At 37.6% G+C, this 72,089-nt stretch overlaps 1 protein-coding gene across 2 annotated transcripts; it reads right to left on the reverse strand.

Moving 5' to 3' along the window:
• Positions 1-19,800: 19,800 nt before the first annotated feature.
• LOC117408751 (microtubule-associated protein 9) lies at positions 19,801-41,645 on the reverse strand. 2 transcript variants are annotated; one of them, XM_059002248.1, is made up of 14 exons: positions 41,427-41,645; positions 41,023-41,104; positions 40,548-40,650; positions 39,067-39,498; positions 38,185-38,390; positions 29,346-29,472; positions 28,916-29,160; positions 28,443-28,516; positions 28,014-28,176; positions 26,431-26,520; positions 25,251-25,412; positions 24,633-24,778; positions 23,528-23,663; positions 19,801-23,115 (listed from the first exon to the last, which is right to left on the reverse strand). In XM_059002248.1, exons 2-14 carry the CDS (start codon positions 41,098-41,100, stop codon positions 22,996-22,998), a joined length of 2,082 nt encoding a protein of 693 aa, XP_058858231.1. In that variant the 5' UTR covers positions 41,101-41,104; positions 41,427-41,645; the 3' UTR covers positions 19,801-22,995. The 2 variants fall into 2 exon arrangements, with proteins under 2 accessions (XP_058858231.1, XP_033869917.3); XM_034014026.3 differs by having other exon boundaries at positions 25,248-25,412; positions 41,427-41,540.
• Between the last annotated feature and the right edge of the window lie 30,444 nt (positions 41,646-72,089).

Raw genomic sequence — 72,089 nt, forward strand, 5'->3', positions numbered from 1 at the left:
GTGTGAGTGTGTGAGTGGTTGAGGGGTAGGGGAAACGTGGTTGGGGGTGACTGTGAATGCATGCTAGGAGCTGGAGGCGGGGTGTAGGGAGAAATGGATGCGAGTGATTGGAGGGGGACAGGGGTTGATTGAGGGTATAAATAGGGGCACATTGCTTCAACCCCTGCTCTCAGCACAAAAGGTAGAAGTGACAGGATAGAGAGCAAGAGTGCGGAAGTGAAAGATAAGAGTAAAGAGGAAAAGGAAAGAAAGAAAAAGAAATAGTGAATCATCACTTTATTTTGTGTTTGATTCCAGTACTTTTCCCTTGTTTATATTTATTTTGTGTTAAATTAATACAGGCTCAACCCTTAAAAGTACCTACCTTGTCTGACTCCATTCATACTGGAAATATATATAATATATTCATAATATATTTGGTTTATCATGTTATGGATAAGAGCACTGTGATGCGTGTATTGTTAATTTTTTTTAAATAGTTCTTGAAAATATCTCCTAAATAAACTTAAATAACAGTTTTTCAATCACAATGTAACCCCCTGTCACAAACACGGCCGGAGTGGGTGGCGTCAGACCAGAATCAGGAAGTAACACACAGAGATTTGGGGTTTTGGTAAAGCTGAGCGCGTGATTGCGCTCAGCATTTAATAATTAAACAGAACAGAACAGAAAATAAAAGGTTGGAACACAAAAACAGGACACGGCACTTGACGCCAAAATAAACAGACAGACAAAACGACTAGACACTAACACACAGGTGAAACGGAGACGAACAAACACGGTGAGAATACACTTATTATATTTATAATTACGCTGATTTTAACTCTCCTCTCTCTCTCCCGTTCTCCACTCTCTGAACACCTAACCCTGACTGAATGAAAATGTGCATCTATATATACTGTTGTGCTGGGATTCAATTACTAATTAATTATTCACTTGAATCCCAGCACGTGAATTAATTCTGTGCAACCCCGTGCTCACATATTACATTTAACCAGCACGTGAAGTGATTTGTGCCCTCCTCGTGCCTAAATACAAATCTACACTTTTTAAATACACGTGAAACACAGACCCGTTTATATCCCGTGTACCAATCTATACACCAACATTAACATACGCACGCATACATACAACACATAACACACAAATGCACACAGGGGCGGGGCACATTGCCACACCCCCTAAGATATTGTACTAGTGTTCCTGTGGACATTTCACCCCCTCTACTCCATAGTGCTCTCGCTGTAATGGAGAGGGTGAATATGACATTCCTGTCCCTCCTTGGATACATGTATTCATATAGAAGTCAAAGTGAAAGACTATGATATGGATTCACAGCAAAAAAATAGCTATACATAAGAAAAAATATATACTTTTTTATTATTAAAAAAAAAAACACAATGTTTTGCATTGATCCCTCAGGATCAGTGGGGGAAAAATAGAATTGTTCCTCTAATTTAATCAACAATCTTTGTAATTCCAATTCCCTGTGCACAGTAGTTCAGCATTTAAGGGAGACTTTTACATTTTCCATCTTCTAGAGTTTTAAAGGGCGAACAGTGTGTCATTAAAATATGTTCATTTTTTTCACAGTTTTCTCCTCAGCCAAGACTGGAACCTTGCAGTTACACCACATGAATTCGGTTAAGATACATTATTTGTAAGGAAAGCCAGGTTTGACACTTTTGGAGGGGAAAAATGTTTTGATGGAGAACTGTTTCAAAGCTAAATTCATTTTCAGGATTAGTTTGGTGAAAGCTGACCTATTTTTACATCACAAAATTTCTAAAACACTTGATACCGGTGAAAACACTGTACAATATACCTCAGATCAGGTCTGTGTGTGGCGTTGTATGGTAAAACAAAATATTAATTTGTGTTATGGCAATTTGTTAGGATAAGAGATCTCTAGTTCTCCAGCCTGGTCATGGGTAGAAATCAGGATCCAGAACTGTCTATAAAAACCTGGACCAATGGCAAGTCCTACATGCTTACTGATTCAGGCTTTAAAGGGGTTTAACAAAACAGCTGTATCTGCATAGGACAACATGACATTCCCAAAGTCAATCTGCATAAAATAACATGACATTCCCAGAGTCAATAGCTTCCAAGTGCATGTCAAGCACTCCCCTTGCTGAATGTTTACTGTATATGAACAAAGTAGATCACATGTTTAATCATGCCTGATTAGGTGATGAACTCAGGCAGCTTGTATGCCTGCAGCTGCAACCACTTTTAGGGAGGGAATGTAAACAAACTGGAAAGATAGCAAGGTATGATTCCCAATGTATAAGAGTACACAGAAAGGGTGCATTATAGAAGACTGCAGAAAACAGTGAATCAATAAATCTTTTTTTTTTCTATTAATATGATTGCAGTGTCTTGGTCTTCTTGTATCATCTTAGAAATGTTTCTTAATAATATAATCATATGGTCCTGTGGCAATGTGCCCCGCCCCTGTGTGCAATTGTGTGTTATGTGTTGCGTGTTGCGTGTGTAAATGTTGGTGTATAGTCATTGGTACACGGGATATAAACGGGTCTGTGTTTCACGTGTATTTAAAAAGTGTATATTTGTATTTAGGCACGGGATTGCACATCACGCACGTGCATTTAAAATATAATATGTGAACACGGGGTTTCACGTAATGAATTCACGTGCTGGGATTCAAGTGAGTAATTAATTAGTAATTGAATCCCAGCACAACAGTATAAATAGATGCACGTTTAGTCACTCGTGGTGGGTGTTCAGAGAGTGGAGAACGGGTGAGAGAGAAGGAGTAAAATCGTCAGCGTAATTATAAATATAATAAGTGTATTCTCACCGTGTTTGTTCGTCTCCGTTTCACCTGTGTGTTAGTGTCTAGTCGTTTTGTCTGTCTGTTTATTTTGGCGTCAAGTGCCGTGTCCTGTTTTGTGTTCCATTGTTCAAACCTTTTATTTGTTATTAAACGCTGAGTGCAGCCATTGCACTCAGCTCATCATCACCACCGTCTCGGTCTGTGTATTCCTCTCTGGTCTGACGCCACCCACTCTGGCCGTCTTTGTGACAGGTCCTTACTCAGAAAATGTCTTAAGCATTTGTACTGATACTGAATTTACTATTGAATTAAAAAATGGTTCAGTACTATTTCATGTTCCCAGTTTCGGCGTCTCTCAGGCAGATATACCACATTTAATGGCAGGGTCAGTTTGTCAAAAGATTTATTGAAACTGTAAAGCTTCCTATTAAGCTTTATAAATCAATAGGGAAAGTGTGAGTTGTTGGGTGTATAGGTCTTTAATCACCATATACCAAGATGCACCTCCTTAATTAATAGGGTCCCAATCCGCTCACGTCTAATTACTTCTTAGTCATTGTGGCAAAGTGGTAAACAGTGTGCAGGTGCTGATGGCTAACAGCAGTAAACAATAACAATGTTAATGAAGCAATACAGCGGCGTGTATTGCTTATTTATAATCTACGGGTTTGCCCCAAAATAATAACAGTCCAGTTTCAGTTCACCAACACGTAACACATACACAAACACAAACACCAGTCCACAGTGCGTGCTCTAGTGCTAGTGGTGAATACAGTTCTTTAGTGACAACAAAAGTGCAGTGTTGTTGATCCTGGTTTAGTGCTGGCCTTTGGCGACAGCTCAGGATCGTGTTAGTCATCCAAATAATTACAAATAGTATTATTAATGACAAACAAAAACAAACAAAACACTCACGTTTCACAGCACAGGTTCTCCTTCTGGTCATTTAACGTAACCATTCACAAAGGAACAGATCACATCACTTCGTCCCCTTTTTATAACATCACCCATGACCCCTTGGTCAACAAGCGCATGTGCTGGTCCAATCCACGGATGCCACAAAGTTTCCCATCCAGGTCACTGAGTTCATATACTGTAGCTTTGCCCCCTTTCTAGATGGCCGACTTCCACCTAACCCTGGGAATAAACTGTTGTGCCATTTAGTGCAGGGTATTCTGTTCCCTTTATGCAGTTGCCTCGCAGGTCAGGAGAGAGATCTAACACCAAGAATCATTCGATCTCTGTCGCAGTCATGTACAAGGGAGCTATTGATCTTTATAAATACCATGAGGAAAAATCCCTGTTATAGTTATGAATGCATACGTTCACAGCAAAGACAAACAGCCTCAAGAGAATTATATAGTATGCAATAGAGATACCAAAACATATGAGTTTGATTAGACAATCTATATCTACAAACTGAACTGTATTTAAACTCACCTGCTGTGAGAGCATCTGCACGTCCAGGAGCATCAACAGTGCTTCCACACACATACTGATCACATCATGTCAGCTCCAATAACACAACAACTACTTCCTCAGGATGCTCCTGGAATATTAAACAATATATTCCTTTACAAAAACTAGATATTCCAAAAGTTTTCCTGGAATATTGTCTGTTTAAATATTCCTCTAACCAAATATTATTTATTGTTATGAACCAATTTCCCTTTCCATTCCTCTTCCATTTCCACAAAAAAAGAATATTCTTAAATGCTTGAAAAAAAAAAGCCAGCATACTAATCAGCACGCCTTGTTCACCTGGTAGAGTTAACAGTGCCATGGGAGGATGCTGTAGATGAGGCGTATGAGAGGAAGAAACTTCGGTATGCTCAACTAGCTGCTGAAGCGGAACAGCGAGGATGGAGAGTCCAGGTTTATCCAGTGGAGGTGGGTTGTCGAGGATTTGTGGCACACTCTACAACCCGGTTTCTTAGAGATGTCGGATTCAGTGGCCAAGAGTTGCTTTACACAGTGAAGAACTTATCTGAAGCAGTGGTTGAGACAGAAAGATTCTAGTTGGGGATCTCAAGTACAACAGAAAGAAAGAAACGCTGATGTATGGGTAAGTAAGCTGGGTTGAGTTGAGTGGTGGACTGACGGGGGTGATGCCGGGACGTCAGAATCACCGTCGAACCCTCTTGAGGTGTCGTGGGCTAGTCGACGAAACACAGAGAATGGAAGGTGCCCACTTGATGACCCCAGAGATGTATCCTACTTAGCTCAATCCAGACGGTGGTCATGCTGATGTGCTGGGGAGACTGCATTGTGGTTGATCCCCGGAGCCAGCATTGCAGCCGTTGTGTGTGCTGATGCGCTGGGGAGGCAAAATAAGCTGATCCCTGGAGCCAGCATTACACTTCAGCCATCAACACCAGACAGAAGGATATCTACATCATCAGATGGAAGGAAACGCAAATGGATGGAGACGCAGATGGATCACATTAGTTTATTGTAAAGCTACATCTTAGTTGGTGCTTATCTTGGCGAGAGCCGAGTTCAAATCAACATGAAGTTTTAACTACTCTCATGTAATGGAAATCATTACAAACCGGATGTGCACTCCACAATTGGAAGCCCAGAGGCTTACAGCAACAGCCAAACAGTAGTCAACGGTTTTAAAGCTACAGGTACTGTATGAGCCTGACCCCTTAGTGATATACATTTTATCTATAGATGCTTTTAAAGTCTTGGATGTTCCTCGTACCTTTTTGTTTAACTGGACAAATTGACAACCTGCCAGTTTTGATTAAATACTGGCATAAAATATTATGATTTTCTTTACGTGTTGCTTGTTTTGTTTTTTCCTATTTCATTAACACTAGAAGCCCTGCGGCAGTCATTTTGGCGGTTTTTGGTTTTAAAATGTAATTTTCTCCAGTTGTGTAACACATATGGAGCTGTGCGTTCTTGTACCTTTCTGTCCATATGTATTAAATATTCTCACTAAGCATGAAATGCGGGAGTGCAGAAATAAAGGAGATATATTACATTATACCTAAAAGCCCCGGGAGCAGTCACATTGACGGCCACACAGAAAACAATTGTATTTTGAATATACAAAATGGTATTCTACTTTATTATTTTTATTTACCAGTCCGCAATGTGTTTAGCTGTAATTAGATTAGTGTTTACTCTCTGCCTGAGTGAATGACTGACAGTCTATTATTTTTCAATTAGCCTTTTCAAAGGCTGGCGCCTGCTTGCCAGCTGTGCTGTTTTGGTCAGTCAATTAGCATCGGGACTAGTGAAAATAAATACCAGAGACCGTGGAGTTTTACAACGCAAGAAAATATGGAGTTGATGTTTTGGATCAGATGGCATGGAAGTATTCTGTGAAAGCTGGCTCCCGATGATGGCCTTTTCAGGTGTTTTACAATGTATTGGACCTAGCAGCCATCAACTCCTGGGTACTTTACAAAGAATGCACGGAGAAGAATTTACCAAGGAGAGAATATATTTTACAGTTAGCACAGGAACCTTCGCAAGAAGCATTTGGAACAGAGGGAGACTGCCAAGCGTGTACCCACAGCTGAAGCTGGCAACCCCACTGAGAGCCGCAAGAGACACCAATGCCAGGTTGGCAAGTGCACTAAAAATAAAACTTTGGACAGCTGTGCCCTGTGCAGAAAAGCGGCATGGAGAAGCACATTATCTGTGTTGATTGTGAATAGCCTTAGACTTAAAGTAAAGGAATACCCTTTTGTCGAAAAAAAAGAAAAGAAGAAAAATAAATTAGTTTAACATTTAACAAACTTTCCGGTAACTAAAAACATGGTGTTGCTGAAACAGCAATATCACGAGCTGACTGTTGTGGTCTGGTGATGTGCTTCTGAAGAATTACCACAAAATGTATATTTGCAAAATGATCTAGTGCAGGATCTGGTCAGGATGTTTAACTAAGATGCTAGCTTGCTGAAATGAATTATTATTCTAGTTGAAATATTAAAGAAACATAAAACCAATCTTATGCATTATATTAATTTTGACCTAACATAGTATATGCATTTTTACTTAAAAGCAATATAGTTTTTAGCATGATTTCAGTAATACATCATAGGTATGTCAGCTTTCAATACATTGTTACCACATAGCATGATAATATGCAGTGACTTAAATTAGGATAAGTGGCAGCTTTCAGGTAGAAATAAATTCTGGAGTCAGACTCCCCTACATTGTTCACAACCTTCGATCTCAACTTGAGCTTGTGTGTTGTTGAACCCAGCCTTTACAGTTTGAAACTTGAATAAGAAACTCTGCCTGAAAGCTCTCTCACCTACTTGACATCACCTGACCGCTCTGAATTAATTACTCCTTAAAAGAAAAGGGTAAGCATAAGTTCTCTGACTGAAAAATAGATGTCTTATATAAGTAGAATATGCTAACACTTAGTTTTAGATGGGTGGATAAGATTGTTTTGTGTGCCTGAACAACCTGGTACTAAATGTTATAAGCTTTTTTTTATAGAATTGAGTTCTTAAAGATAGGATTATTGTTATAAACTTACCGTTTCTGGAATCAAGGGCCTGGACTCTTGATGGACATAATCTCTCTGAAGGAGGCTACCTTTCTTTTTGCAAAATGCTTAAAAATAGGATGAAACTCTTAAACGGCAGAATTATTTTGTAAACAAAAAAAAAAAGTTGTTAAATTGAGAATGTGTTCTGAACAAAAGCAGTGTGTATTCTTAATAAACAGTTTCTCCGAAGGAAGCTGTTATCCTATTATAGTGTTGTGAGCGTCCTCTTAAAAGGTTTATTGGGTTGCTTAAATTCATTTCACCTCGGGCCTAGAGCATGAATATATATATATATAGAACCACTTGGTAAAGTGTTTTGGGGTAAGTCTCTACCAGGTTTACACATCTGGATTGTGCAATATTCACCCATTCATCTTGGCAAAATTGTTCAAGCTCTGTCAAATTGGATGGGAATCGTTGGTGGACAGCAATCTTCAAGTCTTGCCACAGATTCTCAATCGGATTCAAGTCTGGGCTTTGACTGGGCCACTCTAGGACATTCACTTTCTTGTTTTTAAGCCACTCTAGTGTCGCTTTGGCTGTGTCATTGTCCTGCTGAAAGGTGCATCTCCGTCCCAGTCTTAGGTCTTTTGCAGACTGAAGCAGGTCTTCCTCAAGGATTTGCCTGTATTTAGCTCCATCCATTTTGCCCACTACCCTGACAAGCTTCCCAGTCCCTGACGATGAAAAGCAGTTTTTGTAAGGATTGAGTAAGACTTCTGTCCATCAATGTCCACTACTTTTGAATTTTAATGAGATTTGTGTTCTCAGAGACACCTGGGTTTCCAATAGTTAAATAAAAGGGTAATAGCAAATAAGAATAATTTAGCTTTTTGGAAATACTCTCAGTGACTGAAGGTCTGGCCATGTGTAGCAAAGCATATAATTGAATGTAGATCCTACTGATTTAATTTGACCTCTATGGTAAATGACATGTCCTCTTCAATGTAGTCAACATATTTTTCTTTTAAATATGCTCATTTTCAGGATACTTGTTAGGGGCATCAATATAAAGTTGTATCTACCTCATCAGAAAAGCCTATAAATCAGTTATTAAATGGTATTCTGATGTTTGTCATGGTGATCATTAATATAGTTTGTATCACTTCTGAACCCTAAACTGGACCATGAATCAAAAGCACTCTACAGAACTATATGATTCTTTAGGCTTATTAAGGGTACAGTGTATTGTCAGCACATGGATACTTTTCTGTTCAACTGTATTTTGTACAAAATGGCATCTACAGTACTGTGCCTGACTAGCTAGTGACATTACCCTAATAAAAGTTGCACTTAATGGCTGCAAAGCATGTCAGTCATTAAGGGAGGCATCTGCGTGGTTACTGAAGAAGGCTCTGAAGAGCATGGTTAAGTATTAAAAAGCCCAGAGAGGCTTTAAAAAAAAGTATTTAAAAATGGCAAACCATCATAATATAACTATCAGAAAATCATGGGAAAGATGCAAAATTACCTTGCAAATTTACTGTGGTAAACTTTTATAAGGGCAATTTCACTCTAAAATGACTATGAATGTGCAAGGCTATCTGAAAACAAGCTACTGTAGTGACAGATATCATGTTTTAGATTTTATTTTTTTTCTTTGCCAAAATATAGATTTCTTTACAGCTGCACATTTGAGACCCATAACGTTAATGAATATTTGTTAGATACAATAAACTTAACAATAAAGAATGTATAAAACACAAAACATCCCTTTTCTACAGAAGACATTTTCTGATACTGTGCTTGCTATTGTTTTATCAACTATTTAGTTTTTCAATATTGCTTTTTAATTTGACACTTCGGTGGATGTAAGAAAGCCATTGGCAATGTGTTTTTCAGTTATGTAAATATAAGTTACTCTATTATGCTCAGTTAATGAAAAGAAAAACATGTATGTTTCAGAATTGCTATATAATTAATTTATAGAAAGATTAAAAGTAATGAGGTCATTGGTGCAGCAAAGGATGGAAAAGACCATGTATTGTCAGTTAATGGTCAAAAAGCGTCAGCTCCCGGTAAGTGTTAGCCATCTAATAACAACAAACGATCAGAATTAGACACGACAAAACAAACAAACACTAAACACTCACGGTACGTTTTTGGTTCTCCTTTAGCGGTTCACTCGCAATCATAACAAAGGAATAAATCGCTTAGCCACATCCCCTTTTGTACTGTCAGACACGCCCCCTTGGTTATCGAGTGCAACCTTTTCTCCTCCAATCCACGGTTGTCACGTCGCTTCCTGTCTGGGGCGATGACTTGGTGTACCATGGCTCCGCCCCCTTTCTAGATGGCTGGCTTCCACCTTTCTCTGGAATGAATTGTCAGACCATCCAGTCTGGGGCACTCTGTTCCCTTTACACAGCTTCCTCACAGATCAGGAAGGAGATTTATAACCAAGATTCATTCTTTCTCTATCACATATGGGTATAGACTTATACAACATTATGTAGCCAGTTGGGAAGTATTAAAATAGAATTATGCCTGTAAAGACATTTTTCTGTGCAATAGCAGATACCTTGATCCAGGGCACATCTCAGGTGAAGAGGTCAGCCACTGCAGAAACAGTTAGTCATTTCATTTATTTTCTCTATAATAAATTATAGATTTTATTTTTCTAAGATAGCGGTCATCCAGTTTAAGAGTCAGCTGAATATAGAGGAGCTTAACTTTAGGGTCTGTTGCCAAAGAAACTAAGAACATTGAACAGATTATAGACTTATTATAAGTTACTAGGAAGAATGAGGTTAATATGAGACAAAGCTTTAAAAGAATGAAAATGGCAATGTGTTTCCATTAAGAGCCCACTGGTTGATAAAGGCCATAATATCACCAGTGGTCTAAAATAATCCGGGATTGGACCTGTGCCCTGAACATGGAGCTGTAGTCAAAGAGACCCTCCCCAGCAAGGCGGTTTATTGCCTTGGTAGAGTCATGAACAAAATGTCCAGGGTGGGGGAAAAATGCAGCCAGAACTGCAGCAGGAGGTTTTTCAGGAGGAGGAAGAAGGACTGCCGTCTGGTGCCCAAAAGGTAGATGTGAAACACTGACTTGGACTGACCACAGAAAGGGTAGGTGGTGTCCGAGTTGATGAAGTAACGCAGGAACTCCCACGGCTTTGTGCAGCACCCTCCATCCTACCTCCCCTGTTCCTTTTGGGACTAAGGAGGAGTATAGAGCTTCCCACTGGGGACTCTCACCCTCCAGGGTTGGAGGAGCTTTCACCACCTTTACCATGACTTTTTGTATTGGTGTGACAGGATCCACATACCACCACATAGTTTGCTTGTTTGAGCCAAACACAATGTTAGCTGGATTAAATTATTAGATATTTGACGATTAATTATAATCAGTTTATGCTCATAATGAATTACAGTATGCTTTTATTTTGATCCGTGCCTTTGATGGTAATATTAAGCACATTTAGGAGAATCTGAAATTGAGGGATATCAAGTTTTTCTTTCATTCCTATTTTTCCAAGGATAGCCCCATGAAAAGCATCATATTGTTTTTGTCTGTTGTGCAGTCTTGGTACAAATAATTGTTCCATTGGTTAAAATGTGTACTAATTTTTTTCACTAGCATGCAATAAAAGACAATAAAATATTATAGGTAGTTACGAACAATATGAATCACTACTAAAAGAACATCAGCCAATAATTTATGACAATAATTTTTTTCTCGCTGGGAAACTGCTTTTATTTGTAACACCTACTGGTACATAACATTTATAACTGCAATTTAGCTTTAAATATTGTGTGCATGCTCGTGTTGTATCTGTATTGGCTGCTCAGAAGAATCTCTTTAAAAGAGCTTCCACCATAAAGTAATCAATATGAATTCCTCTTACTGGCAGCTGTTATTTGTATTCACAGAATTTGTCGATCAGATGAGACAGGATGATGTGTTTAAAAACACATTCTTTAAAACAGTCATTTTGTGAACAGGGCCCATATTCAGCTTTTCTGCTCAAGTCTATTTTACTTTGGTTGCTGACAACAACAGGCTATGCCAGTTTTACTGTTGCACTAGTTTTCAGTTGATTCATATTTAAATTTTTTTGGTTATAAAATTTAAAACTGACATGGGACCAGATTTCATAAGTATTTAGACCTAAAAATCTAAATACTTAATTAATTTACTTTGTTGTTTGATACCCACATTGTTAACTCTTTCAAGAAATAGGTGTAAGTTATTTATATCGGGTGGAGTCACAGCACAAGGATGACTTGTTGACCGTCTACCACTCTACCTGATGTCTTTGCTCATTCTGGATGGACACTTTATTAGGGTGGTGATAGTTGCCTCAGCTTTAGTACTTGGTGAAAATCCATCCTGCGTAATTCAGGTCAATACAGCTTGCTCACTAATTGCATTTTGGCTATTCAGATGGCATCTACTGTAGATCAAGCAGTTGTCACATCGTGGTCCTGGTCTGTCTGGTCTTTAAAGTCTAAGATTTATTATAAACAATACTATAATGCATATAAACTGCTTTATACAACATTGCCTCTCAATCTGCCAATATCAAGCCATATTAATAAAAGTTATTTCATTTTGTATTTATTCATTTGCTTGCTTGCTTTCTATGGCTGGATATACAGTATAGCACAATAATAAGATTCAAACTGTTTTTGAAACAGTTGAAAAACATTTAATGTATACTAAAACTATAAACATCCTTGTGCTCCATGCAAGTGCACTACCGGTGAGTTTATCGTCTACACGCTTCAGTTTAATTTAAACACACAGATTCTGAGTCCCCGATTGGCTCATCTGGTGAGTCATACAGTCATGGAGCTCCGGTTCGCTTCCTGGCTGTGCAAAGTCTTTGCTGGGGATTCCAGAGCATCATTTTGGAAAACAGTAAGGGACTGTGCCTCCTCATCGCTTTACAGCGGACCCTCCTGGCCAGAAGCTTGGTGAGCTCAAGCAGACACCTGCAAGGCTGGCTTTTGTTGTCCAGAGGCCAGTAGCTCGCTGACATTTGCTCTTGAGTTCCTGGTGTAAAGAAGTCATTGGTTAGGTCACGGGATCGGAGGAGGCCCACTGACCTTCACTTCTCACTTTTTTATAGTTATGAGCCGAACATGATTGATCCAATTCAACCAGAGAATTATGAAACTGATGTTCAATAAATCTCATTGGTAATCTCCTTTAAGTTGATCTGTTTCATTTAAACAACAACATATAACCCATGAGTCAGCTTTGTGTAGCTTTGTGAAGCTTTTTCAAAAGCTATTTCTTTTCTGGAATAGTTCATGGTAATTAATAAAGACAGAAACTCAACAGAGAAGCACACATAATATATAATTTTTGGATAAGTAAGAAGTAAAAAAATAAAATAAAAAAGGGATACATGTTCTAATCCAAGGCTATCAATGTAGCATGGCCATGTTCTGTTGTAGGTGAGTACCCAGGGTCTGGAAAGTAAGGGGAGGATTTCAGAGAAGACTGTGGAGATTAAAATGGCTGTCAAGTACATATTTTTTTTTAAATAGTGGTGTCTGTTACAGTACAAATATCAACCTATATTGTGCATTGTTTGACTAAGACCTTTTTATATAATTTTTTAGCAGTTTTTTTTTTATAATGTCACCTCTTTTTTAGGATATCTTGAAACAAAACTTCCTCTCTACAGCAGTTACTGCAAAGTGTAATAGTTCTTAATACTTGCCATTTAAGGTTTACCTTAAGTGTTATATTACAGTTCATGACTGAGTGATACATGCAGAGGGCACAAAGCTTTCAATATTTTCAGCTTCTTTGTATATGGTGAATTGGCTATATTTTATCAGTTATTTTTTAAAGCTTATTATGTATTAAAAAATGATTGTCTACTGATATCTATACATTTTAAATGTATTTATTCATTGGCACTCATTTTGGATACATTTTTTTAACATTTACACCCGGCTGCGCATATAAGTACCTCCACTCTTTTTTGAGAATTTCACCCCTGTGTGATACAATTGCAGTGCAGTCACTTACAGTGGCATGTTTAATACTAAGCCTAACCTTGTCCTTCCATTGGCAGGATCTATCCAGATGCTTTTATAATTGTATAACAAAATAGAACAACTAACTTAAAAAGAAATCCATGTCTGATTTACTTATACTTTATATGTGATGACACTTGAATTATTTTCCCCCATGATTCTCCACAGCACCCACGAGTCAAGTGTTGGGTGAAATTGGAATTGATTACATCTTGATTTAGTCTCTCTAAAAAGTCATAATTGTCATCAGTTGGATTTTAAAGAGGAAGATCAGAATCTCTATGAATGGCTAAGAAAAGGAGAAAGGTATTTCAGCATTGTGCACATTTTCCCAGTCACAAAATGAGTCGTACAGATGTATGACAAGACAGGGGTCATGTTGGCTGGTAGTATAATGAGACAATGTTAATAATGAATCAAGCAGTTCTCATTAAACATATATGTTTTTGATCCTACATGCAACCTCATCTCCCTAGCAGGAAAATTAAACCATTCTGAATCTGTGCTGAAACCATTCTGAATGAATTTTACTAGCTTGATTTCTTCATTTGCCTGCAATCCTAAGTTGCAAAAAACACTCCCTTCCTCTTGAAGCCCTGGCTCCCGCCCCATAAAATGCTAAATAAAGTTAGTACCAAGTTTAATGACAATTGTATATGGTTCTCCAGATATATGCAAACATGTGAGTATGACAATTAGATTGAAGGATGTGCAGACTAGTAAAAAGCCCTCAAAATCTTAGGAATGTGATATTATACAATACTGCATGTACATATAGCCAACTCAATTACAACCATTAACTAAAATTGGAACAGAATATGTACTTACAGTATAAAGTCATGTTTGATATTGCTTTTTGGATGAATTATATTTATGGACTATGGAAGAAGCATTTTTTTGTATAAAAACAAAATAACAGACCCTTCGAATTGGTGATATCATGGGGCAAGTTCAGCATGGAAGAGGGGGTCTTGGTTTCAGTTCAGCTCCTCCTACATGGCACAAGGCAGCCCCAGCTCAAAGGAGGAAGCTGGTAGTCAACGAGGTGCAAAAGCAGGAGGAGAGGATGAGGTGTATAAAGGCCATTTCCCAGGCCAAGCAGGGAGAATGGATGAGATGGGAGAGTGTGGAACAATGCAAGATTGGCTGGCAAGACCTATGGTCAATGGAACAGAGCAGGATCAGTTTCCTCATCAGGTCAACATATGATGTTCTCCCATCACCACAGAACCTAAACCTCTGGGTAGGAGAGGATCCCTCATGTCCTTTGTGTTCATCACCTGCAACATTAAGGCACATTTTGACAGGATGTAAGGTGGCTCTTAGCCAAGGACGGTTTACTTGGCGCCATGACCAGGTGCTGCGATGTTTGGCCTTAGCATTGGAAGACAAGCGTAACATGACCAATAAGTTGTCACCTGTTCCATCAAAACATTACACACAAAAGACAACATTCCTCCGCCCAGGAGAGCAACCACCAAGAAAAGGTGTTAAAACCAATCCTCGCCCAGGACAACTGGAAGCTGCTAGAGACTGGAAAATGCTGGCAGATGTTGGTCAACGGCTTATTTTTCCACCTGAGATTGCCACCACTAACCTTCGACCAGATATTGTCTTGTGGTCTGGATCAGCATGCCTTGTTCACCTGGTAGAGTTAACAGTGCCATGGGAGGATGCTGTAGATGAGGCGTATGAGAGGAAGAAACTGCGGTATGCTCAACTAGCCACTGAAGCGGAACAGCGAGGATGGAGAGTTCGGATTTACCCAGTGGAAGTGGGTTGTCGAGGATTTGTGGCACACTCTACAACCCGGTTTCTCAGAGACGTTGGATTCAGTGGCCAAGAGTTGCGTTGCACAGTGAAGAACTTATCTGAAGCAGCAGAGAGGAGCAGCAACTGGCTGTGGTTGAGACGGAAAGATTCTGGCTGGGGATCTCAAGCACAATAGAAAGAAAGAAACACTGATGTACAGGTAAGTAAGCTGGGCTGAGTTGAGTGGGGGACGGAGGGGGGTGATGCTGGGACGCCAGAATCACCGTCGAGCCCTCTTGAGGTGTCGTGGGCTAGTCGACGAAACACTGAGGATGGAAGGTGCCCACTTGAAAACCCCAGAGATGTACCCTACTTAGCTCAATCCAGACGGTTGTCATGCTGATGCGCTGGGGAGGCCGCACTTTGGTTGATCCCCGGAGCCAGCATCGCAGCCGTTGTGTGTGCTGATGCGCCAGGGAGGCAAAATAAGCTGATCCCTGGAGCCAGCATTACACTTCAGCCATTAACACCAGACAGAAGGATATCTACATCATCATATGGAAGGAAACGTAAATGGATGGAGACACATATGGATCACATTAATTTACTGTAAAGCTACGTCTTAGTTGGTGCTAATCTTGCCGAGAGCCGAGTTCAAATCAGCATGAAGTTTTAACATCTACTCTCGTGTAATGGAAATCATAAATAATGTGGAGAGAGACAGAGAGAGAGAGAGAGAGAGAGAGAGAGAGAGAGAGAGAGAGAGAGAGAGAGAGAGAGAGAGAGAGAGAGAGAGAGAGAGAGAGGGTTGGCAGGGAGGGGGTTAAAATCATCCCTGCCATAAATACATGGCACCAGCCCAATGGTATACAAGGGGAGAAAATAATTTGTTTAAGGTGGGTGTTGGAGTGGAGTTGGGTGAGTTTCATGGTGGGTGCTGTATTTTTGTTTTGGTCAGTGAAGGTGAATGCCCAGCATCAGTGTTTGTAGTCTGTATTGTTTTGTTTAAACCTTTTATTTTGGCCCTTGTGTCCTGTTTGTTCATTTGATTTGTGTGCCTTCAATAAATGTGTGCAAACAGTGCTTCACTGCAGCTTTCCAAGCCTCTGAGTACACTGGCTTTCCCATAGTTCAGTCTCATCATGGAGATAATCATGTAGTCATGCATGTTTTTTCAGGAGTGATCTGTGCAGACTGTCTGGCACATGCGTGGTACTGCAGGAAGGGGGCAGCAGCCTTGTAGATCTGCCTGTCAGTCATGGCAGTGACACAGATAGGTGGGGAAGAGGGTATGTTGGCTTTCCTTCTTCCTAAGTAGCTGAGAGGCGGGCCTTGGGGGATTGCTGACCCTATAAGATAACGCTCTGTTGTTCCCTCAGCCTGCCCCTCTAAGACGGAAAAACAAGCCAGCGGAAGCGCTGCTGCTGGACCAAGCACAGCCGGAGAGGAACGAGAACAAAACACAATAAAAAGAAAGATAAGGGATTTTTTTAGTAGTGGGAAAAAACTTGGGCAGACCCAGAAAGTATCTGCATAGCAGGTTGAGGGAACGGGTGAGCGTAGGACGGAGACCCGGGCCGTGCGGATAGCGACGGTCGGGGTAACGCTGCAGAGTGCTTTGTGCAAAGTGTTTTGTTTTCTCCTTTTCCTTTGTACCTTCTGTTTTGGATTATTATTTCTGGCACTTGCATGTGCACCAAAGGTGACCAAGTAACCTGCTAATACCATTGTTGGTAGAAGCAGTACCACAGTGCCACCTTGTGGTAAAGAATAAATCGGGCACCCAAGTGAGAACTGCCAACTTTCTATCTCCCGTGTGTGTCAGTGAATTGCCAATTTTAATTGCCAATTGCCAATTTTAATTTTAATTTCTGACAAATAAATATTGACTGCTTATATTCTTTCTGTGAAGATGTCTATACTTAACAGGACTTGCATAAACTGTACTGGACATAACAGGAAAAGTGCATGTTATTATGTTATGTATTTGATGCCTACGGTTTAACAATTATCTCATCAGAAGAAGACTTGGTGGGCAGAAAGTGAAATGCATTACATACAATGTTTGGCTGTGGTTTGTTTTTTCCTTTCAGCAAATGTGCAGTTGTCACCCTGATATTCCATCAGATATTGAATGTACTCTTACTGGGCACCTAGCAGGTAGATGAAATCCAGACAAGGTTAAAGGCAAATATATGAATTTAAAAGAGTGAACAAGAAACAGCTGACTGTTGTTGTAGTAAAGTGATTTTTAATGGGTCTTGTTTATTTGACCAGTTGAACCAGCTCCTCAATCAGCACCAAGTCTCATGAATCAGCATGACCAGCAAACCACCCGCTCTGACCAGCTACTAATGGATTTTCCATCAGGAAAAGCAAAATGTTTTTTTGTTATACTCTGCCATATAAGTCAACCTGATACTAGATTTGAAAGCCGGAAATTATAATGGATTTATTATCTGGTACAAGTGCAATTACTTTTCTGAGCTTCTTTCCACCTGATGTTGAAGCAGATAATTGACAATAAGCTTGCGGTTCTGTCAATAGTCAATAGACCAAGGCTGCTGCCTTTAAGCAACTCTTAATAACTACTGTGGCTTGAAGCACATATTTCTTAGATTTGTGTGCTGGCACCAAAGGACTGCATACAAGGTGACAAATTAGGTCAATAACTGTTTATCCTGCAGTCAATAGCAACTGACTTGAGGCCAAGCTAACACAAAATTATGGGGATCTGTGTCTTTTGTTTCCCTATAAAATAAAGCCTTTATTCTCGGCAACCATTGTGTTTAAATAATATTAAATAACTTGTTGATATACTGTAGTGGAAATATTCCCATTAGTTTTCAAGATATAACTGATATACAGTAGAGTTTAAACACAACCCATTGGGCTTTATACCTGAAACAACAAAATAAGTACAAAGTAATAAGAGCTTGCCACATGTCACCAAAACCAGTATATACTGGTAAGCACAGCAGGAAGGGTCATGAAACATATTTAAAAGTTCACTGATATGTATCTTCTTTTTTTCAGAAGTTCAACATGTATTTAGCTTTCTTTATTTGTCAGTGTAGTAACTGTCCAGTAGACAAAACACACATACATTATCACAACATAACACACTTTTTTTTTTTTTTTTTGGTGGCCTCAATTAGCTGCCGTAGTTTAAAAGAGTAAGATGTTAATATCTGACTAGTGGTAAACAGCACACTTTTAGGAATAGTGACTTCTTATAAAGCAAAGAAATACAGACATGCTCAAATTTGTTGGTACCCTTACAGCTCATTGAAATAATGCTTCATTCCTCCTGAAAAGTGATGAAATTAAAAGCTATTTTATCATGTATACTTGCATGCCTTTGGTATGTCATAGAATAAAGCAAAGAAGCTGTGAAAAGAGATGAATTATTGCTTATTCTACAAAGATATTCTAAAATGGCCTGGACACATTTGTTGGTACCCCTTAGAAAAGATAATAAATAACTGGATTATAGTGATATTTCAAACTAATTAGTTTCTTTAATTAGTATCACACATGTCTCCAATCTTGTAATCAGTCATTCAGCCTATTTAAATGGAGAAAAGTAGTCACTGTGCTGTTTGGTATCATTGTGTGCACCACACTGAACATGGACCAGAGAAAGCAAAGGAGAGAGTTGTCTGAGGAGATCAGAAAGAAAATAATAGACAAGCATGGTAAAGGTAAAGGCTACAAGACCATCTCCAAGCAGCTTGACGTTCCTGTGACAACAGTTGCAAACATTATTAAGAAGTTTAAGGTCCATGGAACTGTAGCCAACCTCCCTGGGCGCGGCCGCAAGAGGAAAATCGACCCCAGATTGAACAGAAGGATAGTGCGAATGGTAGAAAAAGAACCAAGGATAACTGCCAAAGAGATACAAGCTGAACTCCAAGGTGAAGGCACGTCAGTTTCTGATCACACCATCCGTCGATTTTTGAGCGAAAGTGGGCTCCATGGAAGAAGATCCAGGAGGACTCCACTTTTGAAAGAAAAACATAAAAAAGCCAGACTGGAATTTGCTAAAATGCATATTGACAAGCCACAATCCTTCTGGGAGAATGTCCTTTGGACAGATGAGTCAAAACTGGAGCTTTTTGGCAAGTCACATCAGCTCTATGTTCACAGATGAAAAAATGAAGCTTTCAAAGAAAAGAACACCATACCTACAGTGAAACATGGAGGAGGCTCGGTTATGTTTTGGGGCTGCTTTGCTGCGCCTGGCACAGGGTGCCTTGAATCTGTGCAGGGCACAATGAAATCTCAAGACTATCAAGGCATTCTGGAGCGAAATGTACTGCCCAGTGTCAGAAAGCTCTGTCTCAGTCGCAGGTCATGGGTCCTCCAACAGGATAATGACCCAAAACACACAGTTAAAAGCACCCAAGAATGGATATGAACAAAACATTGGACTATTCTGAAGTGGCCTTCTATGAGTCCTGATCTGAATCCTATCGAACATCTATGGAAAGAGCTGGAACTTGCAGTCTGGAGAAGGCACCTATCAGACCTGAGACAGCTGGAGCAGTTTGCTCAGGAAGAGTGGGCCAAACTACCTGTTAACAGGTGCAGAAGTCTCATTGAGAGCTACAGAAAACGTTTGATTGCAGCGATTGCCTCTAAAGGTTGTGCAACAAAATATTAGGTTAGCGGTCCCATCATTTTTGTCCATGCCATTTTCATTTGTTTTATTATTTACAATATTATGTTAAATAAAAAATCAAAAGCAAAGTCTGATTTTTATTAAATATGGAATAAACAATGGTGGATGCCAAATACTTTTGTCAGTTTCAAGTTATTTCAGAGAAAATTGTGCATTCTTTGTTTTTTGTGGAGGGGTACCAACAAATTTGAGCACGTCTGTACATTTCCCGATTTAAAAATGTTGGAGTAGTCTTATTGGAAATTCAAAGGTAACACCTGTGTCTAATTCTCATCCTTGTAAAATGAATGAGGCCACTCCATTAAAGTTCTGGCAATATCTACTGCTTATGCGGAGGACCTGGAAAATTGAGCACAATTTCTTTTTAACCACTTTCAAATTGGGTTTCTTGATCTAAAACTACCTATGTGTTGAGAGTCTCAGTATTTACTACAGCCAAGTTAGAATAGATTTTGGGCGAAAACTACTGTGATTTCCTGTACAGGATCAAACTTTATGGGAAATCTGTGTTTTGTTGTGTGTGTGTGTTTCTTCAAATAATCAAATGTTTCCTCTGGTGTGGTTCAGCTGAGAAAGCCTGTAGATTGTTTTATTTTCAGTTTATCCACAGATAATTTAATTTTGCAGTAGATTTCATCACTTCTGGCTTTCTGCTCAAGGAATAAAGGAATGGTAATTTAGTGCAACAAGTAAATAAATATGCCTTTCAAAGATAAGACCAGACGAATTTAAGTAGCATACTCCTCACCAATAAACCAGACCAATCCAGTATACCACCATTTCTACACTTCCATTTTCTCGTGATCCTGATATAAATTATTTTGGTCTCAGCACACTACAAAGGTTATCAAAACTAAATGTACTCCATTTATCATTACTTGCAACATATTTCTTTAGGAAGACACATTACATTTCTCTGCTTTGTTTGCCCTACAAACCAAGGTCTGCATCTCTTTTATAGTAAGTAGGTAATACAATCTCTATGATCAGCATTTAAATACACTATTTCTGTTGTAGTAAAGAAAAGGGAATTGTTATTATTCCAAGTCGCACTAAAGAATATACAATACATACAAGCATGTCAGTGACATTCAGCCCCCACCAAATCTGAAATAATACATTTGAGTTATGTTACATAAAAAGCAGTTCATGACCTATACCTACTTGCATGTAAAAATGAAAAGAAAATGACATACAGTACAGATAGGCACACAGATGCTAAAGTATGTCCTCACCATGCTTCATCAATTGAAGTACTTCTTTATGTATTAGATGTAAAACATAGTTTTACTGTACATACAGACAGAAATATTATAGATAGATTATTGTACTTTTAATAACTTGCTGAATAACTTTCATTTAATTCCCAGTTTGATTACTTTGTAAGGATTTTAAAACTCTTGCTTCCCTGATCTTGTAGCTCTTTAGCTTGGCACGTGGCTTGAAATACACCCATGTTGGAGTGACTGGCTTTTCATAACTCAGACTGCAGCTGTGACCTCAGAGGGATGATAAAACCTTTGTTTCTGCTTAATAAGCTGTTTTGAACCTATGTACAAACCATAATCAAACCAATTAAAACTGGTTCTAACTTACTTTTGTTAAAAGTGACATGCTATAACTTTAGGCAAGTGTCACGGATCGCATAATAATAACACATTATACAAATTGAACATGTGGGCTTTTTTCTGATAACCACGCACCTTGTGTGGGGCAGTATACACATTGTTCCAGTTAAATGGCACAAGCTCTTATTATTTCATCAGCCTTTGTTCCTTTTCATTATACAACCTGTTACTTATGCTTCACTGAAACTGTCTGTAAACACTGTGTGATTTTCCTGTGTTTAATGTAAGCTCTGAATCAACACGGGTTTAATGAATTCTTAAAATTAAGCTGTACATCAGTAGTTTACAATCACCAGCCTCGCTGTTCAACCTTGTGATGCGTAGTTACAGCGCTTTGCTGCCTGTGAGAATTGAGCAAAACTCATCTTAAATGTAACTTATTGATATCTTGGTTTCTGCTGACATTGGTAACGTGAAGAAGAAACACAAATGTTAACTTTTAATGTGCTTTGTCTCACATTCATCATGCGATAGAAATAAGACAAAATTTAGTCAAGGAAATTACGAAAGCTAGTTGTATTTCTGTGCTGTTTGAAGTAATTTCTGGGCTCAGAAAAAGAACATCTCTGATGTCATGAAAGGTGGGCTCAGCTTAGAAACATCTACACTGATGTCAGCTCAGAAACGAACATTTCTGTGCCATGCCGGCTCAGAAAAAAAGCCAACATCTCCGATGCATGAAAGCTCAGCTCGGCTCAGAAGTAAATAACATCTACACTGATGCCTGCTCAGAACACCATCAACTGAGACTTGTATGTGAGATCACTGATGTATCGCATTTGATTAGTTCCTGTTTGCATTTTGATTCCTGAATAAACTATCTTTGATTAACTTTACCTGAACAAGATTGATTGTTTCAAGAAGAAATCTAACCTCTTACAACTTCATTTTGAAATCAATCTGTCATTCAAATAACTTTAAAAATAAAAAAAGACTAAAGTCCTGCACACATCTTAAATCCAAATTTAACCTTTCGTAATATAGTTCCTGAGAAATGTCTGTTTGTACCTTGAATTCAAGGCTAAAAGACTGAAGAAAATCTTTAAGCAACTGATGAATTATATAGGACAGGAAATTAAGTTAAGTGCTCAACCTATAATCTTGTGAGTGAAACATAATAATGATTTTAAACTCATTTTTGTTTATTAAAAAATTAGTTAGTTTTACCATTTGGTTTCCCAGACAGTCTCTGATTATCCACTATGTGTATGCCTACTATACTTTAGTACTTTTGGCCAAATACAACAACATAGAGGCCAGGGATAGTGACTGAAGCTGAAGAAGAGCATGTGACCCAAATCAGAGCTATGAAAGCTACAAAAACCTATTAAATGCACAAGGATGGGGGAAAGTGGTGATTTGTAGAAAAATGTATTTAAAACCTGAATAACTACAAAAATATATATACATATGTAAATAAATCTATTACAAACCTTACCAAACCCTATATATATATAAACAGATTTTAAATAAAAAACATTCTTGCTGATTTGACCAGAACAATTAATGTACATTTTGCAAAATAAGATACAAAGATCGAAACAATTATTTCCCGTATAAAAAATGAAGGCTGTAAAAACAACTGACATCAATCTCACTAATGGTGTTGGTTATTTCCCAAAAGGTACAGTTTTATTGGGGGGGCTCCATGGAGGAGGGGGCTCATCCTGCAGAATTGCTCGTAGCTTTCTTTGCTTTTGTTCTCTTTTCTCTTGTCTTTCTTTCCTTATCTGAAACAAACAAAAAAACAATAAGCACAAGCTCCTATCAATCCATATGTCATTGTTTTTCTTGACAAACTTAAGGTGATTACTCATATTAGTTATAACTACTTTTTTCACTCTCAATTACTCTTGTTCTTGAATCTAAACATCTCAAAAATTCTTACGGTCCAGTGCCTAAATACCAATTCTGTAAGTTTTAACATTATTACTGGTAACTGATTTATCCCAAACAGAAATTATATTAAAATCAACAAACTTTTTATGTAGTTATTCGTTGAAGCATGTGGATATACTGTAAATGCCAACATTAAAAGGAGAGGAAACTCCCTTCTTTCAACCAGCTAAACATTATATTTCCTTCTAATACAAAACCATTCTAATTAGTTCCTTTGGTGGTCATAATAAGGATGTCACTTACCAGCCATGCTTCATATGTATCTAAAGCCATCTTATCCTTCTCTTTCTTTTGCAATTTAATCATGTCTTGCATCACTTTTTTTTGCCGGTGCTCAGTCTTGATCTTCTCATGGATAGTGTCTTCTTTTGTCTCATTCCTAGAGATTTCAAGACATTTTAAATGTTAAAATCCCACAATGATATACTGTACATAGATTCGTAGGGTATTTCAATTATAAATGTTTGTTATGCAATGAAATCCAGCAAGATCACTTTTCACAATAAATCCTCAATGAAGGAAGTAAGTTTGTGCCAAAAAATTCATTTTTTAGCCTAGCTTTTAATAGTGAGACTCAGGGATCCAAGATGCCCTGCTGCCATACACAGAAGTCTTACCTTGAAAGGAACAGGAAGGGGACTAACATCTGAACTCCTAAAGGTATGCATGTGTGGTTCTATAAACATTTTAACTCAATGATTTATTTTAAGACCACTGCTAAAACTAATAGACAGCCAGTGGAAGTCAGAAAGCCTATATGCAATGCAGAATGTTGGACATGCTGTAGTTTAGGGATGTCCAAAATACTCAATAAAATGAACATACCACTTCAAGATCTTTAGAATGATTTTTTTATAAGCATAGTTGTTGCCTGCAATAATATGCAATACTGAGCTGACCAAACAATAGACAAGAGGTTGTTTTCAGACATCCCAATCTTATAGCAATTATGAGCGACAAGGATCAACTCCAGGAGAGGATTTGAACTGTAGCCCGAATGAAATGAACCTGAATTAAGTGCAGTGTGAGGTTTAATGGAGTCTTCCTGGGTATCTTGAGTTGGAGCTTCTCAAAAAAAAAAAAAAAAACTATGAGCAATTGGAATTGCAAATATCTGTTTAACCATTTATTTTCAAGGCATCTCAGCAATTACTTTTACTTAGGGTTCCAAATTAAACACATTCTGCAAATGTATCTGTTAATTTACAATACATGTAATTAAGGAACGATTGTCAAAAACCTCAAGGTCAGCCCAAGGTCTTTTCTGTACCATATTCTATAAAAGGTTTGCAAAAAAACAAAAAAACAAAACAAAAACAAAAACAACACAATTATCCTTTACTGTTACCATTTTTTAAATGCAGAAATGGATTCACGTTTCTTTTCTGAAATCTCCTCTTCCTGTTTCTGTTTGAGATTTCTCTCAGCTTGTTTTTCCTTTTTGTATTTATTTTTTAAAATATCATCTTTTTCTTCTTTCCATTTTTCAAAAACCTGAAAAAAAAAGAAAATACAAATCAGTTTCTCTGAACATCTTTTGTTTTGGAAAAAAAATATATATGAAGGGTTGCTCTGTTATCTTCAAGTGTCTGCCAGCACCTGGCTTTTTACGTTTGCTGTCTCTTGTAAGAATTGTTAAAAAAACATCTTTCAATATGTTTTTGCAGTGCAATTCATGTAATTAAAAGTACTTTCTGATCACTGCTACTGGTGAAATGGGAACATAGGAACTTTTATTTACTCAAAAGCTCAGCAGGCATAACACAGTGGGGAGTAAAACTGTTTTGGAAGTAACCCCACAATTGATCAATAACACATGAAATATAAATATTATTCTACACAGGAACCAGAAACACATTTTATATATATATATATTATACTGTAGCTTGAATGCTTTGTTGTCGAAGCTGGATTGTTCCTAAATTGCTTCTCTGTTTTTAAATTGGGAGATAAATATCCTCACTGCCTTCTTTGCTAGTTGCTTTTGCTCCTCTTTTTCTTCCTCTTCTTTTTGTTTCTTCTTGTTTTCCTCCATTTTCTCTTTCACTGTAGCTTTTATTACTTTTGTTTTCTGTTGCTTCCAGGCTTCAAAGGATGCCTTTGCCTCCTGTTTTTTGTTCAGCTCATCCTGTAAGGCAATGGAAATGAAATATACATGAGTTCATGAAAACTAATCTTCTTGACACTGGGCTCTTAGAAAAACGTTTTGAGCCAATTCGAACATCAAACAAACTCACCCACACATATTCAGTACAATATCTGACAATAAAGTTACAGCTTATGGACTCCTTTGATTTTTTTTTTTTTTTTTTTTTTCAAACGGTGAAGTGTTTATTTCTATTATGCCTTTTTGACCATTTTGTTCTTAATGAGTAGTAACAAATATACTGGGATCTCTTCCATTGATCTTGTCAGTGGTTGATCTAAATAACACTACTGTTTATATAATTAAATCAGGACCTTATCCCTCAGACTAAGATTCAGAGATTGAGGAGGATGGAAAGGTTTAGAAAGAGGGAAACATTATTGAGAAAACTGCTCCCCCTACTGGATCCATAAAAATGAAAGGCAGATTTCTGGAAATGTTCATTCTGTTAAATCAAAAAATAGTTGGAAATATCTATTTCTTTTTTTTTTTTTTTATTTAGTCGTTGCCAATTATTTTTATTATTTTCTCCCAATTTGGAATGGCCAATTATTTTTAGGCTCAGCTCACTGCTACCACCCCTGCGCTGACTCAGGAGGGCGAAGACGAACACACGCTGTCCTCCAAAGCGTGTGCCGTCAGCCGACTGCTTTTTTTCACACTGCGGACTCACCATGCAGCCACCCAAGAACTACAGCGTCAGAGGACAACACAGCTCTCGGGCAGCTTACAGGCAAGCCCGCAGGCGCCCGGCCAGACTACAGAGGTCACTGGTGCGCGGTGAGCCGAGGACACCCTGGCCGACCTAACCTTCCCTTTTTTGCAATTTTAACTTAACCATTGCTTATGGTTTTGATGACTTCCCTAACATTGATATACCATCAATAGCAATACAAGTAGATAACATAGATCTGTAAATAACATATCAATAGCATAGATTTTTAAATACGCATCTATGGCACCAGGAAGCAATGGTTGCCATTCAGAGAAATAAAGCAACCTTTTTTTCCTTCTCTTCTTTCAGTTGTTCTTCCAGCTTCTTAGTTTTTAGTTGTTCATGAGAACTGTGCTTTTTCTTTTTAAGCCATTCCTGTAACACAAAAGTATATGTTTTACTTTATTTTACATTTACAGGTATTACAAAACTTGAGGAAGATCCTAGATCCTAAGGGAGTTTACCCAATACAGCCTTGTAATCAGTTATATATGTCTAATTTCACAGCAAACAGACCTTCACCATGACGTCTCAGATTATTTTGGTATTGCATATAGGAGTACTTGGAAGTGTGTTAAGTAAGAATATCAGCTCTAAGCTCTCATTATTTTTTAAGTAATGTGCCTATAATGGGGGTGTCTGTGACAGATGAAAACGAGCACTGAAAAGGGCCATGATTGAGAGGTCTGATCTTTCAAAGTATATCCTCCTGATACTTGCTGCACACAACTGCTCTGCTAGTTTCATGTTTAATTGATGGGACTGCAACTGTGCTTTATGTGTAAATATTATCAAGTAAACCATGTACTGTATTTAGAGTATTTTATACAGTTTGGCAAAATTGTATTTGTGTTCATCTTGAAGAGACTGGTCCCTACAGCAATACAGAAAGGTTTTTTTTAGGTTTTTTTTTTAACTGATCTGACTTCTTAGAGGTTATCAAATCAGAAATCAATCTCAGTCTGTAGGTCTTTAATTGATTTACCTGTTGAAAGAGAGCCAGACAACCATAAAGGGAAAGCAGTTTACCTTAACCAGCACATTCAGCATGGGCTCACATTGCTGGCACATGATTACTTTATTATATTATTTCAAAAAAATAAAAATAAAATAAAACCTAGAAATACCTTTCTGTATTGCCACAGGGACCAGTCGACCGAAGAGATGGATACCAATACAATTTTGCCAAACTGTATACAATACTGTTTATACTATACATAGTTTAGCTGATAATATTTACATAGAAACCACAGTTTGCTGTTCCATCAATTATTTGCAGTCTAGAAGCCTACAAAATATAATTATTGAGACTTCAAAAAAACTTAGGTTTAATGACAACTGTGTATCTGAGATCCCTTTTGATTCCTGGGGTGCTGAAAGGATGTATTTTCTGGCCTGACATCCATTTTGTGGGCTCATGACTCAGAAATCAATTAACTTGCAACACAGACAATACACACATAGTCTTTGCTGTGGTTAGATAACCTGGAGAAAGTACAGAGAAGGCAATAACTGCAGTCGTTCAGTAGTTCTCACAATTACAATATTATATTTGTATTGGCACCATTCCCTTCATTGCATTAACATCCATGGTCACCAATAGGTAAAATGTTTACACATCATTTCTGTGTGTGCAGCGAGTACCAAAAAATATATCTTGCATACTTTGAATGATCTGGCCTCTTTTCAGTGCTAGCTTTTATCTGTCATGGGCATCCCCCCACTAATGTTATGGGATTGTTCATAAAACAACTCCAGCTACACCCATATGCAAAATTAAACTAATCTGAGACTGTGAGGTGAGGACCATTGGTCCATTTGATGGGGAACTACCTATATTTTGCATGCAAGAGAATCTAATGTATTACCTGGTAAATCACAGCTCTGATAGTATCTGCTGCCTCAAGGTTTGTTTTCTCCTGAGGGTTTTTTTGATCTAGAACCTTTAATGTCCCCAGATACCGAGATTCTGCGGTGTAAGGACGGGGGCTTCTTCCTTTCCTAAAGCTCTGTGTTTGTGAGCTTAAAGGCCTGCGAATTACACAATCAAAAAACATTAAACTGCAAAATAACAAAGTATATTTCCCAAGAAAAACAAACTTGAAATACAATTTTAAATGAAAATACCTTATGTACAATTAACAGAATGTCAACATACACGCACAACACATACACATCATTAGTCTCAAGTATAATGAGATAGACTGAAGGAAAATGTCCAGCCTATGCTAGTGCCTCTAGTGACATGAACTGGTCAGTAACAGCAGTACACTGCTTAGGAAGGTATGACTTCCTACCTGCCCGTTGATAATGGTTCATTCACAAGACTTGAATTACTTGTAACATTGTCCTGCTCATCTCCAACTTCTTCCTGTTCAATAATAAAACATTTGGAAACTATTCCATTAATTTGTCAAGGCTATGATGTGGCTGAAGCTATCAGGGTATTTGGGGATTTTGAGTAAATGTGTATGTTTTTGGTATTTTCAAAAGTATATATCTGCTTTCATTTTGTATTTCAACTAAAAGGAATGTTCTGATTTAGCATGTACAATTGATTAAATATTTATGCACAAAATGTTTTAGTTAAATCAAAGGAAAAGATTCAAACACAAAACAATAATTGACAATAAAAGTATATTATTTATATGCATCATCAAGCTACAATGAGGCCTCAATCCATATTCTAATAACCCCAAAAAGTATTCTCTTACATTATTGTCACTTAAATGTTTGGAAGATTTCTACTAACAATGCCCAACTTTGTTACCTGGGCTCTCAGAGTATTATCCTGTAAGGCTTGCTTCATTGCATGAGCCACAATTTGCTGCTCCTTTGCCTTCCTGGGTATGGGTGGTGAGGCACTGTGGTTGTTGTGAACCTGGGTATCAACAGATAATGACTGTTTGCCGGTGCCTTCTGCTTCAGCCATCATCAGTTCCATTAGTGTGCACGATTTCTCTTCACTCTCCATCTTTCCAACTTTGTCATTCTCGTCCTCTGTGTTTCCCCCCTCTAACAAGATATTTATCAGATGAAAGTGTTTCAAGTGAAAAAGTTCCAGCTGTGCAGAGGAGACCATATTCCACATCTTTCAGTATCTTTCCAGTAGGTGGATTTCCTTACTGCCAAACTGGAAGTTACCAAAACATTACTGGTAAAGTAAATATTGTAATACTTCCACAAATCTTCATACTAACCTTTTGTGAAAGATCCCTCTCTAGACTTTAGGAAAGAGTCTGAAAGTCTCCCATCAACTGAAGAGGAAGGGTATCTACTAAACCTTGAAGAGATGGAGGGCTCATGGGAGCTTTCTGGATGTGAACTCTAAAACACAGGTACATAAACAAAATTAAAACATGTCCTTGGGCATGTCATAGTAAAGTAACAACGAAGCACATTCATTACAGATAAGAACATAAGAAAGTTTACAAACGAGAGGAGGCCATTCAGCCCATCTTGCTCGTTTGGTTGTTAGTAGCTTATTGGTCCCAGAATCTCATCAAGCAGCTTCTTGAAGGATCCCAGGGTGTCAGCTTCAACAACATTACTGGGGATTTGGTTCCAGACCCTCACAATTCTCTGTGTAAAAAAGTGCCTCCTATTTTCTGTTCTGAATGCCCCTTTATCTAATCTCCATTTATGACCCCTGGTCCTTTTTTCTTTTTTCAAGTCAAAGAAGTCCCCCGGGTTGACATTGTCTATACCTTTTAGGATTTTGAATGTTTGAATCAGATCGCCGCGTAGTCTTCTTTGTTCAAGACTGAATAGATTCAATTCTTTTAGCCTGTCTGCATACGACATGCCTTTTAAACCCGGGATAATTCTGGTTGCTCTTCTTTGCACTCTTTCTAGAGCAGCAATATCCTTTTTGTAACGAGGTGACCAGAACTGAACACAATATTCTAGGTGAGGTCTTACTAATGCATTGTAGAGTTTTAACATTACTTCCCTTGATTTAAATTCAACACTTCTCACAATATAATTTGGATTATATTGTGAGAAGATAATTTGGATACCCTTATAGATGATGTTAAGCTCACATATGGCAGCCCAGCCAATTGCATGAAAAGACTTGCATGTAATGCTTACTTAGTATTTTAAGCAATTAGAAAACTAATTTCCACCAAAAAAATAAATAATTGATGCAAGTCACTGATGGAAGGGGATATCTTATTGAACATGTACACAAAAAGACTGTATATTGATTTCTAACCAAGACTGACAGAAAATCTATAAATCAACAGCTCAATCAGTTGCCTTAAAGTGTATCTTGCAGGTCAAACACACCAATACATTTCTGTATAGATTTCATCAATAGAAATAAATTTGTTTTTATGCGGTTAAAAAATATTAATAAACAACAAAGATATGATGGATTTTGTGTGGTGTATGGCCACACTCACTAGCAAATCATGTTGGCCAGAATAAAACCGGAAGTTAATTATCTAACTGGTAAGTAATTAATCATCACTGGGATTCAATTATCTTCATTTATCATCATCTTTATTTAAAACACCTTCGTATGTTTGTCTCTTTACCCTTATGAAAGTACTTTGTACCGAAACGTTGGTATAGTAATAACAATAATAATAATTTAAAAATCAAAATTTATAGGGCTCCCGAGTGGCGCATCCAGTAAAGGCGCTCCTCGCAGGATGTGCCCTATAGCCTGGAGATCGCTGGTTCGAATCCAGGCTATGTCACAGCTGACCGTGACCGAGAGTTCCTAGGGGGCGGCGCACAATTGGCTGAGCGCTGCCCGGGTAGGGAGGGCTTAGGTCGGCAGGGGAATCCACGGCTCACCGCGCATCAGCGACCCCTGTGGCCGATAGGGCGCCTGTGGCTCTGCAGCAGAGCCGCCAGATCTGTGTTGTCCTCCGGCACTATAGGTCTGGTAGCATTGCTGTGGATCTGCAGTGCGAAAAATGACGGCTTGGAAGGAGCACGTTTCGGAGGACGCGTGTTTCAGCCTCCGTTTCCTGAGTCGGCGGGGGGGTTGCGAAATTGGGGTGAAAACCGGGGTAAAAAAAAAAAAAAAAAATCAAAATTTAAAACGTTTGACACTTTACTGACGTTTAAACTCTAAACGATTTACACCCCTAGCCACAACCCTACATTTTTTAACTGCCGGCGAAGCAGTGGGATCCCACTGATCAACAGAGGCAGCGAAATGGGGATCGACAAGAAATAGAGTTGTGGACCCTCCAAAATCTGTGGCGGATCAGCAACACAGCATGGCGAGCGTAATTTTCAAAACTGTAATGTATTTGATTAGCAGTAATATACGCTTCAGTATCTATACTCTGTAATTAGTTTATATTAGTTCAGCGATTGTCATTTGTTATGGCCTATACTACCCATTTTTGTCATTTTATCTGTGATCACAGGCCACAGACTGTCAGTGATCACAGGCCAGACTGTCACAGAACAGCAGACCACTGACAGTGACATTGAAATCTTTTCAAGGACGATAAATTACAAACATTACAATAATGTACAGTAGACAAGGATTGATAAGATGGCATTATATAAAGCAGATAAGACAACTTCAGCAATGAATATGGAAAAATAAACTTTTCTTTACTCACCCTTACATCAGTGGTGCAAATTTTCTGATGCAGTAAAGTTTGGATAGTTGTTTGTAATCCAGAAATACAGGTTTATTATATTCTAATATGGTAATGCCATAACTGTGTACATGTTTTGTATCCTGATGAAGCACACACAATAATTAAAGTCTCTATATAATTTTAAAAGCGAGTGCCGATATTATGACCGTAAGTTTCTGTAAAAAATGGTAATGTAACTGAAATACTGTAACTTACTTACTCGTTAGGCAAGCAAGGACATTAAGAAATGGACAACCCACAGTCCACAAAATGATTTCCTCTGAGTGGGCGGTCAATAGCAGTTGTTTTGTCCCCACCTGTGTTGTTTTAGGTGACACAAATTTTTCAGCAGCACGATCATTTTTCAGCAGCAGCTTTTCTGATAACCACGATCTTAAAAATGGCATCATAACTTCTTCATAATCCCTTTGATACATGATCACTGCAGCTGGTTTTATCCATTTTCATTACTGTATATTGTACACTGTACTCAATACGCACTTTCGTAACAGCCTTGACTTGAAGGCGAGTTGTATTTTTCAAATCTTATTTTCATTACAAAAAAAAACCTTGCCTTATATTTGAGCTAATACAGGGGTGTAATATATATATATATATATATATATATATATATATATATATATATATATATATATATATATATATATATATATATATAGATACACACACACACACACATACATACAGTGGTTTGCAGAAGTATTCACCCCCCTGCAAAGTTTTCACATTCTGTTGGCACCTGAGCATACTCCACGTCGAATGCAGATATTATATAAATAAGTAAGACTTACAGGGAAAAACAGATTCATCTCAATTGCATAAGTATTCAACCTCTTTGCTACTGCAGCCCTAAATCAGCTCAGGTGGAAATGATTTGTCTGAAAGGTCACAAAATTAGTGAAATGGTTTCAGCCTGTGTGTACTCAAAGTGGTTTCACTTGTAGATAATTTCCCTCAGGTATATAAAGACTTTCAAGCTGCAACTCACATACTTATCCAACAACGCAACCATGAAGACCAAGGAGCTTTCGAAACAAGTCAGGAATAAAGTGGTAGAGAGGCACAGAGCAGGAGAAGGGTACAAACAATTTTTAAAGCCACCGATTATCCCTATCAGCACAGTGAAGTCCATCATTATAAAGTGGAAGATGCATCATACCACCCAGACACTACCCAGATCAGGTCACCCTACCAAACGGAGCAGCCGGGCAAGCAGGAAAATGGTTTGGGATGTCACTCTGAAACCAACATGACCTTGAGAGATCTGCAAATTTCTGTGTCTGGGATGGGAGTCAGTGTTCACACATCAACAATAAGTTGGTCCCTATACAAAGCTGGACCGTATGGACGGGTGGCAAGAAAGAAGCCATTACTCAAAAAGCCTCAAAAAAAGCGCATATGGCGTTTGTGAAAAAGCATGTAGATGATACTGCAGACATGTGGAAAAAGGTTTTGTGGTCAGACGAGACAAAAATTGAACTTTTCGGTGTAAATTTCAAGCGTTACGTCTGGCACAAGCCCAACATTGCACATCACTCAGTCAACACCATCCCAACTGTCAAGCATGGTGGTGGCAGCATCATGTTATGGGGATGCTTCTCTTCAGTAGGGACTGGGAAGCTTGTCAGGATAGAGGGGAGAATGGATGGTGCAAAGTACAGGCGAATCCTTGAGGAAAACCTGTTTGAGTCAGCCAAGACTCTGAAACTGGGGAGGAAATCCACATTTCAGCAGGACAATGACGTGAAGCACAAAGACAAAGCCACACTGGAGTGGTTGAACAAGAAGAGAATTAATGTTCTTGAGTGGTCCAGTCAAAGTCCTGACTTGAATACAATCGAAAATTTATGGCGAGGCTTGAAGATTGCAGTCCATCGACAATCCTCAACAAACTTATCACAACAGGAGCAATTTTCCTATGAAGAACGGGCAAAAATTTCACCAACCTACTGTGCAAAGCTAGTAGAGACCTATCCAAAAGGACTCATAGCAGTAATACCTGCAAAAAGTGATTCTACCAGGTACTGACTTAAGGGGCTGAATACTTATGCAACCAGTACATTTCAGTTTGTACATTTTCTTTGCAAGTTTTGCTGACATTTAATCTCCTCCTCATATAACAGTGTTCAGTTTAACCACTACAGCTTTGAATAAAAAAAGTTTGTTTGAAAAACTGCGCAAAAATTACTTCTGCAAACCACTGTGTATATTATACAGTGCCTTGCAAAAGTATTCAGACCCCTGACCAATTCTCTCATATTACTGAATTACAAATGGTACATTGAAATTTCGTTCTGTTTGATATTTCATTTTAAAACACTGAAACTCAAAATCAATTATTGTAAGGTGACATTGGTTTTATGTCGGGAAATATTTTTAAGAAAAATAAAAAACTGAAATATCTTGCTTGCATAAGTATTTAACCCGTGCTGTGGAAGCTCCCAGTTTATACCGATGAAAGAAATTGCCCTAACGAGGACACAATTACCTTACCATTGGCCTCCACCTGTGAACCATTAAAGTTACTGTCACATTTTCTGGATAAAAACCCCACTGTTGAAGGATCATTAGTCTGGCTGTGAATCTGAAGGAAAATGAAGACCAAAGAGCATTCTACAGAAGTTAGAGATAAAGTAAAACAAATGCATAAATTAGGGAGAGGGTACAAAATAATATCCAAGTGAGCACAGTTGGATCAATAAATCAGGAAGTGGAAGCTGCATCACACCACCCAGGCACTGCCAAGAAAAGGCCGCCCCTCAAAACTCAGCACTCAAACAAGAAGGAGACTTGTGAGAGAAGCCACAGAGAGGCCAACAATCACTTTGAAGGAGCTACAGAGTTCAGTGGCTGGGAGTGGAGTAATGGTGCACCAGTTAACCATATCAAGAGCTCTGCATAACACTGGCCTGTATGGGAGGGTGGCAAGAAAGAAGCCGTTACTCAAAAAGTACCATCTGAAAGCACGTCTGGAGTTTGCCAGAAAGCATATGAGTGACCCAGCTGCGATGTGGGAAAAGGTTTTGTAGTCAGATGAGACCAAGATAGAGCTTTTTGGCCAAAATTCAAAGCAATATGTGTGGCGCAAACCTAACACTGCCCATGCCTCAAGACACACCATTCCTACAGTGAAGTACGGTGGTGGCAGCATCATGCTGTGGGGATACTTCTCATCAGCAGGGACTGGGCATTTTGTTAAAATTGAAGGAAGAATGGATGGAGCAAAATACAGGGAAATACTGCAAGAGAACCTGCTTCAGTCTGCTAAAAAACTGAAGCTTGGGAGGAAATTCACCTCTGAGCGGGAGAATGATCCCAAGCACAAGGCCAAAGCAACACTGGAGTGGCTCAAGAACAAAAAGGTGAATTTCCTACAGTAGCCCAGTCAAAGTCCTGATCTCAATCCCATTGAGAATCTGTGGCACTATTTGAAAATTGCGGTCCACAAGCGTCGTCCAACCAACCTGAACAACCTGGAGCAAATCTGCCAAGAAGAATGGGCCAAAATCACATCCGACACTGTGTGCAAAGCTGGTACATACTTACCCCAAAAGACTTAAAGCTGTTGCAGCGAAAGGTGGCTCTACCAAATATTAATGTGTGGGGGTTGAATACTTATGCAAGCAAGATATTTCAGTTTTTTATTTTTTTCTTAAAAATATTTCCCAACATAAAACCAATGTCACCTTACAATAATTGACTTTGAGCTTCAGTGTTTTAAAATAAAATATCAAACAGAACGAAATTTCAATGTACCATTTGTAATTCAGTAATATGAGAGAATTGGTCAGGGGTCTGAATACTTTTGCAAGGCAGTGTGTGTGTGTATATATATATATATATATATATATATACACACACACACACACACGCCTATGTGTGTGTGTGTGTGTGTGTTCATGGTGGTGAATTTCCACAGCTATGCAGATGACACACAGATTTGTTAAACCAGGTGACACAACAGCTATCAATGTCCTTTTCAAATGTCTAGCCGATATTAGGAGCTGGATGTCTCAGAATTTCTTACAGTTAAATTCCGATAAGACAGAAGTCTTACTTTTAGGCTCTAATCAACAGCTGGACTCAACAAATATTGATCTAGGTATGCTAAAATCAAATGTAAAATCTGAAGTGAAAAACCTGGGGGTTATTTTTGATTCTGCACTTTCCTTTGAACCACATATACAATACATTACTAGAGTGTCCTTCTATCATTTAAGAAACATTGTGAAAGTTAAATCATTCTTGTCCTTGGATGATGCAAAGAAATTAGTACATGCTTTTATTTTTTCTAGGTTAGATTACTGTAACGCTTTATTCTCTGGACTTACAAGTCATGCTATATGACGCCTACAGCTAGTGCAAAATGCTGCTGCTAGAATGCTAACTAGAACAAAAAAAAGGGCTTGTATTATGCCTGTGTTGGCATCATTGCATTGGCGTCCTGTGCATTACGGAATTGATTTTAAAATTATATTACTAGTTTTTAAAGCACTGAATGGACTATCTCCAAGATATCTAAATGATATGCTAATTCCTTATCAGCCTGAACGCACTCTGAAATCTGCAAATGCTGGTCTTTTATGTATTCCAAGCCTGAATGGTAAAAGGATGGGAGAGGCTGCTTTCTGTTTTAATGCCCCCACACTCTGGAACTCCTTACCCCCATTTATCAGAGATTCACCTTCAGTTGCAATCTTCAAATCTCGATTAAAAACATACCTTTTTAATATAGCTTTTCCATAACACTTTTATGTATTATTCTGAGTTTTATTGTTACTTATGTTTTTAATAACTGTACTCTTTTCTTACTGTTCATTATTGTACTTTTGTATTTTTTTCTGTATGTAAAGCGCTTTGAATTGTATTGTCCGAAGAATCCGACCCTTCCTCACCAACTATGCTACCCAGCTCCTGGTCCAGGCCCTGGTACTCTCCCGCCTAGACTACTGCAACTCCCTCCTGGCTTGCCTCCCTGCGTCCGCCACCCGTCCGCTCCAGCTCATCCAGAACTCTGCTGCCCGCCTGGTGTTCTCTCTGCCTCGCTTCGCCCACGCTACTCCACTACTCCGCTCGCTCCACTGGCTCCCGATCACCGCTCGCATCCAGTTCAAGACTCTTGTACTAGCCTACAGATGCCTTGACCAGTCTGCACCCAGCTACCTCCAGACCCTCATCTCTCCCTACACCCCCACTCGACCTCTCCGCTCCGCCTGCACTAGAAGACTAGCTCTACCACCGCTACGCTCCCCTGCCTCCAAAGCCCGCTCCTTCTCCACCCTTGCTCCGCAGTGGTGGAATGACCTTCCTACAGATGTCAGGACTGCCCAGTCCCTGACCACATTCCGGCGCCTCCTTAAGACTCACCTCTTCAAAGAGCACCTGTAGAACTCCTCTGTTTGTATCCTGGGACACCATCACCCTTCATGTAAATGTGCTTTATTTTGCTCTTATCTGCCCCCTATTTTACTGCATTTAATCCTGTACTTCAGAATACTGTAATCTGCCAAGTTTTTAACCTGTAGTACTTTGTATTTAATCACATCCTGATGTAACTATCACTATTTAATCATATCCTGATGTAAGTATCACTATTACCTGCTGTATTATTGAATTGTGGTTTGTCAAACTTGTACTTTACTTGATCAAAAGTTATTGTATTTCTTGCTCTTATTGTATTACTTGTATTGTAACGCTTGAAATGTTTTTGCTTACAATTGTAAGTCGCCCTGGATAAGGGCGTCTGCTAAGAAATAAATAATAATAATAATTGTACATGAATTGCGCTATATAAATAAAGGTTTATTATTATTATTATTATAAAAAAAAAAAACACATTTGATGTGCACTAAAGGTACCGTATCTGACTTCAACCTGACTCATTGCTTGCTTCTAAATCCCATGCTATTTTCAAGTAAATCACCCTCCAGATAATCACTGTCGAAAGTGCGCTGGTGAACGGATTTCACAGTGAAGTCCTCTCTTTTGACTTGTACAAACTACAGCACTTGAGCAAAATACAGCACTTTTTTTCCCTCCAAAGGCATGCACCCGATGCCCTGACAGGTTGGAGTATGTGCAACTCCCGCATACACGCATATTCATATTATTATTATTAGTACTATTTTTTTTTTTTTTTCTCACAAACCTGTAGGCCAGACATACAAGTTGTGTTTTTGGTAGGCATGGTCCGTGATCCACATTAATCACATTTTAGTAGCCTATAAAATGTTTTTAAAAAATGCTAACATTCTTAATAAACACTGCTGCATCCATTTCAGACGCATGCTGCAGATTTTTGGCTTTCTTAGGGTACTCTTCAAAAGACAGCACCCTCAGTAAATGAGATATGGGAGAAATGATTTCCATGTGTGCACAGCTAAGCGAAACAGACAGAGAAATAGACCTGAGGGCTGGGGCTCCTTGAGTTTGCCTTTCTTTCTGATAATGAGGTTCGGCTGCTCCTCCCAGTTGGGGATAAGGGAATGGAGACTGATGATGTAGGCGGCCTGCTCAAAGATGTCTCATCTTGTCCCATACTATCTTCTGCATTTCTGCTCCTCAAATTCCTTTCCCGTGGCCTTGGCTTGGGAACATCTTCTCGGGGGCTGCCTATTTAGAAATAAACAAACAAACAAAATAAATCCATCACTATACTTACTTAAAGAACTAAAGTGGAACATATCTATTTTCTTTCATTTATTGGAAGTATATGGGGCTGTAAAATAAAATACAAATAAATAAATAAATAAATAAACTTTAACATTCACACATCATGGGAGAAAGAGACACATTTACCAGTCTGTAACTGGCTTGGAAGTTATGTATAGTAACCACCTGTCCTTGCCTATGGCTTGGGCCCTTCCTTACGGGGACTACCGTCATCCACCTACCAGGAGCTCAGTTGCAGGGAACTACCACATGGTAGTTGACCTCAGAACTTTCAGATATAATTCTACCTTTAAAAAAGGTAAACATGGGGAAATATTGAAAGGGTGAATAAATCTCTACATTATAGATTTAAAATGTTTACTATAGCATTATAGGCATGGTTTCCCAGTTGCTAATCACAATAAAACCCTGTTTATTAGACATAACCTTGGGAGTTGACCTGTCTGTACTGCAGGACCCTAGTCTATGGCTCTTGTTCTTACTTTCCTGACATGGACAACTACCAGACAGTGCCCTCTAGACAGGGTTCTATAAAACATGTGTAATGCTTTCTGATCAGTATTGCTGAATTCCATTAACCCTCTGATGCAGAGTATGAACAGAATCAACGTTCTACCTGCAGATGACGTGCTCCTTTGACTGCGCTCCCTGGGGTGTGGGGTAGGTCGTTCTTCCTCCTCTTCAGTATCTCTTTTAAGCCACTGTTGACTCTTTTCTGAATGCAGAGACGACGTAGAATCCCAGTGCTTACCAATCCTGGATATCTGGTGACTCGTTTCAGATTGAAGACTGGGAGTGGACTTCCTTTGGGTATTTTGTTTCCCATGTTTTTCTGTCACACCATTACTTGTGTCAAGATCGGAGTCATCAATATATATGGAAGTACTTTTTCTTCTGGTTTTAAGAAAGGACACTTTCTTGGGCTTTTCATTATTTTCATCAGCATCGTCATCTGAGAACCTAAAATCATTGGCTTTATGTTTTTTTTTTCCCATATTGGATTTGTTACTTTTGTTTTTCTTTGATGCAAAAAAATCTTTAAGTATATCTGAAACAGACACAAAAAGCTGGTTAATTTTATAATATAATATATAATATATATATATATTCCCACATTTAGTGGGAAATGTGTGTCTGTTTTGGTTGTAACAATAAAGTACTGTTCCTGATCACTAAATTCTGTCTTGTGAATACATAGCAATGGCATCCAAGCAAAGCGTGTGGAATCTCTTTACCAAGCAGGAGAAAACGGAATTTGTAAACTCTGCCAAGGAAATATTTCGGCACATTTACTTAATGTGCTCCACGTTATTTACTTTGATTTATTTGCTTATTTATTTTTAAATAAAGGTTGTTTATTTTATCTTTTTGGTAAGAAACTATATCTGCGCAATAACTGGAAGCCACACAGTAATTATTAATGGATCATAGCGTTATCACTGACATAAACCAACAGGATGTTGTTTTGTTTCGATTCAGTTTTGTGAAGAATAGTTGCCGCAGTTATTATTATTGAGGTGTACTTGCCGCTCGCTGTGTTATTGTTTCTGGAAAACATTGATATCTGGTCAGTTAAGAAAAGCCTTCATGCAAAAGCTTGTTTTAATGTCTTTATTACGCCGGCCAGAGACCAGTGCTTACAGCTGTATTGTCATATTTTCTACATTTTCTTTAAATTCTCAAATTAATAAATCGATACTTGGGTAGTAAAAAGAGTCCTGGGTAGCGTTGGGCAATTTAAAACCCGATGGGTACCCAGGTTTTCGGGTACCCGTGCCGAACTCTAATATACGTGTGTGTGTGTGTGTGTGTGTGTGTGTGTGTGTGTGTGTGTGTGTGTGTGTGTATTTAAAAAATATGAAGTTCTAGCTCTTTAAGCCATGCATTTTAAAATGTAATACATTTGTTCACAATTTCATGTACCCCAATCAGTCGAAACAGAGAGGAAAAAAAAAATAAATACTAGACTACAATACACAAAAATAGCTGGCTGAAACAAAAACATGACAGACACTGGGCTGGAAGTGAAAATCACTGACCTAAACCGATAACATAACTTTGTATTTTTGTGCAAATTAGGTTTTGTTGCTTACTCACCATCTTCATCAACATCATCAAAGTCATCTGAATAGTAATGTGTTTCTTCAGTACTGGTATTATGCTTTCCTGCTCGAGCAGAAATTGCTGCCTGCAGCTCATCCTTAAAAAAAGAAGAAATATTACTTCATTAAAAACAAATAAACATTTTCATAAAATGACTTAAGCACAGTCAGATATTTATACACTGTTACTCTGGTAGAACAAACTCAGACCAATCCAGCTGTTAAATCTACAGCTACTGGGATATAATTATGCATACAATTGAATTAGGCCAACATTATTTGTTGTAATCCAGGTTACTGCTGAAATCAGAGATCTGCAGGATTCACCAACCTATTTTAGTTATGTTTTATATGTTGCTAGTTTTGTTAATGAAGCAAGCCATGGTTATTAATGTTAATCTAACACATAGAACTGTATTTATATTTTACAATTTAAAAAAAAAAAAAAAAAAAACAAACATCATATGTACCTGAAATGTTGTTCTTTTTGAAACTTTAGGGCTTTTAGTGTAAGCTAAGGTAGTACTGAAATTATCTCCCTCAGTCATCTTTCTGTTGGCACAATAAGAAAAAGAAGAAATGAAGGTTCATAAAAATTAAGGCAGGCTTTAATACTGAACCTATACAAATAACTTTTGTATCAAATTGGTTATTCCACGTTTTCCTAAAACCAATCCCAGAATATAAAATAAAATAGTAGTTTAACAAAATGAATTAAGCATTGTTTCGGTAATACAGCAGTAACTAGACTCTACTGTTGCACTGTACGATTTACAGTATGTACATACTCCCTCCAGCCTGTACTGAAAATGTAATACTGTTTCAAAAATAAAGAATTACACGGCACAATTAGAAAGCCCATTGCTGCGCTAACCTGACTACTTTGCATATCGCGTTATGAAAATAATCCAGGGGTTGCAAAATGTCCCTGCTCTTCGAATCTGTTTCTTGAGATTTAAAAACGTTGAACTGAACAAAAAAAAAGTGTTTTATTTACAAAACGGGACTACATCATCTCTGAAGCCATTTCTGTTCCTAGGAGACATGAAACAACGGAAATAAGAAAAGGGTTATTTCCGGCGTCCAATGAGTCTTTTTCGGTTGTCTGGGAGATTGAAATCATGTGGGTGGCAACTGGGAGGAGTTTTCTAAGGGAGTTTGTTTACAGATCGATGTTGTTGGTAGAAACAACTTGTCACGGTACAGCATGATTTAAACATTTGTGGTTGGTAATATTTGTCTAACATTTCATATATATATATATATATATATATATATATATATATATATATATATATATATATATATATTGCTTGAAAAAGCGTGGTGTCTGTCTATGCTTTACTTTTATACAGTATCTGTTTACATTTCTTTAACAGTAGATGGTGCTATGTGGCAATCCTGTGCCATAACTACGTTGCATTTTTTTTTAAAAAATCAGGACTCACACAAATGATTTTAGCCGCAAATTCGTACGGATCGCACAAAATGTTAAAATGAGAAATCTGAAAGTTCCTGGTGTACACGGCGTTATTTCTAGTGTTAATTTAAAGTATGACCTTACAGTATATTCAATCCTAACAGATTTAATTTAACGTGTCGGTGTATTCTAGTCCCTGGATCAATTTTTGTCATACGGGGACATTTACATTAATAACAGACAATGGCACAGTGTGTCCCTTATTGATACATGTCCAAGTTGAATGACTCAGAAACGGGATGAAAGCTAACCTGCTGGAGGGTTAGTCAGGATTATGATGAGCTGTGCATTTTAAATTGAGCTGGTTGAGGTCTCTGAAACCATCTGCCCAAGACGCTGAACTGGAGTAGGCAAGAGACAACAAGATGGTATTGTACATCTGCAAATACAAAAATAACTTCAATTCAGTGACAAGTGCTTCATCGCATTGAATTGAAGTTTCGCCTTTCCAAATTCAACACTATTGAGCAGACACGGGATCACTTGTAATTGTAATTGTGTTGTTTACGTCATTGTAGTTGCAACCTTGGCACATCTGCGTAATTGTATTTGTAATTTGAATTGTAATTACCATATAATTGATTAATTACAGTTCCATTACACACCTTTCCAAGCTTAATCATGCACAGTTCCATGTGTTCTCATATTTTCAACCACTTTTAGTGACCCCGTTTGTTTGAAAAAAACAAACATGATATAATATGTTTCTGTATTTGTACCTGTGATTACTGCTTTGTAGAATAAACATAGTAAACATGTTAATGTGTGTAGCTATTTATGTTACTTTTTTAGTGTAACTGCAATTCTAATTGATTCTGCAATTACTGCAGCATAATTCTAACTGTAATTTTAATTAACAAAATAGCACTGTAATTGTAATTGCAATTTCAGCAAACAAGTATGCTGTAATTGTATCATAATTATAATTGACCCCAGGTCTGCCAATGGGCGTGCAATAGTTAACAGTGGAATTCATATGTACCGGTTCTCATTTTCAATCTTTTTTTTTTTTTTTTTTTAATGCTTTTGGGTTAAAAAATGAAGTTTAGATTTAGAATAATAATACAAAAAATAAGACATGTTTAAGAGGCTTTATCTCCGCACACACACACAGAATAGGGGGAAACCAGTCAGCGCTGGGATATATGAGACACTCAGATACATGTTAGTCGCGTTTTACCCTTGAGAAACAAATCGATTCCAATATATATATATATATATATATATATATATATATATATATATATATATATATATATATAACAAATCAATGCATTTACCCGTCACACGCGATTTCCGACTGTCACCACTTTTCTGAGACAAAGCCCATCTTGTCACACTGTTGCAATTTAAGTGATAATCCGTCATAGTCCGCATGTCCAAATCAGTCTGTCTTTACTGTGCAGTTACACAGCGCTTCCTCCAGTTTCACCTGACGAAAACGCAACACGATCAGCTACTGTAATATAAAACAGTTAATCATTAAACAATTTTAGATGATGTGATGTATTTATTTTTAAATCTGTGATCTTTAGTTGCTTTTGTGCATCTTTATTTGCAAGTGAAATGTGACATAAGGGTAAGAGTAATTGTCACGAGATCGTCAGAATTTTTTTTTATTTTTTGTATCTGTCCTGCCTTTCTCTGTCATCATACTCTTCGGTGTGCAGTGTAATTCAGTTTTTTTGTTTTTTTTTTTTTTTTTTTTTTTTTTTTTTAACATAGTGTAGCGATCTCCGTTAACGCAGGCAGGCGCATCACACAGGCGGAGGTAGGGTATGGCAAGCCATCGGGGCCACAAACTCATTGACACAACGCGTAACTGATTTTGGCAGCGCGTTGTGAAAGTGACCGATCAGGACCGTTATTTATCAACGCGTAAAGAACAGCCTGATAAATACTACGCGTTACAAAAACAACATTAAACTCCGAAAGGGTCACACAGTTTGTATCCAACGCGTGGTGGAATAAATTTGGCCTGTATCATGAGGACCCAATGGGGAGGAAGGCATATTTTGTGGGTGTACTGTGTCACTCTAAACCAATCAAGTCGTTTCTTGCTTTGTAGGTAGGTAAGGTTACTAACTCTGCTTGAGAAAAGAAGCCTGAGGCAGTCCAGGTATTATTGTGAAGGTATAAAAACTGTTTATGTGTTAACGTACGGGGAATGCCATGTAGGTGTAGTTGACTGAGAATTTGGTGTTGTAGGAAATTAGGATAATTTCACATCTCAAACAAGAATTGTAGCAGATTTTGTGCAGCATAGTCAATAGTCATGTGATCTTTCCCAGTAATGCCAAAAAAAAAATATATATATATATATATACATATATATATATATATATATATATATATATATATATATATATATATATATATATATATATATATATATATTCCACAGAAATGCTTCAGCATCGTGGGTTGTTATTGGTGTGCCTCCTCTGTAGGAAACAAGTCAGGATTAGAGTAGTTTGTTTATGTAGGTTTTTACTTTTTTAATTTATTTTACTTATGCTGCACAAAATCTGCTCTCCATGATCGGCCATCTTTGCTGTGGACCTCAAATTTTAAAGTGTAAAAACTTGTCAGAGAATGTTAACAATGAAGGTTAAAATTGCAGGTATCTTACTTAGGCAGCTGTAGCAACACATGGGGACTGATAACTCAATTTTTTTTAAAAAAGCAGATAGTTGCTCTTTAATCTAATATATACACCTGTTAATTTTTTGTCTGACTGTGAAACCTCATAATGGTCAATGCTTTTATAGTGCATTCATGTGGAATGACTCTGTTAGATAGTACAGATGTGAATTCCCTTTTTAGGTCCTGGAAGGAGATGTAAGTGGTGGGCTGCTAAAGTCATCAAGGGCCTGTTCTAAAAGCACTCTCTCTTGGCTTGTGACAAAGTGAAAGAAGTCATTATATTCCACCTCATCACTCACTGCCTTGCTCCCATAAACAAGAACCAAAAGTGAACTCCTGCTGAGACGGCTAGGTATGAATCTGCAGAGTGCTGCAGTATGAGACAGAACCCGACCCAGGGGCAAAAAATGCTTCCCAAGTTTACTCATAAGGTGTAGGGGGAGATAAGGAACAACAGCACTTTCGCCCTTGAAATACTTTTCTATTGCCTGTGCCCAAAAGTTAGTGAAGAGTTCCTTAGTTGGGCCATCACTGTTGATGCCTTCTTCCCCAACAAACTCCACCTCAACCTGTCCCATCTCCAACCCACTCTCTTGAGATGTAGGACATCCTCCAACAGTGTCTCTCTCTGCACTTTAATGGGACATGTTTCTGGCTGCAGTACACTGGTCAGTGTGCTAAAGACTGAAAAAAATATATATATCGTACTGGCTGGGATGAGGAAGCCGGTGCTGGCTGGGATGAGGAAGCCGGTGCTGGCTGGGATGAGGCAGCCGGTTCTTCACTCTCTACAACCAGGTTTCTCAGAGACGTCGGATTCAGTGGCCAAGAGTTGCATCACACAGTGAAGAACTTATCTGAAGCAGCAGAGAGGAGCAGCAACTGGCTGTGGTTGAGACGGAAAGATTCTGGTTGGGGACCTCAAGCACAATAGAAAGAAAGAAACGCTGATGTACGATAGGTAAGCTGGGTTGGGTTGGGTGGGGAACGGCAGGGACGCTGGGACGCCAGAATCACCATCGAGCCCTCTGGAGGTGTTGTGGACTAGTCGACGAAACACCAAGGATGGAAGGTGCCCACATGAAGACCCCAGAGATGTACCCTACTCAGCTCAGTCCAGACGGTTGTCATGCTGATGCGCTGGGGAGGCCGCACTGTGGTTGATCCCAGGAGCCAGCATCGCAGTCATTGTGTGTGCTGATGCGCTGGGAGGCAAAATAAGCTGATCCCTGGAGCCAGCATTACACTTCAGCCATCAACACCAGGCAGAAGGATATCTACATCATCAGATGGAAAGAAACGCAAATGGATGGAGATGCAGATGGATCACATTAGTTTACTGTAAAGCTACGTCTTAGTTGGTGCTTATCTTGGTGAGAGCCGAGTTCAAATCAGCATGAAGTTTTAACATCTACTCTCATATAATGAATATCTTGAACAAAGAAGATTAGTTCAGATATTGTAGATCCTACCAAAGTTTTCATACACTGTGTTGTATGTGCTCCGTGTGGTACCATTGCTGGTAGTGTCACGTGAGCTGTTCAGTGTGTTGATATGTAAATAAATCCTGTTCACCTGTGGGGTGTATCAACTTCGACCTCCATCTCGATCTCCTGCCTGTCACTCAGCAGTGAATGCACGCACCCACACAGCAGACGGCTACCCTGTCACAAGCATTAATACCCTGTATCCTTCTAAACAAGGGATTTAGGGGAGCTCCCTAATAAAAGCTGAATCTCAAAACCATAATTGTGTGAATATAGTAATTGTTACAGCTCTGTATAATGGTATTTGAAACAGGATTCATTCATCCGACTTTTTACATATCCGCCCTTACTCTGGTCCCACTGCAATCGGATACGCAACGGATTACTGTTGCCTACTTGTAGTGCTCGAAAGTAAAATTAAAAAAAGATAAACATACCAGTGCTTTCTACACTTCATACAAATGTTGATAAAAGATACTCACAACTTGTTTTTTTAAAGATGACAGTTTAATTGATGAGAAAAAACAGCAATCGCAAGCAGTAATTGACAACAAGGATAAGGCCAGTGAAAAATTACTTCTTAAATTGCAATGTAATTTTATGAACACCAGAGGGCAGAAAAACGTTTTCGGAAGTCTCCTTTAAGTAATGCGAGTAAAAAAAGTAATAGATGGTGTATTGTCATTGAAGATAACTATGATTTTGTATCTGTCCTCAAATATGGACACCACGCATAAGAGGGTTAATATTGTTAAACTTAAAATATGATATGAAAGTCCCTCAAACCGTACTACCTTCGATCAACCTACAATAACTACATGCATTGCAGAGTACATTTGATTTACCAGTATGCATTTCTTGTCACCTTGCCTTTTTAGTTTGTAAGGCAACTTCAAATTATGGGTATTTCCATGCTTACAAAACTTTGAGAAGTTTCAACAGAAATAAAAACTAACAGATAAACTATAAGGCTATTCAACTTTGCCATTTATTTTATATATGTACATGTAATGTCATATTACCCTATTTCTTTATAAACCTTTTATGTCGCATAGTCATAAAAGGCATATATTCTTAAGGACTGTTTTATACTGGACATATGTCAAAATGCAAAAATACACACAAATCAGATTTACCTTGTGGCAGGTTTACCGTGAGGCACAGCAAAAACAAAAATAAACATTCACAATTTAAACTCAATTTGATCTTATCAGTAAAAAGATTTCTTAAAATAAAGGACGCAATACTGAAATAAACACACAAGAGGAGCACAGTGCCAAAAATCAGTAGGACTTTCCAGAAATGTTTACCTGACATGTTCTTGTTGTTGAATGTTTTTGGCTTGGCAGCACTGAAGAAAATTAATATGTTTTATATTAATCCCCCAAAATAAATCGAATTCTGAAACATCTGGTTAGATTCATAAACCTTTAACCTGTGAGTTATTTAAAGAAAGTGGGCAAGATTATTTGAGTTATCAACTCCAAATCATCATTAACACGTTGTTTTCAGATAATAAAAGCTACCAAACCAGACATTTGATTTAGGTAATCTGAAGTAGGTAAACATCTGCTAATAAATACAGCAGAACAGAAGAAAAAGACTGCATAACCACACTAAAAAGCTCAGGGGCAGATCCTATTCGTAGTCCTTTTTATAATCATTATGGTGATTAGTTACCACAGTCCCTCTCAATGGAAAAGTCTGCATCTTTCATTTCAAATGTCAACCAGACTATAAACAGTTTTTTTTGTTGTTTTTTTTTTTTGGTCTTTTTAAAACATGCAGTATATTTTTTGGTACTGAATATTACAGGTAGTGTCATGGGTACCATTGTTTGTAGCTGCAAGCTTGTTGCATTGATTAACCTTTCTCTGAAAAATGTTTTTATGTTTCATAAACCCCAAGGGTATCACTTATGCAAAAATACTCCAGAACACCGCTATAGGCAAGTTCAATTCAAACATGACCGAACGTCCAAACACAAAGTGCATTACAGACTGCAAGGATATTCAGTTTTGACATATCTTTTAAGGCAGTTGAAAGTGGAGAGACAGATAAAGAAATTGGTGATGTAAAAGATCTTCAAAGCCCATTTATTCAGACATAAACCCCTTGAGATGCATTGTCACATTTGTGAGAGGGTTCTACTGAACAGCAAGTGTTAGTCATAAACACTGTATATGCAGTTTTAATTGTAAAAATATACATGTTTTCAATACATTCAAATCAATTACCATACATCATGAATTGCTTGTTTGTAGTTATGAATGAATTAAAAGCAAGTCCACAGGTGGACGTTGGACACGCTAATTAGTAAGTAAACAGAAAGAGCCACAGCTATATCCAGATATAAATATATTAAAAATGCATTTCTAAGTGTGGTGCATCTATAGGAGAAATCGATCAGAAGTGTTTTAAAGGCTTGGCAATCCCTTTATTACCTCAATGTCTATATTTAATTGAGAAAGCCATTATTAAGTTTCAAAGTTATGTATAAAATAAACAATTAAATCAGAACTTGCTATATTAAAATGAATGTTCTAAATAACCGTGAGATGGATCTGCCAGGTTAAGGGTTTGTGGCACATTATTCCACTAATCATGGCAATAATGTACCTGTACATTTAAATGGGCACTACTGATTTTAGTTAAATGCATTATTTATGTATTTATGTAAATCCTATTTTAAAGGAGGTGTTTTTTTTTTTTAATTATTATGTTGTTGAAGCTGACACCCTGGGATCCTTCAAGAAGTTGCTTGATGAGATTCTGGGATCAATAAGCTACTAACAACAAAACGAGCAAGATGGGCCTCCTCTCATTTGTAAACTTTCTTATGGTCTTATGTTCTTATTATTTGCTTTGTAGAACACATTTGTACATTGCTGATTTTTTCCCAATTTTGCTTGAGTTTTTTTCTTTATGATCACTCAAATTATACAAAGTATTGGTGTGCACTCTTACACTGTATTGTCCCCTTCCCATTAATGTAAAGCTACCATACATACACCCAGGCCCCAATGCAGGTGCTCTGATTTAAATAAGTATCATGAGAATAGAAACTCAGCATTGTTGCATGAGGGAGCTGGATGCAGTGCAATGTTTACACATCAATTCTCTTTCTCCTATCGAAAGATCCCAGAGTAAAATTAATTTATTCCCTAGGTAATTTATGACCTATGATGTGTTAATAAAAGTACTTAACAACCAGTATTGTGTTTAAAAACATAGTGCTCTGCTACTGACAACATGGAGTATAGCTATAATAAGGTATTGTTATTCTTGTAAACATTGCAGGGTGTTCTGTAACACTTTAACAAGTGTGACAGGGCAGCATCACTGGAAAGGTTATTATTTATCAGGAAGAGAGACTCAGACACAGACGCTGCAGGTTACGTGCTAATGTGTTCTTTAATAGCACAAACTAGACACAAACAAAACACATTAACAAACAAAAAGGCACAAGGGCCAAAACAAAAGGTCTACAAAAACTTAAGAACATACATGACAGGACAACACAGTAGAGTAACACGCACCTTCACCACTCCTAACAGCAACATTAATTCTAAAAATGAACACCCGTGATCACCCTTTTTATACACCTGTGGCTGAAGCCTAATTAATCATTAATCATTTATTGCCAACCCTATATTCCCCACACACACCTGTGCACCAGTGGGGCTTTCACCCTGCCACACTGCCACACAAGGCTAAATAAACAAATAGCAACAAGACGTCGCCTCATGTCAAGTCAATATAGATTCTAATCTAGAACTCCCAGTAATCTAATAAAGGTTTAACAACCTGGTAAACCCAGTAAGGGGAAACGGGGAGCGCTTGTTTTGAATGATGTAACAGTTCTACCATTTTGCCTGCACCAAAGCCTAGTATGGGATTGTCTTTTAATTACAGGAATTCTATCAGATCTAATAAAGTTTTAAATTGGAAGCAGAGACAATGATTACAATTTTTGACAAAGGTGTTCCAACATTAATAGCCTTCAAGCAAAAAAAAAAAAAAGAAAGATGAGCCAGGCTCAACTCTGTCATCTGATGTGGATGGAATACCAACAGCATACTGTGAAATAATACAGCTGGAACAAAAAAAAAACATATCTATTTATAGCAGTACTGTTTAAAAAAATGGAATCTTGCAAGGAAGGTCAAAAAAGGGATAGAGTGGCTTAAGATTGACTTTAAACAAACGCTATATTTTGAGCTTTTACCAACACATCGTAATTCATTGTCACAGCAAAGCAAGTATGTATAATTGAATTTATGGCGTTAATGGCATGGTTGTCACTCAGCACTTCACTATCTTGTTGGAGGGACTGAATATGTTGGGGGACATATTCACAAAGCTTTTAACACAGGGCTACATTTACACCTTTAAACAAATAAAAATTGATGTTAAAAAGCTTCAGTCAAATTGAAAGGCTCCTACTTGTGCCTTAGTTGTTTCTAGATTATTCTGTAACATTAGCAGCTTGTTTTTAGCTTTAAAAAAATTGTGAAAATGTATCACTGTGGCAGGTCTTGTCCGTGGATATGGAAGTATTGGGACCTGCTAAAAAAATTCTTTAAACCACTTTATTTTTTCTGTATTTACTCAAGCAAACACAACTTTTATATTTTTCACAGTTACAATCTGTATTTGATTAAATATAAAAAAAAAACAGTAATACTGTCACACACCAAAGTAACAGAACAGAAAAACCATCAGACACAAACTGTATTAAATTGATTCATGCAATCTCTTCCATAAAGCATGATTTTGCTTAACATTTTATTTTATTCATTTCATGATATAATTTGGTATAAAAATGACAATATTTTATTTATTTATTTATTGCATTTATATACTTTTTATACAAAAGTATCGCAAAGCACTGTACAGTACATAGCAGAAAAAAAGAACAAACCACAATACATTTGTATAGTATGTCACACATACAACTGCCATAATCAGACCATTTAAATAACATATTTAAATAACAGTATACACATAATACAAAAGCAGCAATTTTAAAGTTACATTAAAACCCACTAAGATAAGAAAGCCATTTTATAAAAGTGCGTTTTTAGTCTTGACTTGAAAACTGTAACAGTCCCAGCTTCCCTGATAAATGAAGGCAGAGCATTCAATAATTTCGGAGCTCTACAAGAACAACCCTTACCTCCCGGGTTGCTTTTGTTGACCCTAGGAATAACCAGCAGCCCTGCATCCTGTGATCTCAGAGTGCGGTTTGGAAGATACGGGGTCAGTAACTCCTGCAAATAACTAAGTGCTAATCCATTCAGGACCTTGTAAGTTAACAGCAACATCTTAAAATCAATTCTATACTGCACAGGGAGCCAATGTAAAGAGGACAGAACAGGGGTAATATGATCACTTTTCCTGGTTTTGACAGAATTCTAGCAGCGGTATTTTGAACAAGCTACAATAATCAATTCTATATGAAACAAAGGCATGTATTAGTCTCTCTGCATCAGATACAGAAATAATTGGTATAAATTTGGCTATATTTCTCAAATAGTAAAAAGATACTTTAGTAACTTCCCTAATATGAGTCTTAAATGATAGCTCAGGATCAAAGATGACCCCCAAACTCTGAATTCAACATCTGAAAATTCTGTGACATTCAATTTCACACTTCAATTTTCACAAAGTTCACTCTGTGTCTGCAGATAATGTCACCTAACAGTAGCATATATAATGAAAACAGCAAGGGACCTAGAATGGAGCCCTGTGGAACACCACAGACAACTTCTGATAATGCCGATTTTACCTCCCCAATAGAGACAAACTGAAACCTATCAGACAGATAATATTTGAACCAGGATAGGACAAGGTCAGACAGGCCTACTGTGCTTTCAAGACGATTCAGCAGGATGGAATGGTCTACAGTATCAAAGGCAGCACTTAGATCTAGAAGAATTAACAGAGCTTATCAGCAGATCGTTCCCAGCTCTGACAAGTGGCGTCTCGGTGCTACAGTATGTGCAGCACGAAAACCAGACTGAAACTTCTCAAATATACCATTAAGAGTTAGAAATTTTTGTAATTGAATTGCAACAACTCTCTCTAGAACCTTATCTAAGAATGGTAGGTAGGAGATTGACCTATAGATATTAAAGACTTTAGGGTTCAAATTGTGTTTCTTAAGCATAGGCTTTACCACAGCTACCCTAAGTGCTGAGGGATCTATACCGGAGGAAAGTGAACCATTTACAATTTTTTAAATATCGGTATTAATAACACTAAGAACATTTTAATAGTTTTGTAGGAATAGGATCAAGAGAGCATGTTTATATAACAAGAGTTTTAGAGCTGTATAACTTTTTCATATTCAATGTTACAGAAGGAATTTCACTGGAATTTACATTGTAATCTATTTTACATTCATTTGGATTGAACAACAGGATGACTGGCCGAATCTCACTGTTTCAAATCATAAAGAGAGTCTCCAAATGTGGCTGTTTAATTTAGTTTTAAACACACATTATTTTTCATTCATGGTATTTGTTATACAAACTGAAAACTGTGCTGTGTTTATTTCACTTGTGAGGCTGGTCGGCCATTTTCATTTGTGTTGTTTATTAACATTTATCAACAAAGTGGCGGGCACATTTAGAGGAATGCATTGATATGATTATAGTTCACCACTAATCCTGAATAATTTCAGCAGATAAACATGTGAAATGTAGTGAACTAAAGTAGGCCCTAAATCAAGTGTGGGGTCATATACTGTATATGATATTATGTAGTGTATGAGAGCACTCAGCCAGAGTGTACAGTCAGTGTAGAAATCAATAGGGATTCCAATTAAACAAAATGAGATGGAGTGTTCTTAGGTTGTCTCAACATCTCTAAGAGCAGGGACACCTATTGTTGAAGGATAATTTAAAATATCACTATTTTTCTATCAAGATGCAAGCAACTTGGTGGATCTTTTCAAAAGGTGATATTATGTTATTTTGTAAAAGAAAAAAACATTCACTATTTTATATTGCATGATATGTATGAGATCAGCTATGCTGGTTAAGGTGTAATGGAGCTGGTTAAGGTGTGAGGAGCCAGATACTACACACGGGGAGCCTGTTGAAAGAAATCATGATGCATTTACAGGACTTCTAACTGTTAATGTTCGTGGAATAGATATAGGAAACTGAGAATATGCATTTCTGTTGTAAGTGGGTAATGCAAAATCAACCAATGCATGATGGAAAACTGACAGGGCTGGTTAAGCTAAATATTTAAAGGGCCATCACAGATTCTACAGAATTCAAACAGATATATCTATGCTGTGCTGTTTGCTGGGAAGTGAGTTTATGATTTCTCTACTTCTGTCTCCATAATTTTGACAGGTGTCACACAAATATGAGTACATGTTACCTATTCTAATTCATTTACATTTTTTGACTTTCTTGTTTTATGTTACAGTAACATCCTTTTTTTTTTTTTTTCTCAGCATTAGCCGTGATCCCTCTTATCAAACCGCTCCCTGTCTGGACTGATCAGATTTTTGTAAGAATAATATTAATAATACAGCTGGAATCACCTGTTTTTTTATAGCCTATATATATATATATATATATATATATATATATATATATATATATATATATATATATATACAGTGTCTTGCATAAGTATTCACCCCCCTTGGACTTTTCCACATTTTGTAGTGTTACAACTTGGAATTAAAATGGATTTAATTGGGAATTTTACCATTTGATTTACACAACATACTTAACACTTTGAAGGTGCAAAATATTTTTTATTGTGACACAAAAGTTAATTAACAAAAAAAAGACATTTGTTGGTTGCATAAGTATTCACCCCCCTGAGTCAATACTTGGTAGAAGCACCTTTTTTTTTTTTTTTTTTTGTTAAAATTTAGTCGTTGCCAATTTTTTACCCCAGTTTTCTCCCCAATTTTGTATGCCCAATTATTCTCTGTATCCTCGGCTCACCGCTCGCAACCCCCCCGCCGACTCAGGAAACGACAGCCTGAACACGCGTCCTCCGGAACGTGCTCCTGCCAAGCCGTCATTTTCCGCACTGCAGATCCACAGCGATGCCACCAGACCTATAGTGCCGGAGGACAACACAGATCTGGCGGCTCCACTACAGAACCACAGGCACCCTATCGGCCACAGGGGATTCCGTGAGCCGGGGATTCCCCTGCCGACCTAAGCCCTCCCGACCCGGGCAGCGCTCAGCCAATTGTGCGCCGCCCCCTAGGAACTCCCGGTCACGGTAGGCTGTGACATAGCCTGGATTCGAACCTGCGATCTCCAGGCTATAGGGCACATCCTGCACTCCGCGCGGAGCGCCTTTATTGGATGCGCCACTCGGGAGCCCAGTAGAAGCACCTTTGACAGCAATTACAGCTGTGAGTTTTTTTGGGTAAGTCTCTACCAGCTTTACACATCTGGATCCTGCAATTTTTGCCCATTCTTCTTGGCAAAATTGCTCAAGCTCTGTCCAGTTGGATGGGGACCGTTGGTGAACAGCAATTTTCAAGATTCTCAATCGGATTGAGGTCTGGGCTTTGACTGGGCCATTCTAAGACATTCAGGTTCTTGTTTTTAAACCACTCCAGTGTAACTTTGGCTGTGTGTTTAGGGTCATTGTCCAGCTGGAAGGTGAACCTACGTCCCAGTCCCAGGTCTCTTGCAGACTGAAACAGGTTTTCCTCTAGAATTTCCCTGTATTTGGCTCCATCCATCTTGCCCTCAATCCTGACCAGTTCCCCATAACATGATGCTGCCACCACCATGCTTCACCGTGGGGATGGTGTTCTCAGGGTGATGAGCAGTGTTGGCTTTGCGCCACACATAGCGTTTTGCGCTAAGGCCAAAAAAGTTCAATTTTGGTCTCATCAGACCAGAGAACCTTTTTCTACATGTTTGCTGTGTCTCCTATATGCCATTTAGCAAAATCCAAAAGGGATTTGATATGGGTTTTTTTCAGCAATGGCTTTCTTCTCACCTTTTTTTCAGCAATGGCTTTCTTCCATAAAGCCCAGCTTTGTGGAGCGTCCAGGTTATAGTTGTCCCATAGACGGTTTTTCCCATCTCAGCTGTGGATCTCTCCAGCTCCTTCAGAGTTACCATTGGCCTCTTGGTTGCTTCTCTGACTAATGCCCTCCTTACCTGGTCACTGAGTTTTGGTGGACGGCCTTCTCTATGCAGAGTCGCGGTTGTGCCATATTCTTTCAATTTTTTAATAATGGATTTAACGGTGCTCCGGGGGATGTTCAAAGTTTGGGATATTTTTTTATAACCCAACCCTGATTGGTGCTTCTCCAGAACTTTATCCTGGACTTGTTTTGATAGCTCTTGGTCTTCATGATGCTGTTTGTTTAGATATGCTCTCTAACAAACTCTGGGGCCTTCCAGAAACAGGTGTATTTAATCTGAGATCATGTGACACTTTAATTGCACACAGGTGGACTCCATTCAACTAATTATGTGACTTCTGAAGGCAATTGGTTGCACCAGAGCTTATTTAGGGGTGTCACAGCAAAGGGGTGAATACTTATGCAATCAAGACTTTTCATTTTTTTATTTGTAAATAATTTTGAAAAATATGTAGATTTTTTTCCCCACTTCAACATTATTTTGTGTAGATCAGTGACAAAAAATCCTAATTAAATCCATTCCAGGTTGTAACACTACAAAATGTGGAAAAGTCCAAGGGGGGTGAATACTTATGCAAGGCACTGTATGTCTCCAGTAACTAGTTTAGAACATTTCATAAGCACTAAATTGTCACTATGTAAAATGAATGACTATTAGATTTTTGTTTCTTTTAATCACTTTAAATACTCAATCATTCATCAGACTAGCAGGTGTTGGTGTACTGATTATACTTAACATCGAAAGAGGATTTCCCCTCCAAAATGCGTTGTACAGTGAGAGCACTCAGGAAGGCAAATATCTCTGTGTACAATACATAAGAAGAGTTTTGGGTAATAGATACTACTTTTGCATCACCCTATAGAATTAACTAATTTTGCTTCATACAGTTGAATGAAACCTGCTGAATAATGCTACTAACATATTGAATTGCATACTGCTTTGTAGATTTCCATATATTTAATTAAAAACTGATACAAATTAAAAAATGTGACACTTTGAAATCTAACATGAAATACTGCACTACTATTATGGTTTCCGGTAGACTTTTGCAATATCTTTTTGTAGTTTCTTTGATTACATGATGTTAAATAAAATATCTAAATTATGTTCATATAGGTTTTTGTTTTTTAAATGATGTCTCGATACTAAAATTCTAGGTGGTGCAAAACTTTTGTCCATAGCTGTACATTAAAATGATTTCCTATTTTGGAGTACAAACATAAATAAATAAAAATGCTTGTCAAAAGCATCCTAGGTGCAGTCCACTGGTCAGGATTAGGGTAAGGGTCCTTTGATATATTATTAACATGGAAACACTTCACAGTTGCAGAGAGCTGGTGACTGGCTTTTTCTTTTTCTGCATTTAATACAAATAAATGCCACCTCGTATAAATCTTTTCATATATTAAAATATAAACATATGCAGCATCTATGTGAGTGCCATGTATCCTGACCTTATCAAACTAATTTCTCAGCATTTAGTACGGCTATACATCCAGAAATGCTAACACTGTTGCTTCGGTATCCAGTGTTTGTTTGCATTGTCATGTGATAAAGCAGCGACCTAGTTATCAGTATGTAGCTTGGAGCATGTCAATGTCAAGCATACTCACAGGTTTTGTTCCTTCAGGAGACTGCATACAAATAAACACTGCCGTTGCACGATACAGGCATTGCTAGTGTTTGAAAGATAAACACATTTTCAGACTGTTTAGCTATAAAGCTCAATAGTTATTTATGTTATTTTTTAATTGCAGATCAGAGTGAAGGAAGTAACCCAAACTACCATGAAAATTATCTAAATAACTATGTTAAAGCAATCTGTGTTTGGATATCTGTTTCACTGACGTTTTTACTGTTTATTTGCAGAGGTCACATATTGTAATCCAACAGTTACCCTTTCTCAACAGCTAACACGTTTTCTGCTCCAGGCACTTGCATCAAATTTACCCATGTTTCTTTTCCTGCGTTAATAGTAAACTGCCATCATTTCTGTGTCTGCTTACTTCCACACCAAAAGGCTGGTGGGAATAATGATTTCCACTTAAAGTACATTGATTCTGTTTCTGTTTGACTTGTATTCAAGGCAAGAACATAGAATTTAGCCATTGTTGCTTTTAAGATTTGAACTGGTCTTCTACATGCAAACTGTTAAGAGATATCTGTTGGCTTAAATGTTTTTATTCAACCACTCAACTGGTATTGTTGATGAGATATACGGTACATCACCTGGGAATAATAATTTTAAAAAATGCTTAAATGCTGAGTTTTTTTAAATATTTTAAACCTGTATTACTTATTGCTTAAATATATGATATCAGTTTATTAAATCCTTGCCTTCTATATCAAACTTCCTACCAACATACTTGACGTGCAGCACAACACCCAGTCTCTATCCTGACAGCCTGTGCGTGAGAACTGGAGAGTTCCACCCAGACCTGTACCTGGGTAAGACTCATGCTGTAAATTGTGCATATGCCCACCTGTTATTGAGTATTTATTGAGTATATAAACAACACAAAGAATCAGATTTTAAAAAATCAACCATGGAAATTGCTCTGTTTAATACATTTTAACCACTTTAAAAAAAAAAATCTTAACCCAGTGGGACAATATCAAGCTACGGGAAGTAACTAAATTACTGATGATGCTACTGTAGCTGTACAGTAGCTAGACTTTGCCCCTGTTCAATTCGATACACTAGTATTATTATTATTATTATTATTATTTATTTCTTAGCAGACACCCTTATCCAGGGCGACTTACAATCGTAAGCAAAAACATTTCAAGCGTTACAATACAAGTAATACAATAAGAGCAAGAAATACAATAACTTTAGTTCAAGTAAAGTACAAGTTTGACAAACCACAATTCAATAATACAGCAGGTAATAGTGATAGTTACATCAGGATATGATTAAATAGTGATAGTTACATCAGGATGTGATTAAATACAAAGTACTACAGGTTAAAAACTTGGCAGATTACAGTATTCTGAAGTACAGGATTAAATGCAGTAAAATAGGGGCTGATAAGAGCAAAATAAAGCACATTTACATGAATGGTGATAGTGTCCCAGGATACAAACAGAGGAGTTCTACAGGTGCTCTTTGAAGAGGTGAGTCTTAAGGAGGCGCCGGAATGTGGTCAGGGACTGGGCAGTCCTGACATCTGTAGGAAGGTCATTCCACCACTGCGGAGCAAGGGTGGAGAAGGAGCGGGCTTTGGAGGCAGGGGAGCGTAGCGGTGGTAGAGCTAGTCTTCTAGTGCAGTCGGAGCGGAGAGGTCGAGTGGGGGTGTAGGGAGAGATGAGGGTCTGGAGGTAGCTGGGTGCAGACTGGTCAAGGCATCTGTAGGCTAGTACAAGAGTCTTGAACTGGATGCGAGCGGTGATCGGGAGCCAGTGGAGCGAGCGGAGTAGTGGAGTAGCGTGGGCGAAGCGAGGCAGAGAGAACACTAGGCGGGCAGCAGATAGTACCGTATCAGAGTCTTTGTTCTAGACTGCTACTCCTTCCAAAGGGTATTCAAGGTCATAGTACCTGCTCTGTAGCATGGTAACCATCATAAACTAGGGAAGGCACATTATCTTGACCTTCTCACACAATGATCCAAACACTAAGCTCAATGCAATGAGAATAAAACAATTCAGCTTGACTGCCCTACAGCATTGTGTCACCCCAGAGCTTTCCAGTAAATAAGTCTGACTCCACTCACTTTTCTGAAAGTAAGCTTCTCACCAAAAGGCTATGCAAAGCATTGTGACGGCTATCCCTTGGGCTCCTCCTATAATGTTTGGCCTTGGACACAAAATGAGCATTTCCCCGGAGGGTTGACATAGCAATTTCCTTCATTCCCAGGGTACTGATGAGTACTGCCATTTTTCAATTTACCTTACAGTATACAGTATATATTGCAAGAAAATAGATTGATAGTGATATAAATTATATGTATTTTTTATACAACTGCAAGTTACCCTGGGTAAGAGCATCTGCTAATAAATAAATAAATAAATGTAAGATGACTCAGAAGTGTTTGCCAGTAGTGTTGTTACCCAGACAAGATGTTATCGGTAGCTGTTCCAGACTGGATAATAGGGTGTTGATATTGAAAGGAGAGATGGTGTGGCTGATAAACTGTAAGCTACATCTTGGGCCCTCTTCAGAGTACTGCAAAGTGAAATGTGAATTGCGCTGTTGCGCGTTTAATAATGAACAAAATAAAAAGGTTTGAAACAAAAACAGCACACGGCACTTGCGGCCAAAATAAATAGACAAACAAAACAGACTAAAACTTAAATGAACAGTGGACTAACATCTATATATACAATTGTACTGGGATTCAATTACCAATTAATTATTCACTTGAATCCCAGCACATGAACTAATCTGTGAAAACTCTGTGCTCACATATTAAGTACTTTAAATGCACGTGAAGTGAAGTGCAATCCCCGTGCCTAAATACAATTATACATTTTAAATACTCATGCTCATTACCCACATTATATCCCGTGTACAAACTACAATACACCAACATTAACACACGCAACATACAACATAAAACACAAAAATACACACAGGGGCGGGGCACATTGCCACAGGGGGGCAATAACTTTTTCACACCTGAAGATTGCATGTTCGATTACCTTGCACACCAAACAAATGAAAGAAGCATCAAACTTTGGTGTTATTTTCTCTCTCATACTCCCTTTATATACTACTACAACCCACAAAAAAATCTGACCAACTACAATGTGAAAAATGTGCAAAAATGCAGAAAATCAAATAGGGCAAATACTTTTTGTACACTGTACATCTCGAGCCAAAAGCAAGGGCTCTAAAGAAAGACAAGGTCAACTGCACATGATACAGCCTTCATCGAGAGGTCACTATCACTATTAGAATAATTCACAATATTTTCTTTAAAACAACACTTTAAAAACTAGATTTACCTTAAACTTGTAATGATTCATCTGGTTATCTTGTGCTGAGAAATGTTTTAGGGATATAGTCTCAAAAATGCATATAAAGGATCACATACATAATTGGAGAAAAAAAATATATAACTTTATTAAACAAACAACTTTTTACTTGTCAGTGTTGCTTGTAGTTTATGTGGACAAATATATGAATGGAACAATATTACTGAATTGCCTGTGTCTCAGTTTGTTGTTGTTGAAAGATGCTGAGCTCCAGTCAAGCTGAGGCTGTGATTGGCTGTTTCCGCAGTTGTGTGTACAGGACTGGTTGCTTTTGTTGGTGCAAATTATTGATTAGCTGGTTTTGGTGGATAATAAAATAAATTTGGACCAACTGTGTCTTTGTTAAGTGAATTGATTTTAAGTTAGATTCACAGTTGATGCTGTGACGTTCAAGCGGGCATGTACCATTGATAGAAGCCCGCTAGAGCTTGAAGTTGTTTGGCTGATGCTCCTGAATTGTTTTTTAATAAGTAAAACACAGAAATGTATAGGAAAATGATCATTCACCATGTTTTATAAACAGATAACTTAGCTTAATTTTGAAACTGAAATTACCCATGATGTGCAAGTATAACAAACTAACAAATGTCTTTCATTAACCCATTAGGGACTGGGGAACACACATTTGGAATATTCAACTGCATATGTGCAACCGACATACAGGAAGTACGACAGGTACAATTTATGGAATTTTTGCATTATAACCTGTTAAGACTGGCTTGTAACATGTATGTTGGATGACCAGATTTCGCCCTCTATGATGTGCATTCAAGTGGACAATGCTGTATGACTATAAATAAATACATTACATGAATAACTAAACACATTAATAAATAAACAAATAAACAGATAAATAATGTATTTCATAATTTAGTTTTATCCTCTCGTGTAGCCTGCAGCTCACAGGATGCATCTGTAAACAGACATGCTGCATCTCAGTAGGCTATTTTGCAAAGGAAATTAAAACAATTACCACTTGTTAGGTCTGTATTACCTTCTAAACTGATAAACCCTGGTTTGCTCAGTATGGCATAATCCATTTACTTGTGTACAAATAGCGCGTGTTTGATGATGATAGTGGTTCTCAGACAAAAGGATCTGATCCAACCCAATGGATTTTGTTAAGAAAGGTGATTCATCTGTCTAATAGTACAGCTGGAGGCATCAAAGAATCAATATTAGCAGGAATAGAAATAGAAATGCACATTTTTGTTGTTTTAATGATAACAGATTAGCTGAGGGTGGGGTCAGAGACATGACTGTGACAAAGCAGTATTGTTTATATCAGCAACAGGAATGAGCTGCAGTTGATATCTTTTCTGAAACTTTCTTAAGGGCAAATCAAGAAAGTTAATTATCAAAAAGGAAAAGTGGTTGTGCAAAATGTCTACAACAGCGAGTTTCTGTCTCTTTTTAAATGTAACTAGTATAGGTCTTAGTATCATATACTGTAGTTTGGCTTTACAGCAGTACAGCATTTAAATGTAATAGCTGCTAATGCAATAACCCTGTTAGTATACTGTATGTAATAATTCCTTAATTGCAAATACCATGTTAACTACAAATGTAATAAATTGTTAAACTTGTCACATGCACGCACAGTGAAAACACAAACTGTAGCAATCAAAATGACTGTATTGAACATACACATAAAGGACCAACTTGGAAACATAGGGTATTGTGACAGCAATTACATTTATGGAACACCATTTTTGTATTTGTTTTTGTTTCAGAACCGATCCAGAGACCTGCTTATTTAGTTAAAAGAAAGGTATCAGTTTTAAAGGTGATTCATATTTTTTCCATTCTAATATTTTCATAAGCACATCTGCAGATAACAAAACCAAACTAGAAAAGAAAAAGAACTATGAAGGTGGTGTTCATTATCTTTAAGCTTCAGTGGACACTTTTGAAATGTTATAATTTCACATCAAGAAAAGAATGTGGTCAGTACACCAAATATTTTATAGTTATGTTTGTCTTTTCTAGAGATGTAAACCACTGAGTGATATTCAACACCAATGGCCCTTATATACCAGCACAATTAATGCTCCCCAATTATCTCTAATATTTTACTAATTGGGGTCTATGAAACCAGTATGTAATGGCATGAATTCAGTATTCTCAGAAGATGTAATAGATATTCCAACTGCTCAAGTAAATGAATAAGTAAATAAACCTCTTTTACCCCCATTACTACATTGATTTAGTTACTGGATGTTCCATGGGCAATATTAAATATAGTTCATGTGGAGGAGGATGAACATTGAACAACCCACACAATGCCATGACAGCTTCAATACCTAGCTCTGCCTGTGGGAAAAAATTAGGCATTCACAACAAACCTCAAGGTCAACAAATGATGAGCAGCCAGGTCCCACATGTATTGCTGAGACATTGCTGAAGCAAATATCCCCAGACACTGTGTGTGTGTGTGTGTGTGTGTGTGTGTGTTCATAGAGCCATCTTATGAGGCATTCTAATTCCCTCAGAATGGAGAAAATGAGTCAACCAATCTGTCTTCTAGAACCGAGCAGATGGAGACAGTCATCAGGAAGGTTAGGAGTAATTTCAATGTTCCTCTTAATGTTCCAAATACCAGTATTAACCATTTCAGCTCCCTTGATTGCCACATTACTGTCATCCAGAAAGTCATGGTAGCTCAGAAGCCACCAAGCTTGAACTATACAATACCCAAGCCCTTCAACTGGTGTTGTGCACAAAGCTGGAATCTGAACACTGAGAGAATTCATTTTTTTTACTTAGGATATACAATCTGAACCAACAGTGCTTACTCTATCTCTGAGATCACTGGTAAAACTGATTCATCATTGGTTATTTTTTGTTTGCAGCTTATTTTAAGTAATTGTCTTTTTATTTTTAATTCAATAGCCAATGTGTACTTAAACATGTGTCTTACCCTATATTGATTGTTTCAGATTGATTCATTAATATACTACCATTTTGTAAATGAAAGATGGCATGTGTGCAATCCACAAATTATTTATTGTTACATCTATAGACATTATACTTCTGAACAAGAAACTTTAATAAGGTTACCTTTGGGACCCAAATACACAAATCTTAATGTTGCTCAAAATTAATAGTACAGCATAACAATAAAGAAAAACAGTTTACAATATATATTGTGTGTGTTTTAATCATATTTTTATTGTTTCTCGTAAATATATTTCAAATAGAATATTAATTGACTTTGAAATCCAACATAAACCTCAATACGGTATTCAAATATATATATTGAGGTTTATGTTGGATTTTAAAGTCAATTAATATTCTATTTGACATATATTTACAAGAAACAATAAACATGTGTTTAAAACACACAATGAAATGCGAGCATAAACAATATACTGCATATGACAGATTACTTTTTTTCTTTTGGCCCATATGCAAATAATTAGTCTTTTAGTGGCTGGGTGTGGGAAAGAACATAAGAACATAACATTCTAGAAAGAGGAAAGGCCATTCGTCCCACCTATGCTTGCTATCTTAAGTGCCAGTGTGATCCGTTAGCACTCAGGAGAGGGAAAAACTCTAACTCTACTGGCATTGTGGCCAAAACACAAAGAGATGTGTTGATATTAGGGTTGAATGCCGCATTCAAACTAGACAGTGTTGAGAGAATGTTGTTTGGCTTGTTTTCTCTGGGACACTTTGCCTTCCATCTCTACAGCTCTGCTTTACAGCTTTCCAAATTAAATGAAACTTAACCTAATAAACTAAATGAGTTAACAGAAGCCAGGCAGCACATAGTTTACTTGCACTTACTGTATCAGAAAAGAGCACATAACCTTAGACAGCTATACTTTTTCCTCTTGTCGAGCGCATTTTGCCTTTCTATGCTGGGCACCTGACAATTGTTTACTTTTACTTTCTGGATCCATTTAGTCAAAAAATATTTTTTTAAGAGCAACACGATGCCAACAAACAACAATGACTCATAGAGCAGTGTGGACAGGATGTGAGTGGTGCAATAAACAAGGGAAGGTCCAGACAAAAGTTCTCTCCCAAAATGTCTGTGTTTTATTTTATAAAACAAATAATAATAAACCACCCGTCTACCAGCAATGGTATCGGGGGGAACACGGCAGGTTTTACAGTCCTGAAAAATAAACAACTAACACTCCTAAACCACAATCCTCCGTGCACGAAACTGTGCTCCTTTTCTCCGGGGTCGTGGTGAGTGCTGGTGCTGTATTGTGCTGTGCTGTGAGGGACGTGCTCCGGGTATAGTGCTGGCTCCGTGGCTGCAGCTCCCGACTCTTACTCCTCCTCTGTCAAAGCACAAACACAAAACAATAACAAAACACAGGCTCCGACTGGACTACGTCATCAGCGCAAGGCCCTGTAATGACGTAGTTGCTTCCCCTTTGTGCCCAAAAACTCCTCCCTGCAATCAACCCGTCACCATGGTTTCTCCAATAGAGGGCCGCCCTGCAGCTGATTGCAATGGAGTCCTTCCAGGTACGTGCAACTATGTGCGCCCCCTAATATGGTCACCTTCCGGTTTCCGCCTACCGTCAAGGCAGTCCATCTAGGAGGAAGCATACCATCAATCTTACACAGCGCCGTTTCTGGTCGGGAGGGAGATTTACAGTTTGAATTCTTCCTCTCTCTGTCACAAGCAGAATGAGCAGAGTACTCCATGTAGTACTGCCTTGGCATCAATTCTATCTCTCCTGTCTTTGCATAAACATAGATATTCAAACATGGCTGTAATTTATTTTGTTTAAGGCAAAGTATGTGGGATCTTTCAAAGTCATCTGGCAAATATGTAGACATTTTATGTGTTAAGTTGAAGCAAAAAATCAGCATACAAAAAAAAAAACAGGCTAATGGGAAAATGTTTATATAGATTAGGAATAACAATGGTCTCAATAGTGATCCCTGTGGTACCCCACTTGTTATGTTACTCCAGTTTGATTCCTGGCTCTGCTTTCTATCATATAACCAGTTATGAGCCCATATTGCTACTTTACCTTTCATTCCTACTGATTTAATCTTTAAGTATAGTCTTTTGTGCAATGCTTTGTCAAATGCTTTTTGAAGTTCTAAGTAGATGATGTCATACACACAATCCTTGTCCACGCTAGTAGTCACCTCCTGAAAGAAATCTAGTAATTAGTTAAACAAGATCTACCCTCCCTAAAGCCATGTTGGCTGTCTCCTATAATGTTGTTACTATATAAATATTCCTCCATTTTGGTGCTTATTATAGTTTCCATGATTCTTCATGTGATTGATGTTAAATTGATAGGTCTGTAGTTTCCAGGGTCAAATGTATCTCATTTTTTAAATATAGGAAAAACGTTTGGAGTCCAGCCCACATGGGATGAATGTATAACATATTTGTTTAAAAATCTGTTCTCTAGTTTCCCTGAGGACCTGGACAGATTCCATCAGGCCCTGGGGATCTGTTTATTTTTAGTGCTGCTAGCTCCCTTAGTAATGCATTCTCTTTTATAACAAACTCTGGTAATGATGTTTGTGTACATTATGTTAACTTTGGTATATTGTATAAATCCACCTTTGTAAATATCTCTACAAAATATTGATTAAGTACATCTGTGATTTGGTAGTCTTTAGTCACTAAATTACCACTGCTGTCATATAAACTACTAACGTCCTCTTTTAGTTTCCTTTTAACATATTGAAAAAACCCGTTTGGATTTTGTTTACTATCTACCGCTACTTGTCTCTAATTCACGTTTCGCTTTACTAGTCTGTTTTTTTTAGGTCTCTACACGTCTCTCTGTACTCTATTTGTGAGGCTGCTCCCTTTGATTTAATAGAAAGATATAATTTATTTTAGTTTTAATACCCATCTTAATGATCGATACATTAAGCTGGGCATTAAAAATAAAAAAAAATACAAATAAAATAAGTGCACCAACTAACAAGAGTAGACACATAACAGAACAGCTAAATGAAATAGAAGAAAACAGAGATTGAAAAAACATTAAAAAAAAACTACAGCATAGACTGTACTTAAAGAATGGTTTAAAGAAAAAAATATGGACATTCATTTTAAGGAAATAAGTTAAAAAAAATAATAATCTCAACAACATAAGGAAATTGTATGCCCAGTGCAAGAAGTTCAACTGGGGACCAGTATTCAGTCTCCAGTTTTATAACGCTGAGCTGGACTAAATAGATATTTTAACAGAAGGAGTTTTAACATCTCTGCAAGTTTAAGATAGCAAGTTTAAAACCAACAAGAATGTATTCCTGTCAGTCATGAAAACTTTTAGAAAAGCAGGTAAAGACAAGGCCAGACACCACCCCCCGAATTACCGGCCTGGATTTGAATCATCTGCGAGAAACTGAGGCACTGTCCCCTTACACCGCGGTCTGATTGGTGCGTAAAGTCTAGTTTGATCTTCAACTTAATCTGACATGACGTGGACACGAGGGTGCTCGACAACTAACAAAAACATCTTTTGAGATCTGCAAGGATGAAAACGGACTTGAATATGTGTGCCTTGCATATAATGAGTACACAAACTCACCTGCAGATACAGCTTCAGCATCCATCGCAGCTTTTCCCCTTACATCCTCTGTGTCATTTGAAACTCCGCCCATCATCAGCGTGGTTTCAATTCTCAGTTTCTAGTGAGATGCCACTATCGATGCAGAATGTGCAATTTATTTTTAGTAAGCGAACAATAAATTAAATTAAATTTATACACAATAAAAGTTTCTGGTTTTGACTTAATTTAAAATGTGTTTGAACTATTTTAATTATTTTTCATCCCCCAAATGACAGTTAGCCGTGTTATAAGCGGTATAAACCACTTCGGGCCATGCGGTTTCTGATGATATATACCACTTCTGGGGTGGTTATCACCACACCAGGCATGGTATATATCCTGGGAACTGCACGGCCCACCGTGGTTTATACCTTACGTATTCTATCCCAGTCTATGTTTGGAAGTTCCTGTTGCATTCCTTTGTAATCTGTTCTCATGAAATTGTATACCATTGTCTTCCATTGGTACTGCCCTTGATATATTTCCCCCACAAACTCTATCATATTACGGTCACTTATTGCTAATGGTTCTATTATCTGTAAGTTGTGCAACGTTGCTTCATTGTTTGTTAATACCATATCTAGACATGAATTGTATCTAGTTGGGGCATTGCCATTCAGCAGTTATGATAAGAACCAACCTTGTCTGAACTGTTGTCTGAGGTCACGTGCTCCCAGTTTGTTTGGGAAGTTGAAGTCACCCATAATTAGGGTGTCCCCTTCCCTGCTTATTTTTTTGATTGCATATAAGTTTTTGTTTAATTATTCATCAGAACGACTATAACATACTTCCACTATTAAACCTTTAGATTCGTTTTCATTTAATTTAATCCAAATTGATTAATTGTTGTTGCCATTAGGTTCCAGTATTTCCCATTCTAAGTAATGTTTAAATGTATATTGCAAGCCCCTCCCCCTCTTTTATGGAGTCTGTCTTTCCTAACTAACCTATATCCTTTCATGTTGAACTCCTCTCTGTTTGGAGTTAACCAGGATTCCATTATTCCTATAATTCATAGTTATCCACATTAACAATGGCTTCTAGAAATGTGTTAGTTATATAATTGTAAGCTGTCAGATAATTCTTCATGCTGGAGATGTGGCAAAGATAACGCTGATATATTACATTTAATTTGGTATTGCAGAAAAGTTTCAATATTTTGGAATTATATATTCTTTCATGTAAATAATATATTTAATGCCAATATAAAAAAGTCTCCTAAACTAGCAGTACTTGGAGATACCTCTGATCTGCATCTTTCTTTTGCAGAATGCAAATTACTTCTTGGTCTATTCATTCTTGCTAAAAAAGCTATCTTTTGTGTTGGAAGGATACTGAACCTACACTATTATTATGGCGAAATTTGGCATTAGAAACTCTAACACTTGAAAGAATTCACTTTTTTCTATCTGGATAAATTTTCCAATCTCTGGCATTTATTATCGATAGACTAGAGATCACTGCATGTATTTTATTTATTTATTAATGCTTGGCCATATGGTTAATGAATTATACAGTTGTCATTTTACATAATTTTATGAAATGTAGTTGTAGGAGATGAAAATCTGGTTATTGTTATTAAAAAACCTAATAAAATATAAATGACAAAAGAAAAAAGCTTAGGGCTACTGTTGGGACTACTGTTTTGTGTTTCCATTTGCTCGTTAGACAGTAGTTGTTGCAATTTCAATGGATGCAGTAGATGGACTATGCACACAAGCCAATCGCTGGATAATTAAATAAGTATACATAGTAATTAAATGAAAATAGACTTAGCTTTTAGCTTTTGGTGGCAGTAGCCCTGTTCCTCCTTCTCCTCCCCCCTCGCTCGTTCTGGTTCTCGCTTCTGCTTGCTATGTCTCCCACTCGCTCAGCATTTCATCATTAAAATAAATGTAACATGTTAAAAAAAATAGCATTGAAGGTATAAATGGATTAATACCTCCTCCATAGTTGTTTTAATTCTTCTGAAATGGGTGTTGATGTTGGATGAAAGTTCTTGTCAACAGAAATGCCCCTGCATATAAAGTATCCTGCTGAGTAATCTGTAAGGTTCTGCTGTTTTCATACTAGCCTAATGCTTGCAATCACTCTTGTTGATTTGCTCCAGCCTAAATGTATGTAAACATATTTATAATCCCCAAATGGAGTTATTTATCTAAAGCTGTGTTTCCTCACACACTTGTGTGACTCTGGAATCCTTTATGCCATCCTCAGATGCAGGCCAAACAGTCTAGTTATCAAAACAAGGGAAGGTCCTGAGCAGACACGGGCAGTATCTACCAAACCTGCCAGCACTTTTCATTACAGAATTCATTATCCTGCACTTGTAACCACAGAGATAGAAAGGTTGCGATCACATAATGACATTAATGCAATTCTGCACATCCCCTTAACTAGAGCTGAAGGTATTGGAACAGAAGTCTTCATTTTAATTCACCAGGCCTGAAACGTGTCAGATGGCTTGCTTTTAAAGCAAGTGTAAGGAATCAGAGTTTAAGAAAGATATATGGCTTTAAAATAGTATTGCTGGATTATTCCACATTATATTTACACCAATATACTATTTAAAAAAAAAAAAAAAGATTGAGATTGTTATACGGAAAAAAAGTGGATTGAATCATCTTGAAAATCACTGCTACTGTATTTACATTAGATCTTTGCTGTTGTCCCTGGTTGATGTTGTCCTTCAGTGGCATCTTAATGCTGTTTGCTTTCTTATTGCCATTGGCACAGTGTTTCAGTACTTCACATCTGCACCATGTTTTTTGGTCATAAATACAGCTGTGTACATAAAGCAGTTTGTATAGAAACATATACGTTTCTACAGTCATTTCTTTCTTTTCCAGGCAAACATTCCCATTGCTATTGGGTGCTAGGTATCTACAGTTCCTAAGCTCTGCAGTTAAGTTCTGTTTAAACAAACCCACTTCAGCTGCTGCTACAGCAAACAGTTGTAAAAGTATGACAATATAAGCAAATCAGAATTTATTGTTTACTCATTTCCTTAAAATGTCATTTTGAACATTACAGGAATAGTAAAGATACCGATTATTTTTGGCATACCACAAGGTTGCTATAAATAGCAGTTTGCAGGCTGAGCTTTTGAGCAATATCACACAACTGATATACTTGACAGCAATGACTATAATGGGTTAAAATTAAAATGCAAATTATGGTTCTACTTGTTTCAAGATATTATATACAGTCGCAGACAAAAGTATTTGGGCAGTTAAACAATTGAGAAAAACCACAAAGTTCTATTGAACGATATAAATTAGAGATTCAGCTTTCTAATAAAATAACAACTTATTACATAACATGCATAAAATGAAAAATAACATGCAAAAACGAATTTCATACTTTCAATACAAAAATATTTGGCCACCCTTACTGTATATTAGTATTTTGTATGCCCACCCTTTGCTTCCTTTATAGCTTGCAGTCTTTTTTTGTATTTTGAGATATTTTTGCCAATTCTTCAACACATACAGCTTTGGGTTCTGCAATCGACTTTTTCGACGGTTTCAAGTCAATCCACAACATCTCTATGGGATTGAAGTCTGGGGACTGAAATGGCCAATCCATAACTGTAATCATCCTTTTTTCAGAAATTCCATTGTGGACGTCGCAGAATGCTTTGGGTCATTATCCTGCCGGAATACCAACTTCCGTCCAATAAGCCTTCTAGCACTGGATAACAAATGAGAGTGTGATATTTCTTGATATTCTGCAACATTCATTGATCCTTCTACAATACAAAGGTCACCAGTGCCTGAGGAAGAAAAACAAGCCCATACCATCGTACAACCTCCATGATTAACTTTTCTTTAAATTATTCTCCTCTCTTCCTTCAAACATATTGTTGCTTTCTTGGTGAAAAAAAGGTTTGGATTCGTCTGACCATAAAATTTGTTTGATGAAATCTGGCTTCCTCAAGTATTCAGTGGAAAACTCCAATCACTTTCTTTTGTGAAGTGTTTTTAACAAAGTTTTGTGTCTTGGTTTTCGACTAAATTAAAAAAAAAAAAAAAATCTTTTGCAGTAATCCGAGGATTTTGCTGGGCTGCTCGAACGATTCTTCCAGATTTTGCAGAAATATTTATTGGTCTTCCACACTTGGAGCTAGTTGCAGTAGTTACTGTTTTCCTGTGTTTGTCAACAATAGCCCACAGAGTGCTTTTTGTAAACCAAGTCTTTCTGCTATTTTTCTGCCATTTTGAGATCGTTGCTGTACTCTTTGGTTTTAACAATTTTTGTTGCTTTTTTGAATCACAAATTTCCAATGTATTTTTCAGCACTTGATGATTATGTATTTATTTATTCTATAATTATCATCAGGTGTTGATTTTCAATCATGATAATTGTCAATAATTAGCAACAAATGGGTTTCATACGAAATATATTGATTATCCAAATTCTTTTGTCAAATTTGTTTTGGCATGTTTTTTTTTCATTTTATGCATGTTATGTAATAATTTGTTGTTTTATTATTAAGCTGAATCTGTACTATAATTTATACATTTCAATAGAAAAATTAGAAATATGGTTGGAAATTCTGGCCTGTGATGGGTTAAAACCTCATCGTAGGAGCAAAAATAGATTGAACTATTGCCCTAACATCCTCACCACCAGGCAATAGTCTCTCTCTGTCATGTGACTGGTTCACATCACTGTCAGTCCCACCTCTATTCTAAGGAACGCCTTTCATCTCCACTCCTCACAACAAGAGAAAATGGCTAAATGTTAAATAACTGCTGAATAGCGATTCTGTGACTTAACAGAAAATTAATTACAAAACTTACTGCAAAAGAAAGATGCTCCAAACTAAAATGGTGATTAATCCAATTCAACTTGACAATGTAAACAAATATGACAGCCGGGATATAAACTGGATTATGCAGCAGTCAGCAACCCAGAAGGAGAGCTGAAATGTTTTTAAAAACAATAACGTGTGTGGCAGGGCAAAAGCCCTGCACATGTAAATAATGTATTGTACTGTTGTGTATATGTATAGTTTTAAATATATATATATATATATATATATATATATATAGAATTTAAGTGTGCACTAGATATGGCAGGTTTTTGCAGTTGTACATAAAGTTGTGAAGTTTTGAATTTAAGTTTCGCAGGGATGGGGTTAATTCCAACTCTGCCAAATCCATGTGTGGAATGTGGCTGGGGCTTAATTGACTAATTGATGATCAATTAAGCACAGCCACATGATATAAAAAAGAAACT

The sequence above is a fragment of the Acipenser ruthenus genome, chromosome 2 (genome assembly GCF_902713425.1).
Source record: "Acipenser ruthenus chromosome 2, fAciRut3.2 maternal haplotype, whole genome shotgun sequence".
Lineage (NCBI taxonomy): Eukaryota > Metazoa > Chordata > Actinopteri > Acipenseriformes > Acipenseridae > Acipenser > Acipenser ruthenus.

What these genes read in the sequence shown, in the direction of transcription:
- LOC117408751 (XM_034014026.3), bottom strand. Translation starts at nt 41,100, where the DNA reads ATGACTGAGGGAGATAATTTCAGTACTACCTTAGCTTACACTAAAAGC. An exon ending in AAGGAGCACGTCATCTGCAG is followed by an intron (nt 38,391 to 39,066) that starts GTAGAACGTTGA and finishes ATTTCTAAATAG; the next exon opens with GCAGCCCCCGAGAAGATGTT. An exon ending in ATACATATGAAGCATGGCTG is followed by an intron (nt 23,116 to 23,527) that starts GTAAGTGACATC and finishes TGTTTGTTTCAG; the next exon opens with ATAAGGAAAGAAAGACAAGA.